We start from the raw sequence: 72,089 nt of genomic DNA on the forward strand, positions 1-72,089 counted from the left end.
GAAATGCTGTCATTCCATCTGGTGGAGACGGATAGTTTTAAAGGCCTTATGGCGGTGGCTGTCCCACAGTACGTCGTGCCCAACCGCCACTATTTTTCCAGGAGAGCCATCCCTTCCCTGCGCAACCAAGTGGGGGACAAAATCAGGTGTGCACTGCGCAACGACATCTGTGGCAAGGTGCACCTCACTACGGATACGTGGACCAGTAAAGCACGGTCAGGGACGTTATATCTCCATAACAGCACACTGGGTAAATGCAGTGGCGGCTGGGCCTGAGGCGGATAGCAGTTTGGCGCATGTCCTTCCACCACTGAGGATTGCAGGGCGCTTCAGTTTGCCTCCTGTTACTTCCTCCTCCTACTCTGCTTCCTCATCCTCTACCAGCTCCTCATCCGTTCAGCGTAATACCTTCACCACCAACTTCAGCACAGCCAGGGGTAAATGACAGCAGGCAGTTTTAAAACTTATCTGTTTGGGGGACAAACCTCACACCGTGCAGGAGCTGTGGACGGGCCTTGAATAACAGACCGATGAGTTATTTGTGAAAGTCAGCCTCAAGCCCGACCTGGTGGTGTGCGATAATGGGCAAAATCTCGTAGCAGCTCTGGGACTAGCCGGTTTGATGCACATCCCTTGCCTGGCGCATGTGCTAAATTTGGTGGTGCAGAGATTCCTTAAAAATTCCCCCGATATGTCAGAGCTGCTGCATAAAGTGTGGGCCGTCTGTGCGCGCTTTTGGTGTTCTCACCCTGCTGCTGCTCGCCTGTCAGCGCTGCAGCGTAACTTCGGCCTTCCCGCTCACCGTCTCATATGCGACGTGCCCACAAGGTGGAACTCCACCTTGCACATGCTGGCCAGACTGTGCGAGAAGCAGCAGGCGATAGTGGAGTTTCAGCTGCAGCACACACGGGTTAGTCGCCCTGCGGAACAGCACCACTTTACCACCAATGACTGGGCCTCCATGCGAGACCTGTGTTCCTTGTTGCGCTGTTTCGAGTACTCCACCAACATGGCCAGTGCCGATAACTCCGTTCTCATCGTTACTATCCCACTTCTATGCCTCCTTGAAAAAATGCTCTTGGCGATGATGGAAGAGGATGTGGCACAGGAGGAGGAGGAGGAAGAGGGATCATTTCGTAGGGTTTCCGGCCAGTCATTCCCAAGTGGCTCCGAGGGTGGGTTCCTGCACCCACAAACCCATGGTACAAAATTGTCCAGCCAGGGCACAGTTCTGGAGGATGAGGAGGAGGAAATGGAGGAGGAGGAACCATATTCACAGCAGGGTGGCACCCAAACCTGAACATGGCCATCACTGGTGCGTGGATGGGGGGATACAGAGGACCCAGACGATACACCTCCCACAGAGGACAGCTTTTCGTTGCCTCTGGGCAGCCTGGCACACATGAGCGATTACATGCAGTATCTCCGCAACGACCGTCGAGTTGCCCACATTCTAACTTGTGCTGATTACTAGGTGGCCACGCTGCTGGATCACCATTACAAGGACAACGTACTGTCCTTAATTCCGTCACTAAAGTGTGATCGTAAGATGCGCGAGTACAAGCGCACGCTGGTAGACGCGCTGCTGGTGGCATTCCCACCTGACAGCGGGGGCACAGTAAAAGCACAAGGCGAAGGCAGAGGATGAGGAAGAGGTCACCAACGCAGCTGGGGCACCGCCAGCACCTCAGAAAGCAGGGTTAGCATGGCCGAAATGTGGAAAAGCTTTGTCAGCACGCCACAACAACCAGCACCACCAGCTGATATGGAACGTCTTAGCAGGAGTCAGCATTTCACCAACATGGTGGAGCATTATGTGTGCACACGCCTACACGTACTGAATGATGGGTCTGCCCCCTTCAACTTCTGGGTCTCCAAATTGGGCACATTGCCTGAGCTTGCCCTTTATGCCTTGGAGGTGCTGGCCTGCCCTGCAGCCAGTGTATTATCTGACCGTGTGTTTAGCACGGCAGGGGGCGTCATCACAGACAAGCGCAGCCGTCTGTCCACAGCCAATGTGGACAAGCTCACATTCATTAACCAGCACTAACCAGCCATTGTTATATTGCAGCGCAAGGCCGGTTAAAAAAAATAATAATTGTCATATACATTTTCAGTTGAAATTCAACAATTTTTGGGTGTGATGTACCACTGCTATATCTAGTAGACTGGTAAAACTTGACTAGACAAGTGAGCGGGACGCCGCTCTGTTCAGTGTCAGCGCTTGATTGCGCTTAAGATTGGAGACTGCCTGGTATAGGGATTCGGATTTTAGAGGATAATTGGCCATTATCTATCGAATTTGATTTAATTTTTATTGTGAACATTTATATCACTGCAGGTTTGGTTGACCATCATCCCATCTTGTTTTCTTTGGATTCTTTTGATGGACTATGTATGAGATTTACAATCACCAATATATATTATTGTTGTTGTCATAATACTGTATAAGCTACCACTCAGGTTTGACCTATTTCTTTTATGCATTATTATTAAATTCTACTGGTTGCATTACTACAGAGAGTGCCCCACTATATTTTATTTCTATAAATTTTTATTTTACATTTTCGGGTGACAATAAACAATTGTTTTCTATCCTAGACCCCTGCTCTATCAAGTAGACAGGTTAATAAATTTCTGTCATTTTTCTGTTACATTCTTGGGTTGACATTATACAATTTTAGACTTGAATAAACCCCTGCTCTGCATAGGGGACAGGGAATAAAATTTCTGAAATGCTTCTTTAATTGAAAAGTGCCACCTCCTTTGATTCAATGCTTAAACTTAAACAAGTTGTACCACATTTGTATTTCAATAATTTGTCCCACATTTCCGCTATACTCTTTTGGCCAACATTTGCGCCTCATTAGCTTCTCCCACATCTCCGCTTGACTCTTTTGGCCCACATTTGGGCTTCTGGAATTTGTCCCACATTTGCGCCTCAATAGCTTTTCCCACATTTCTGCTCAATCCCAATTTTTAAAATAAATTTGGTCTCTTTCTCTCACACTCCCTCTCCGGCCTGGAACCCTGATTCCCCGCCACTCGTGATCACCATGGTAGGCGCATATAATAACATCGAAAGTTGATAGAGCAGATATCAAATTGGATCGTGAACATCACGGGGACGTGCGATATGGTGGGGCAGTAATTATGCACACGCCTACACTAACTAACTGACATGGGTCAGCCCCTGCAACTTCTGGGTCTCCAAATTGGGCACATGGCCTGAGCTTGCCCTTTATGCCTTGGAGGTGCTGGCCTGCCCTACAGCCAGTGTATTGTCTGAACGTGTGTTTAGCACGACTGGAGGCTTTTATTTCCCAATGTTTTGGGGTGTACCCTAATTTAAAAAAATATAAATAAATTTTAAACCAAAAAGCAGTGTAGGCTACCTCCTCCTCCTCCACCGCCACTTCCACCTACACCGCCTCCTCAACCTCCTACTCCATATGGACCTGGTCCTCCTAGATCAAGAATATTATTTTTTATTTTTACGTATTTTATGTTATTTTAAGTCATTTCCCTATCCACATTTGTTTGCAGAGCACTTGCCCTGCTCTTAACCACATTTTGACGACATTTGCAGCCCTCTAGCCCTTTGCATTACATTTTTACAGCCATCTTAGTGCTCAAAAGTTTGGGGCCCCATTAACTTCAATGGGGTTCGGGGTCAAGTTGGGGTCAAGTATGGGTCCCAAACTCGAACTTTTTTCCGAAGTTCGGCCGAACCCGAACATCCAAGTGTCCGCTCAACTCTATTCACATGTTCGGCGAATCGCGGATGCGCAAAGTGCGCCACAGAACGAACGCCGGGCGAACCGCAAGGCCATCTCTACTGGTCATAATACATAACATGACAATACACAGCATAACATTACATTACATAGCAAACCATTTGCAGATACCCCCTGCTCCGGGGTACTGCATTTCCCCAAGCAACAAGTGACCCATCTATATTAATTTCAAATATGTTTGACCACAGCACTCTTTCGTAACCTGGCAAAACTAGGTGCACGTCCGGGTTTTGTTCTTAGCTCCACCTCAAGAACTGTATACTGTATGTCATATAAATTTAGACAGCACTCCAACGATAATTATGATGCTCAGTGAATTTTAATTCATTTCATTACAGCCGGGCACAGTGGTACACAAGCAGCAACGTTTCGGGCTAACATAAGCCCTTCATCAGGCTGATAAAAAATAGAATGAAAAAACATATCTATAACAAGTGCACTATGCCAATCATGTCTGCAATATATGTTTAATAAAAAAAATATATTATACCCATGATGTACAGTACAGACCAAAAGTTTTGATACACCTTCTCATACAAAGAGTTTTCTTTATTTTCATGACTATGAAAATTGTAGATTCACTCTGAAGGCATCAAAACTATGAATTAACACATGTGGAATTATATACATAACAAACAAGTGTGAAACAACTGAAAATATGTCATATTCTAGGTTCTTCAAAGTAGCCACCTTTTGCTTTGATTACTGCTTTGCACACTCTTGGCATTCTCTTGATGAGCTTCAAGAGGTAGTCCCCTGAAATGGTTTTCACTTCACAGGTGTGCCCTGTCAGGTTTAATAAGTGGGATTTCTTGCCTTATAAATGGGGTTGGGACCATCAGGTGCGTTGAGGAGAAGTCAGGTGGATACACAGCTGATAGTCCTACTGAATAGACTGTTAGAATTTGTATTATGGCAAGAAAAAAGCAGCCAAGTAAAGAAAAACGAGTGGCCATCATTACTTTAAGAAATGAAGGTGAGTCAGTCAGCCAAAAAATTGGGAAAACTATGAAAGTAAGGGCTATTTGACCATGAAGGAGAGTCATGGGGTGCTGCGCCAGATGACCTGGCCTCCACAGTCACCGGACCTGAACCCAATCGAGATGGTTTGGGGTGAGCTGGACCGCAGAGTGAAGGCAAAAGGGCCAACAAGTGCTAAGCATCTCTGGGAACTCCTTCAAGACTGTTGGAAGACCATTTCAGGGGACTACCTCTTGAAGCTCATCAAGAGAATGCCAAGAGTGTGCAAAGCAGTAATCAAAGCAAAAGGTGGCTACTTTGAAGAACCTAGAATATGACATATTTTCAGTTGTTTCACACTTGTTTGTTATGTCTATAATTCCACATGTGTTAATTCATAGTTTTGATGCCTTCATAGTCATGAAAATAAAGAAAACTCTTTGAATGAGAAGGTGTGTCCAAACTTTTGGTCTGTACTGTATGTGTGATTAGCTTGATATTTAATTTTGAACCACATATACTTCTATTGGTGTTTTATTCCAATCTTGGCCTTTCATAGCCACAATGGAAATAACCACAGCAAGTACCCTATGGGGGTACATGTTTATGTAACTCCCAAAACAGTGAGTGGGAGCTATGTTGTTTCTGTAACTCCGGAGTTATGGAAATAGCATAGCTTGCTGTGCTACACTGTTTACAAAGCTCAAAATCACTACTATGTGAATGCCGCTCAGATGTTTCTATAAGTCCAACAACCCTGGCCGGCATTTAGGGCTCCTGCCCACAAGTGTACTGGATCAGCGTCCGTATTGTAGTCCATAAACGGCCGGTCCAGAATATTTGGGCACTGGCTGTGTGCATTGACTTGAATGGGTCTGCAATCCGCAACATATGATCAAAGATAGAACTTCACCTATATTTTGCAGAGTGGAGGCATGGATCGAAAGCCAATGGAGGCACTACGAATTGCTTCTGTGGGCTTCTCATTCGTGCTTTGGCAACGCAAAAAGATAGAACATGTTCTATCTTTGGCCATATCTTGCGGATCACGGACCCATTCAAGTCAATAGGTCTGCATCCACAAACGAAATGCACATGGTCAGTGCCCTTGCATTGCAAGCACTGGCCCTGAGCGCCTATATTTGTATGCATGAGCCCTTACTGTGGTTATTCCCATCTCACTCGTTCATACCCTTTTAAAGTCTCAGAACAGTGCCAAGGGGTTCTGAGACTTTTATCACGTCGACAAATGGCTTTAATTTCCCTTTTAAACACTTTGCTATTTATTGCTCATAAATGTACTCCTCACTCCTTTCAATGTAATTCCCATTATATTTATGCCAATATTATATGGCTGTGTCATTGGTTCTCTCACTTAGCAAAGGGGAAGATTTTCTTTTTCTTTTGGTTCTTCAGATCTTGAGGATTAGTTGTCAGGAGTAGTGTTGAGCACGAATATTTGAATAGCGAATTTTTATCACGAATATCGCCACTTTGAGAATTCGCGAATATTTAGAATATAGTGCTATATATTCGTTATATCGAATATTCGGCATTTATTCCATCTGAACACATGATTCCTCTCTTCTTCTTGCTTGTGGGCCAATGAGAAGGAAGCAATGTCAAGTTCACAACAATACTTAGTGCACCAATCAGTAATCTGTAGTCAGACCTGCTAAAATGTGAAGTTGCACGTAGTGTGAAAAAATATTTTAATCACTGCCAAATAGCGCAATCGCGAATATATTGGAGCACTTGACTCTATCTGCATATAAAGCTCTTGTAATGTTCTGCCGTGCCAACCATTTTCTCCAGTCTCAGGAGAAACTCATGAAACTTCTAGCAGCTTGAAAAATGTAGCCAAAGTGACCCACGCCTGTATTTTGCGTTACGAATTTGCAGTTTTACATTGCCGATTTTTCGCATTCAAAAAAATTATCTTGAATTCTCGAAATTCGCGAATATATGACAAATATTCTGCAAAATATTTGTGAAATATCGCAAATTCGAATATAGCCACTGCACTAGTCAGGAGCTGGATTACTGAGGAGAAAAGAAAACAAGCAAACAGGAAATTATTTATCCTTCACTAAAGTTTGAAAGTATAGGTATTTTCTTCGTTAATCCATAGTATTCTCAGAATGGCTGATAAATCTCCGAGCAGAGGGCAGTCAATGGCCAGATGTTATCTGGATGTGATTTAACATGATTCCTTTGAGGGTTAAAATTAGACCAGAACGCCTATGGATGAATGACTTAGATATGTTTGTTTGTTTAAGATACATAATGCATTATGGAAAGAAATAACGCTTGACTGAAACTTGGACAGAAGGCATAGCAATTGGCAGAAACTGATTTTTTTTCTCCTTGACTTTGCAGCCTTCATGAGAATGTGTTTCACTGAATCTTATATATCTACAGATGAATAGGCTTAAGCAACCAATAAGAAGAAGACTGCAAAAATAAAATTTGACCTATATTATTGGTTATAGCTTTACAAAGGATGGCTTTAAAAAGTGAACACCAGGAATTTACTACCAACATAATAAAAAAGCATATTTATAAGCAGAAAAATGTATGAATACGTAGCACCGGACAACATGTTATACAGCAGGAGGAGCTGAGCGGATTGATATCTGTGTGAGGGATTGTCTACTTGGGGTGGGGTTGGAAAAGACAGACTCTCAGAATCCGGAAGTTAAAAGTCCAAATATCTCATAATTTGCTCCTCAGCGCAGCACAATTCGTGGCAACCAAGTTAACAGTTACTTGGCTGAAGTCACAGCACATAACACAACAAAACATCAAAAATAAACACCTGCCCTAACACACAGGTGGTCTCTAACTTACCACTACAGTGCAATTCAGACAAGGGGAATCAGGGTCAGACAGCTAGCAGGCCTGCTAGCTTCCCAGGATTTCTGACCTCACTGACCATCTAAGGCAGGCATCCTCAAACTGCGGCCCTCCAGCTGTGGCAAAACTACAACTCCCAGCATGCCCAAACAGCCTACAGGTATCAGCCTACAGCAGGGCATTGTGGGAGTTGTAGTTTTACAACAGCTGGAGGGCCGCAGTTTGAGGATGCCTGATCTAAGGCCTGATTTTATTCCCCAGTAATGATTCCAGCAGTCACACCTGAGATCACCTTAGACTAGAGGAGATAGTAAGGGTGTGGACTGGTAGGTCCCACTTCCATCTACCCACCAGTCCAATAAAAACCAACCCTGAACAGAATCTAACCAACCCTGTCTCAGCAAACTACACTTTGCTGAAACTACAGCTCTCTGGATTTCATTTACTTCACCCATCATTGTTTTGTGGGAAAGGATTTAGTATAACGTTGCAATCACACAGTCAGTGTTTGGTCAGAGTTTGATCAGTGATTTTCATCAGTAATTGTGAGCTAAAACCAGGGCAAAAAACAAAGAACAGGTGCAAATCTTTCCATTATGCCTTATCTCTGTGTAGGCCTCACTCATGGTTATGGCTCACAATCACTGATGGAAATCATTAATCAAACACTGAGCGGCCTAATTTGTAATTCGTTCATTTAAATTCTTGCTCATTCTGGGCTTTGAAGTCCTATCAGTGATTTACATCCTTCCCTCTATGACTATTTATACAGAGAGCTGTCAGTCAGTATTATAGTACCACCTTCTTGACTTCAGAGCCCTTAATAGGCAGATATTTAGATTAATGAAATACAGGTTATACAGAATCTTTTCCTACAGATTTATGTACTTGTTATAGAGCTTCTGCTATTTTCATGGTGACAGGTTCCCTTTAAGCATATATGCATCAATTCTTGTATAAGTATTCAATCATTAGTCTTACTACTCTTCCCGATTAGACTGCAGACTAGAGTCTATGAGATATTAAAGGACAATGGGGGTATTTTATTAGAAGGATAATATTTGAAATCACTTTTGCCTCAGTCTGCCTTGGCATACTTTGTGCTAAATTTATCAAAAGTCGCATGTTTGTTACATTTGGAGTATCTATAAACCTAACACTTTTATCTAGAAATGCTACTAATTTGTTTTACGCCACCCCTACTGAAAAGAGTGTGTGAATTTTACAAAAAAAAAGTCACTGTGATAAATCTGCAGTGAAACTAATGAACTTAGCTAACCCACCTGTCAAAATTGGATCGAGTGAGGTAGAAATGCAAAGAGTCACAATTATTTTGCACAAGTAACCCCATAAAGTAACAAAGCCCTATTTTGCAACTTTTTGAATGCAGGATTCTGGAGTACAGGGTATGATAAATTGCCTCCAAAATTCCTTGGTTGGCCAAGACTCATAAGCCCTACCAAATTCATCAGTATCCTGAGGGTGCTACATGTCTAGTAAATGACTGCAACTGTCTTCTGAAATGAAAGACTTATAGATCTATTCACCATTGGAACCCATGACCCTTTTTGCTATCTACATCCATATTAGTTTCCAACTATTACTGTATGTTAAGGTCAAACATTAGATGAATTTGGAGGCTCTTCAACCTACACTGCCATAAGGTCAAGAAAACAGCGACAATATGCAGAAGACTGTAATACTGCACAATTTTTTTACCTCTCTGTTGAGGAATTCCAAACCACTCTGAACCTTTGTGGTAACATACCAGAACCTAGCTGTTCCAGCGTGCTCTTCAGTTCAGGAAACTGCGGGATTGGGCTTAAGGAACCATGGCCTTAAAGATAATGTTCCATCAGAAAATGACCTAATGTTTAAATTACGTTTTTTATGTTAAACATGTAAACCCTTGCAGAGAAAGCAGTGAGTCTAGTGGATGCTGCTGCAAGCTAGAAGCAGGGACTCACAGCAGAAGGCATTAGTGCTGTTTCTTCTGAGGGGAAGTGGACTGCAAATCCCATGAGCACTTGCTCCTCCCTGCATCCATGTGTCACCCCAACCCCAGCAGGAGATGAAGAATATGACACATGGATCGATGCTGCCCTGCGGTATCTAGAAGAGTGGAAGTGAACTGATGCTGCGAGGAAACAGAGAATAGTAGAGAGTTTGAAGGGTCTGACTATGGAAGTGGTCCAGGCTGTGTGGCGGAGTAAGCCCCAAGCTACTTCCAAAGACTATATGGCTGCGCTTGAGGATGATTTTAGGTCCCCAGAGGGCAGTGGCGGATCCAGAGCCTGGTCTCGGGAGGGGCACTTCCAGATTATTTTCTGTCCACCGTCACAAAACAATGGTGCTTATAGAACAGACTACACAGTGTAGAGGTATACTGTAAATTGTGTGGCACAGTGTAGAGGTATACTGTAAATTGTGTGGTACAGTGTATGCTATATGTGTATAACATAAACATATTTCACATGAAAACTTACAATTACTTGGCTTGGCCCTTGGGGATCTCGGACACCACTTCAACACTTGGCTGGGGGGCTCGGCGGAGCTGATGTGTTTTATCCAAATGAGAAAGATTTCATAATAAGGATTTGGAGAAGGGGCAGAGGAATAGCAGAGCAGGGATAGGATGGTGCTGCTACTAAGGGGTCATACCATGTGGGAGTAATAAAGCCCACCATAATGCCCCCCAGTAGAAATAATTCTCCTTATAATGTGACAGTGCAAAAAATACCCCCTTGTTGTAATGCCCCCAGTTGAGCTAATGTCCCCATAGTGCCCCCATAATGTGCCAGTATAAAATACCCCTATATAGTGCCCCCAGTAAATGCCTCCATAGTGCTGCTCTCCCCCCTTCCGCCTAGTGCCCCCCATAATGTACCAGTATAAAATGCCCCAGTAGATGCCCTCAGTGTCCCCCACAATTTGCAAGTATAAAATATCCCTTCTTAGTGCCCCCGTAGATGACCCCATAGTACTCCTCTCCCCCCTCCTCAAAGTACCCCCCATCATGTGCCAGTAATAACAGCCCCCCCATCATGTGCTAGTAATAACAGCCCCCCATCATGTGCCAGTAATGACAGCCCCCCCTTATGCCAGTAATGACAGCCCCCATTATGTGCCAGTAATGACAGCCCCCATTATGTGCCAGTAATGACAGCCCCCCCCATTATGTGCCAGTAATGACAGCCCCCCCATTATGTGCCAGTAATGACAGCCCCCCCATTATGTGCCAGTAGCCAGAGACCCCCATTATGTGCCAGTAGCCACCAGTATTGTACACAAAAAATAAATAAACACTTATACTTACCTCCTTGGCAGTGATGCGATGCAGGCCTCTTCCGGCCTGTGTCCCGCGCTGTACGGCTCAGGCGGCGCGATGATGCCACCTGCGTCGGCCTCTGATAGGCTGTCGGCCTAGTGCCTGCAGCCTATCAGAGGAAGGGAAAAGGACACGCCTCTCCCTCCCCTGCCTCAGCACAGTCATCTGTATTGCTGTCCTGAGGACGGCGATACAGATGACTATGGAGATGAACGCTTCCACAATGGAAGCGTTCATCTCCCTGTACCCCGCCGCTGCCCTCCCACTTCTGAGCAGCTCGGGGGGGGGGGCAATTGCCCTATTGCCCCTCCCCTGGATCCGCCAGTGCCAGAGGGTGCCGTGGACCTGCTCTATGAACTCCGTATTTCCTATTAAGATTCTGGCCACAAGATGTCTATCTTTACCGACTAGACAAACTGGGTCACAGTATAGTACCAAAGAAGGGATAAGACCTGGAGAAGTTGACCAGTACTGCCTTGATCAAGTTCTACGTGGAGCTCTGACCCATGATCCTATTGCTCAAAGACTGAGGTGCTGTGATAAAGAGAAGACCCCCCCCCCCTTCCTTCCCTAAACTACTTAAGGAAGTGTGACAAGAGGAATCTACTTTGGCAGCCAGGTAGCTGAAATCCATGAGAGTGGCTGTTGTTGCTCTACAGTATATCCCAATTAATTGTCAATGTAGGATTGGCACACTCAAAACATGCGGAGCCCCACGGAGTTGAAACAATTTATTATAACTACGTTTGATAAAATATAATAAAATACAATAAAATACATAAAATAAATTAAACAATGGTAGTAGTTTTGTAATATTCGAATCAACTTATTGCAGACAAAGTATCCTGGATGTTCTCAATAGTGGATGGGTCTGCAATGACACACAATAGATGCTTAACTGCAGATCCTAACAACAGGGTGTTGTCTTGCAAATAAAACGCACTCTAGGTCACTACAGTCCATATGTATACAAGTCACAAAATATTCAGAAGGACTGTTTGAATTCCAAGAGGTTGCATCAAACTCCGGTTATATTCATATGCAAGAAAAACGCACTGAGAGACTCTACATGCAGAAAAGCGCATACAGTGATTTCCTATGCAGGCACTATATTCCTATCTCTGTATATCTACAGTTTCTGCAATCCATGCATTCCAAGGTTGTTATAGGAGTTTTTCATAAGAATTTTCTGCATGCATTTATATTTGTATTTTTCTCAAGAATTCTATTTAAGAGGATCCTCAAAGAAGTTATTCCACACAAAGTCCCGATTGCAATATTCACATATGAACGCTATATTGTTGTTTCGTTATAAATGTAAGTTTGTAACGATAACCCACATTTGTGGGCTTACCTGGCCTTTTTATTCAGCTGTTTTTTTCTGAGTAATTGTCGCTTCCGACTTTAGGCCGGCGTCCCGGTCTTTGCTGTGTCAGCGGCTTAGTATTCCCCAGTGATGACTTTCAGCTGGTTGCAGGCAGGTTAATATAGAGCGTCTTGTTTGAATCCTCGATATCCTCTGGTTTTTAACAGTGCACTGCTATTTCGGGGTTCAAATCCTTCAGGGGTTAAACTCTCGCCAGACGCGTTTCGGGGACACTCTCCCCTTCCTCAGTGGCATCACCCCTATGAGTGAATGGTGGGTTTTTATATCCCTCACGGTCTTGTGTGGAAAAGGATCATGGGAAAAGAAAGGGATCATGGGAAAATGGTATTCTGGAAAAGAAGGAGTATGGATTCTCCCAATATAGGTCTTCCCCTACCATATTTCTTTTTTTATTTTTATTTTTTTATTTATTTTTTATTTATTTATTTATTTATTTTTTTCAATCTTTTTCAATCTTATTCATCCATGATCATTCAAGGATTGATAAATGATATGATTTTCTTAATTTTCTAAATATTTTTATGCATGCGTTTTTTGCATGCTTTTTTTTAAATACAATCTGAGGCACAGAACTCCACCATTGGAACAGAAAAAATCGACATACCAGAGGACACATGCAGAGAAACAGGACTCACGCTCACACAATGTTCAAGACAATTATTTAACAGACAGTCAGAGACACTATCACAGGGAATATCCCATAAAATTAAGAAAACACGACGAGGTAAGAGGAAAACCAGAGCACAAGAGACACTATTAAATACAGACCAGAGTAATATTGTTAATCTGAGTCAAATAATTCTCACACCTGCACAAATCACCTTATTAAATAAGGGATTAAAATTTGCCCCCACAAAAAAACTAAACAAATTTGATACCTACATAGGTATTCAAAAATTTATTCGGAAATTGTGTTTGAAAAAATATTTTTGGAAGAATCCAATTAGCACAGACATGGAGAAGGTAGATCCCTTCACACACACTGACTTAAAGATCAAATCAAAAAAGTTTCCGAGAGCAGAGATCAGTCCAGAGATATCTGCCTTTCAAAAAAACATTGAAATAGGTCTGAACAAGATCAAACCAAAAAGATCTGATAGGAACAATCTAACCAACGCCGAGATTAAGGCCATAAGAGAATTGCAGGAAGAACAGAATATTGTAATTCGCCCGGCCGATAAGGGGGGCGCTATTGTTGGGGTAAAGACAAATATAATGAAGAATGCCTGTCTAAGCTGTCTGACCAATCCACTTATAAAAAAATAAAGAAGGATCCAACAAGCAAATTCAAGTTGGTTTTGACCAATTATTGTGATAAAGGTTTGCAACAAAACATTCTGACTGCACAGGAATATAATTACATTACGGGAACATTAGGTAGACTTCCAATTTTCTACTGCCTGCCGAAGATCCATAAGGATATTGAAAACCCTCCGGGGCGCCCAATTATATCAGGGATAGGGTCCTTAACAGAGAATCTATCGCAATATATGGACATCCTGCTGCAGCCATTGGTAAAAATTACCAAGTCCTATATCAAGGACACAACCCAAATTATTGGGATATTGGAGGGACTGGATGTCCAACCGGAGTAGATTATTACCACACTGGACATACAGTCCCTCTACACGATAATAGACCATACACAGGGGGTTTTGGCCCTAAGGGAACAACTGAATTCCAATGGGACTATGCAGCGTGAACAGATAGATTTTATAATAGAGGGTGTGGATCATATCCTTCACCATAATTATTTTTTCTTCAACGATGAATATTATTTACAGTTGAGGGGCACCGCCATGGGTACCAGGTTCGCCCCCAGCTACGCTAATTTATTTTTGGCCCAGTGGGAACATGAGTTTATAGACCCCAAGCTTGGGGGCGACCTGGTCCTATGGCGGCGCTACATCGACGATGTCGTTTTCATTTGGAGAAATGGTGAGGATGGACTACAACAGTTTATGCAAGACTTAAATAAGAATATATACAACTTACGTTTTACGGCAGGCATGAACAAAGAAAAGGTAGACTTCCTAGATATACAAATAACAAAAAAAGACAATAAATACCTGTGTAACACTTATCACAAACCAACATCCAAAAATGGGTTTATTCTTTTCTCTAGCTGCCATTTGCCAAGATGGCTCACAAATGTCCCCCTCGGGCAGTTCCGCCGCATTAGACGTAACTGTACTGAAAATAAAATTTTTGAGGAAGAAGCCATAACAATGAATTTGCAGTTTAGAGAAAGGAATTACCTGGCTAAAATACTTGAAGAAGCTTTGGGAAAGGTAAGACAGCTGAACAGAGAGTCCTTCTTTGAGACCAAATCCCCACAGAACTTTGATAAAAGTTCTGAGTTCAGAATAATCCTGCCTTACAATGCTCAATCGAAACAAATTTCACAACTGATTAAACAACATTGGCACCATGTGCTATATGATAAAATAATTGGCCCTATTTTACCAGCTCAACCACTCATTACCTATACTAAAGCTCCTAACTTGGGTATACAAATAGCCCCCTCAATAAAGGACAAAAAGAAGAAAACAAACACATCAGGCTGGCTGAATGCTAAAGGTTTCTTTAGATGTGGAACATGCATAGGATGTAGGAAAACTAAATTTCCCAAAAAAATGACAGAAATTTCCTCAACCCAAAATGCCTTCTCGATGACAGTGAAACAACCTCTGACATGCAATTCCTCCAGTATGATCTACCTAATCCAGTGCCCTTGTCCTAAACAGTATATTGGCCGTACTAAAAGACAGCTGAAAGTGAGAGTATCGGAACATCTCAACAATATCACAAAAGGATGCGAAAATAATCCACTATCTAAACATTTCAAAGAGACACATAACAAAAGCTGTACAGGCCTGACATTTATGGCGCTGGAGAAGATAGACACACACTGGAGGGGGGGCAATCACATAGAGAAAATGTCGAGAGCGGAATCGAGACGTATATACGACTTTGGGAGCATGATGCCAAGGGGACTAAACTCAGAGCTTGAAATATTTGGCTTTTTATAAGACGGAGGGTCGCCCGCCCGTGAGTCCACAGAGAGTCGCATGTTTGGCTGTTTATCAGCACTGTGACTCTCTCTGGGCCACGGGTGTGCGCCCCCTAACTCTTCCCTGAACGTGTCGGATGTATCGCCATCCGACCCAATTTGAGGTCATTTTTAAGCTGCTAAAATTGCCCTACAATTTTAAATATCAATGTTATTTTAATGCAACATGGGGTATAGTACATTTCGAAGTAAAAACACAACAAATTTAAAAAAAAAACGCAACAAATGGTTCAAAAAATGCAACAAATGGTGAAAAAACGCAATCTTAAAAAAACGCACAATAACCGCAACCAAAAACTGCATGTATGAAAAACAACAATATCGTATGACTTATGAACTTTGAACTATCTATGAATGTTATTCTGAGAAAATATGGTTTACAGCAGATTCAGGAGTAAAGAATGTAAACAAATATAAAAAAAAAAAAAAAAAAACGCATGAAAAAAAACGCATGCAAAAACGCATGCAAAAAAACGCATGCAAAAAACGCATGCATAAAAATATTTTGAAAATTAAGAAAACCATATCATTTATCAATCCTTGAATGATCATGGATGAATAAGATTGAAAAAGATTGAAATAAATAAATAAATAAATAAATAAATAAAAAATAAAAAAATAAAAATAAAAAAAGAAATATGGTAGGGGAAGACCTATATTGGGAGAATCCATACTCCTTCTTTTCCAGAATACCATTTTCCCATGATCCCTTTCTTTTCCCATGATCCTTTTCCACACAAGACCGTGAGGGATATAAAAACCCACCATTCACTCATAGGGGTGATGCCACTGAGGAAGGGGAGAGTGTCCCCGAAACGCGTCTGGCGAGAGTTTCACCCCTGAAGGATTTGAACCCCGAAATAACAGTGCACTGTTAAAAACCAGAGGATATCGAGGATTCAAACAAGACGCTCTATATTAACCTGCCTGCAACCAGCTGAAAGTCATCACTGGGGAATACTAAGCCGCTGACACAGCAAAGACCGGGACGCCGGCCTAAAGTCGGAAGCGACAATTACTCAGAAAAAAACAGCTGAATAAAAAGGCCAGGTAAGCCCACAAATGTGGGTTATCGTTACAAACTTACATTTATAACGAAACAACAATATAGCGTTCATATGTGAATATTGCAATCGGGACTTTGTGTGGAATAACTTCTTTGAGGATCTTCTTAAATAGAATTCTTGAGAAAAATACAAATATAAATGCATGCAGAAAATTCTTATGAAAAACTCCTATAACAACCTTGGAATGCATGGATTGCAGAAACTGTAGATATACAGAGATAGGAATATAGTGCCTGCATAGGAAATCACTGTATGCGCTTTTCTGCATGTAGAGTCTCTCAGTGCGTTTTTCTTGCATATGAATATAACCGGAGTTTGATGCAACCTCCTGGAATTCAAACAGTCCTTCTGAATATTTTGTGACTTGTATACATATGGACTGTAGTGACCTAGAGTGCGTTTTATTTGCAAGACAACACCCTGTTGTTAGGATCTGCAGTTAAGCATCTATTGTGTGTCATTGCAGACCCATCCACTATTGAGAACATCCAGGATACTTTGTCTGCAATAAGTTGATTCGAATATTACAAAACTACTACCATTGTTTAATTTATTTTATGTATTTTATTGTATTTTATCATATTTTATCAAACGTAGTTATAATAAATTGTTTCAACTCCGTGGGGCTCCGCATGTTTTGAGTGTGCCAATCCTACATTGACAGTTATACAATTTGAAGGGTGAATTCATCAGATTGTGCACCTCTTATGGTTGTGGGACTAGTGAGCTATTTCCAATATATTTACTAAGTTTTATCCCAATTAATTCTCCCTGATCTTTTTGGCTCAATAAATACTGCACCTGTGAGGGAGGATACTATCGCCCCTGACGAAGCTGGACTGGCGAAACCCGGGTTGGGTGGACTCTTGATGAAAAGCAATTTGTTTTTATGACTGAGATTTTAAGATGCTTTGTAAGTAGAAAAAAACCTGCTGATTGCGATATTACCTGGTGGAACTTCACTATTTGTACTATAACTTCCCTCTAGGGTGCAGGTGTACGTGAGTGCACCAGCCTCTGGTAACCGATTGTTTGGCTACAAGGTGGAACAACCTGAGCATTGGTAAAAAAGGGTCTGAGATTGGAACTCTACACTCAGAAGGCAGCGCGATCAACATTTTGGAATGGCATCCGAATGAATGACGAGAAGCCTTTACAAGAGGAGTCCCAAAGGCTAGCTCCAACAGACATTGAAGATGTCAGGCAGCGCCTAAGAGATCTGTTGGACACTGGAGTTATCATTGAGTCAAACAGCCTGTATGCTTCTCCCATAGTAAGTGTTCTGTCTTCATACACGTTCACCCAGTGTGCAGTCTGACATTCAGTAGAAACCATTCCTGTCTTCCAAATAAGAGAACTGTTTTCTGTAGTCTAACTTGTTTATTGGTCAACAGGATTGTGAATTGGTAAAACTACAAGAATACAAATGGCTTGTGTAAGTAAAACATAGAATAGCATGTACAGTAATACATTGACAGAGAAAGTCCGAAGTCATTGTACGTAGAACAGATACTTCAGGTCAGATTTTGCAAGACGTTGAAGAGTACAGGAATGCAGGACCTATAAACCATGTTGTGTCCTTAAGATGGCTTGCTGCGACAGATCTAGTCGCGTGATCCGCAGGATTATGCTGTGTGAGCACGTAGTGCCACTGTTCAGGACAAGTGGATATCCTGATCCTTAGCACTCGATTGCAGACGTAGACGTAAAAGCATCTGGTTTCGTTGCAAATATATCCTAGGACTACCTTGCTGTCCATGTAAAACTAGACTTCCTCGATTTCCAGGTTCATTCCAGAAGTTACAAGTTCAGCAAACTCCACTGCAAGCACAGCAGCGCAGGGTTCCAGTATGGGTATCGTGTGTTCGCGGAGTGGCGCCAGTTTGGTCCGGTCATGACAAATCCTATATGGCATTGTTCTATGATGTCAATGGTCTGTAGGTATTCTACGGCAGCAATTGCCTTGACTGAAGCATTGCAGAAGATATATAGTCTTTGCATCTTGACTTCAGTAGATGGCATGGACGCATATGGTCCTGACACAAGAAGGCTGGTCAAAGCTTCAAGAGACTTCTTCCAACCTGTCCACCGGTCCTTTTTCTCTGTGGTAAGCGGATCATCCCAATCAGATGTCTATGTGGTGAAGTCCCTTAGCATAATTTTGCCCTGGATGGTAACAGGCGTTACAAATCTCAGAGGATCATACAAGCTGTTTATGCGTGTGAAGGGCTTATCTTCCTTGCTGATTTGGAAGGTAAATGTGTCTGCCTTTAAATCCCAGAGCAAACCAAGGTTCCGCTTCATGGGAAGGGAGTCGGTACTAAGATCCAGGTCCTTTAGATCACTTGAATGATCTTGGGGTGAGAAGGCTTCCATTAACTCACGGCGGTTTTGTGCAACCTCAAATTATATAGCGCAAGCATTTCTTGAGCCTTTTTCAGGAGACTGATTGCGGTCTCGTTCGTGGGTGTGGATTTCAAGCATTCGTCTACATGGAAATTTTTTTCCACAAAGGATCTGACATCTTGACCCATACTTTTCTTCACCCTCTCGGGCTGAATGTCTGAGACTGTATATATTATTTACATGAAGATAAAGAAATGTTCTTTCGTTTCTGGTGTCCTCTCAAGTTTGTGCTTGAGATAAATCGACTGTAGACAAGTTCTTTGTTGTTAAGTAAGTGCTGTCTCCAGAGTTTAAATGGTAAGGGTGCGACCCAGCTTTTCGACTGTTCTTTTACTATTTCTTGATCTCCAAGAACAGCCTGTCTTCTATGGACATTGTGAACCTGTTGTTTTCTCTTGTCCTGTGCAAAACTGTGCACCCTAAGTGATCTTCACAAGAGGGATCCACGAAAGGACAAGGCACAGGAGCTCTGTGTGGCAATTCCTTTATTAGGAAGCTGCTCTGACATGGCTGGAATAGGGAAGGACATCCATTTTCAAGTGTGTTGGTGAGCATACTATTGACTGAGGTCGGCTTGTGTGCTCCTCCTAGACAGATGTCTCCTATGATGAATCATCCTAGGTCAAGTCTCTGGGTGTATGAAGCATTTTGGGGAGCAGTAATCAGTCCTCTAACCTTGTGAACTCGTAGTATGTCTCTTCCAAGGAGTAAGACCATCGGGGCTTCTGGGTCCAGTTCCGGCATCAGGTGAGCTACACGCTTCAGATAGGGGTGGTATGCTGCTACCTCTGGTGTAGGTATCTCTGACCGGTTGTCAGGAATGTGATTACACTCCAGTATGGTTGGGAGGGACAAGCAGGTCTAACCATCTATAGACTCCACCTTTTACCCAGTTGATTTCCTCTTTGCTGTCTCAACGGTACCTGCACATGTCCTTAAGGAGTAGGGAGAACTGGGCCCTACGATGTTGAAGGTGTCGAAGAAGGTGGATTTAGCTAAAAATCTGTTGCTTTGATAAGCTACAATTGCATATATCTTGATCGCCTTATCTCGGTATTCCTGTCTTCCAAATAAGAGAACTGTTTTCTGTAGTCTAACTTGTTTATTGGTCAACAGGATTGTGAATTGGTAAAACTACAAGAATACAAATGGCTTGTGTAAGTAAAACATATAGAATAGCATGTACAATAATACATTGACAGAGAAAGCAGATGTCCAAAATGGCTTCCTATGCATAGATTGCATGGCTAGCTAACAGAAATAACTCGCTGAGTGACACTTATACCCTAGCTAAATAGTTCTGCATAACATAATGTCCCTGAAACAAGGTAGATCTCACTCACCAGATATACTTGCACAAAGATGGTGAAGTTTAAGAAGAACTGCATGGAACAGCTCTGCTGATGTCCTGTAGTCTTTATGTAGACTGAAGACTGGGGCTTCTCCTTACCAGAATGCCTTGCACTACCCACAATGCCTAGCACCTCCCACAAAGCAAGAATCTTTATTAACAAAAAAACATGGTGCAATACAATTTTACCACCGCTAGATGGTGCTGTTACCTAACTAATAACTACAGGAATACAGAAATTGTAGCAGAATGAATTAGAAATTAAATAGACGTGAACTGAAATGAATCTCTCTCTGCTGGAGTCATAACAGTAAGTGCTTGGAAGAATGAAGATATCTGATTTTGTGTGGATTACCAGACTCTGAACAAACGCAAGGTCCCTGACCAATATACGGTGTCCAGGATTGATAAAACTCTGGATAGCTTACAGGGCAGCCTGTTGTTTACTGTGTTGGATCTCTGGAGTGGCTACTACCAGATACTCATGAGTAGAAGGTCAAGAGAAAACTGCTTTCATTTGTCCCGTTGGGAGGATGCTCCTGCCACATTCCAAGGTGCATGGATAAGGTGATATGAGACATGAACTTTCAGGAAGAACTTGTCTACTTAGATGACCTGATCATGTTTGGGAAAACCCTAGAAGAGGACAACCAGAGACTGTTCAAAGTGTTGGACCTGCTACAAAAAAAAGCAAGTTACCCCTTGACAAATGTCAGTTCTGTGGATGCTTCCTTTGAGGCGCTCAGAACAGTCCTGTATCAGGAACCAAATGGTTTTCTGAGACCAGTCTACTACATCAGTTGAGGGCTGATTCCCAGTGAGTGCAATTACCCAGTGCACAAGCTGGAGTTCCTAGCATTGAAGTGGGCAGTTGTGAACAAGCTGCACTACTACCTCTATGGTGTGCATTTTGTCCATACTGACAACAATCCCCTGAGCTACATGACAACTCCAGCCAAGCTGGATGCTAAAGGACATCAGTGGCTTGCCTATGTGACAGTGTATATATTCTGCTTTAAGTATCATCCAGGATCCACCAACATAAATGCAGACACCCTATCCCGTCTGGCCATGGCCTCAACTACGCAATAAAGAGGAGGCCTGCATAGAGTGAAAGCCATGTGTCGTCTGCATCAAATCAAGACTTTCTCCAAACGTGGCTTTGTCAGATTCTTAGGGGCTTCAGCAGAAGCCCTTCCAGCACTGTTTTGCCAGCTGACTGACGTGAATGCTGAGTGCCTACCTTAATTGACTAGACCCCAAATCGAAAAGGTCCAACAGGAAGATCCATCTGTGGGGGGTGGTCCGCTGGTCAGTAAAGAGGGGCCTGAGACCTAAGAGGAATGCTCTGAAGACAGAATAGTGCATCTTGCTTTCCCGCCAAGTGGAGCTCCTAGAAGTGAGGAATGGGCTACTGTATCAGATGACTAAATAGCGGACTGGGTATCTGAAGACAGCTGGTGCTTTCCAAATGTTTCATGGATGGGGTCCTGAAGGCTCTGCATGATCACCATGGACACCTTGGGGTTGAGAATACAACTGGTCTCATGGCAGACAGTTTCTACTGGCCAAGAATGGAAGCTGACATTGAGGGTTACTGCAAGTCCTGTGCACAGTGTGTTCTGAGAAAGACTCTGCCCTTTGAGGGTCCACTAGATCTAGTGTGCATTGATTTCCTCTGTATTGATCCTGGCGAGGGTAATGTCAGTAATGTATTGGTGGTCATTGATCACTTCACCCGTTATGCCAAAGCCTACTCCACCAAAGATCAGAGGGCAGTCATTGTGGCCAAAACATTGTGGGAGAATTTATTTGTACATTATGAACTGCCAGCCCGCATCCACACTGACCAAGTAACAGACTTTGAGAGACAGCTGATCAAGGAGTTGTCTGAGATCTGTGCGATCAAGAAGTCTACAACCACACTTTTCCACCCTCAAGGAGATCCTCAACCAGACAGGTTCAACCATATCCTTCTCCACATTTTAGGCACTTAAGACCCCAAGTAGAAAGGACATTGGAGCTGGCACAGAAGTCAGCTACTTCATGCCTGCAATTGCACCAAAAACTGGACTCGACTGGGTATGCTCTTTACTTCCTCATGTTCTGGAGGAAAGCTCGACTACTAGTGAATCTCAGCTTTAGAGTATCAACTGACCAATCATCTGGGAAGACCTATCTGAAATATGTATCTCAGTTAGGAATTGCAGAAGGCTTACAGATTGGCTGACAAGGCTTCCAGTCGATCAAGAAGACAAAACAAGATCCAGTCAGAGAGTCAGAGAGCAGGTTCTGCAGCTAGGGATATAGTCCTCATTCAACAGCTGTGCCTTTACGGAAAGCACAAGCTTTCCGATCGGTGGCATCCAGAACCCTATAAGGGGTTGAAAATTTGCCTGGTGTTCCAGCATATAAAGTGAAGCCTGAGAGTGGAGGTAGGACCATAAAAACCTATCATCGTGAGCACCTGTTACCTGTGGGTCAGACTGTCCTATGGCGATGGTCACAACCAGATGGCTCTAGGTCAACCCCTCAGCCTCCGAGAATGAGTCGTCACCACCACCGAGGGATCAGTCTAAGTGTTCCCCCTGAAGGAAGTGACAGTGATTCAAATGATGAATGGGGTCTGGACTATGGATGGGGAAGCAACCCCAGGCCCTTTGTTCAGGACAGTCTGGATCAGTCACTTGATGTGGACTATCTGGAAGAATCCAGTCCAGAATTCAACTTGCTCTGTCCCCAGTCGGGGCAGAATTCAGAGGAAATGTATCCACCAGATGAAGAAATAACTATGGTGGAGCCCTAGTCTGAAAATCAAGAGCCAGGCGTTGCGGAGGATGCTTCCATAGTAGACACTCATCCGAGACAGGTCCCTAGGCCTACAATATTGCTAATCTATGATAGAATGGGGCATACTACTGAGGCCCCTAGAGTGATACACCCAAATTTCCTTAACATGTGGCCGTATTTCTCGCCTGTGCCTATGTGGCCAGGAAACGGTGTGTGTGAATGATTGCGGTGTTAGTCACAGTGCTTTCATGTATGGTTGCATTTCAGAAGCTGAGTCTTTCATGTTCGGATACCAGCTGTGACTTACCAGGCTGAGAGTGTAAACCCTGCAGGGAAAGCAGTGGGTCTAATGGATGATGCTTCTGCCAGCTACAAGCAAGGACTCACAACAGCAGGCATTAGTGCTGATTCTTCTGAGACAAAGTGGACTGCAAACCCATGAGCACTTGCTCCTTTCTGCAGCAGGGGGACCAGGGGGAAAGTCTAAGGAAGGAAGAGGAAGAGCAGTCATATTAGAGACAGCAGCATGGTCAGTATATGTAGAGACTAAGTGATCTCCACAGACAGAAGGGTGCCCTGCCACTGTGCAGACAGTACAGCACAGTCCTGGCAGCTCCAATATTAGAAGAGAGGGCTGCCCAAGGGGTTTTACAAGTTGGAAGGCTGAAAAGTCAGTCTGAATTTGTGGGAGGGGCATCTGACCCCTTTTAAGCGCCAGTTCCCGTCCCATCGGGGCTCTTCTGTTCACTTCCGCTGGATAAGGAGCCGCCTCGCAATCTTTCCCGCAGTCCGATTCAACACCTGCACGCGTCTCCAAGACGGGTAAGATCTTTCCTCTGTACCCGTCCCCACCACAGGCACCTCCGATCGGCGCTCATGTTTTTTCCCCTCATTAGCGCTGCTTCCGGTCACTAGGTCGGGGAATCTCTATCAGGCATGTGTGCTCTTAAGTTTACAGGTGGCGCCCTGGTTCTTTCATGTTTTTACCTGCCCTGTCCTCGCTCACCCCTGCTCCTCTCCATGCTTTATGGCTACTTGCTGGTTATATTTCATAGTTATACCGACGCTGCTCGGGGTAGGGGTATGCAGCATAAACTATGTGCCCCACATTCTATGTTATTTATAGGAGCTGGTCATGGCAGTGTTCAAAGTCCACATTATAGAGCGCATGCTGGGTGGTATCTTCCATGAATGCTACTCTCCCGGGAATACATGCACAGGGTTAAATCATGGTCAAAACTATGCACAGTCACAGCACTCTGACCATTTGCCTGCCATCATCTATACTGATATGTAGTGATAGCAGGGCCGTTTTGTATGTGAATGTTCATTTATTCGTATGTTATGTTTTTCCTGTTTCCCACTGGATCGACCAGGCTTGTACCTACCTCTGTCTCCTGGATCGCCCAGGCTCATACCTACCTCTGTCTCCTGGATCGCCCAGGCTTGTACCTACCTCTGTCTCCTGGATCGCCCAGGCTCGTACCTACCTCTGTCTCCTGGATCGCCCAGGCTCATACCTACCTGTCTCCTGGATCGCCCAGGCTCGTACCTACCTCTGTCTCCTGGATCGCCCAGGCTTGTACCTACCTCTGTCTCCTGGATCGCCCAGGCTCATACCTACCTCTGTCTCCTGGATCGCCCAGGCTCATACCTACCTCTGTCTCCTGGATCGCCCAGGCTCTTACCTACCTCTGTCTCTTGGATCGCCCAGGTTCGTACCTACCTCTGTCTCCTGGATCGCCCAGGCTCATATCTACCTCTGTCTCCTGGATCGCCCAGGCTCATACCTACCTCTGTCTCCTGGATCGCCCAGGTTCATACCTACCTCTGTCTCCTGGATCGCCCAGGCTCGTACCTACCTCTGTCTCCTGGATCGCCCAGGCTGTCATCTCCTCAGTTATTCCTCCTTCTGATTTTGTTCTCCTGTGAACGGGTACGTTTGGTTTATTTATTATGTATCATTATCCTGGGTCCGTCCAGGCCCTGTCTTTCACACTGTCAGTTTAATCCTGGTATGCCCAGGCTCTGTTCTTCCTTCTCTGCCTGGTACGTTCAGGTCTGGTCTCCCTGCATGTCTACTATCCCGGGTTTTTCCAGGGTCTCCCGCTGTCGGCCGGATCCGTCCAGGCTTTGGCCTCCCATCCATCACAATATTTCTCTTGATCTGCACAGGCCCTATCTACACCTTCACGCTTGTTTCACCCAAGCCTGTTCCTTTCTGGTTCACTTTTCAGGTCTGTCCATCACCGGGCCACGTGGTGCGGTATTTCTGGGTTACTCCTTGTGTCTCCGCTTAGGTCCGGTTACTCTTGTCACCTGGTTTGAGGTTGCCCATTCACGGGCCGGTTTCTTTCCTCCACCTCACGCTCGTCCATGCTCTGCAATCACTCACTTCCCGGCTTGCTCAGTTTCGCTCCGTTTTCTTCCTATTGCCCGGGTAGTGGTAGGGCTCTGGTTGGTCTGCATGTCCTACTTTTTCTTACAGGTTCTAGCCAGTTCCATTCATCCGACGCGTTGCTTAGGTCAGGTTAAGTAAGACATCTTCACAGGTCTTATCCAGCAACCTCAGGTACGTTACTCAGACTTTCACAAGGCTCTCTCTTCTTGCACTGGTCGTTCTACCTTCCAGTCATGTATAGTCATCCAGAACTGTCTCTTTCTCTGCAGGTTGAGCAGATCGCGAGCCTCAGACGTGGATGACACCATGTCAGTCCCTGAAACTTCTGTTTCAGGTCAGTCCGGCACCATGTCCCTGAGAAGTTGGACGATTCCCAAGCTCATTGCAGAACTTAACAGAAGAAGGATCCCTCACCCGGCCTCTGCTTGTAAGGCAGAATTGTATAAACTGCTGATGAGCAGCCCGAGCCTGTCAGGTATCCAGTCAGGGATCACGTCCATTCAGCAGTCGCTGTCACAATTACAATCCACTATTGACTCCCTGGTCTGCTCGGTGGCGGACGTTCAGTCCAGGGTGACGGTGCTGGAGTCTCGGGCCCCTGCGCCCACCCAAGCGTCAGACCCTCCGGCAGTGCCCGTTGCTTCTCAGGTGTCTCTCCGCCAGGTGTTACCAGTCTCACCCCCCAGGTGGCTCCTTCCCATTTCATTCCGGATGGTATCAAAAAAGATATTTTGGCTGGGAGGGATGTGAACTTGGCATCCATCCTTATCGCCTCACAAAACCTTCCTGAAAACAGGGTCATTAACTGTGGCGATGTCTCTCTCGTTCTGAAGGCCAAGGACGCAAGGCTCAACAGCCATGCCAGGGCGGACTTGGCCATGTGGTCACTGTTCTTATCCTCATGGAACGGCAGTTCCCTTTTTGTGGCTTCATGGGGGCTGTCATACCCCACCATTTTTTCGGATGCAGCTGCGTCCCACGGGTTCACAGGTATTTTTGGGTCACATTGGATGGCTGGTCAGTGGCCCGTAGAAGTCCGGTCAGACCCCAAAAGTCTGAGCTCCTCTTCCCTCCTAGAACTTTGCCCTATTGTGGCGGCTGCTCAAGTGTGGGGACATCAGTGGGCCAATGCGCCGATAATCAAACATTGGTTGACATTGTCTTGAAAGCCTGGGCGAAATCATTCAGGATCATGTCCCTCCTCCGCAGACTAGTTTGGCTCTCCCTTACCCATACCTTTCATGTGTTTTGTAGTCACATCCCAGGAGTCGAGAAAATAGCTGCGGATGCTCTGTCCCGCTTTAATTACCCCCTTTTTTTCCAGGTGATGCCAGAATCAGATCGCGAGCCTCAGACGTGGATGACACCATGTCAGTCCCTGAAACTTCTGTTTCAGGTCAGTCCGGCACCATGTCCCTGAGAAGTTGGACGATTCCTAAGCTCATCGCAGAACTTAACAGAAGAAGGATCCCTCACCCAGCCTCTGCTCGTAAGGCAGAATTGTATAAACTGCTGATGAGCAGCCCGAGCCCGTCAGGTGTCCAGTCAGGGATCACGTCCATTCAGCAGTCGCTGTCACAATTACAATCCACTATTGACTCCCTGGTCTGCTCGGTGCGGACGTTCAGTCCAGGGTGACGGTGCTGGAGTCTCGGGCCCCTGCGCCCACCCAAGCGTCAGACCCTCCGGCAGTGCCCGTTGCTTCTCAGGTGTCTCTCCGCCAGGTGTTACCAGTCTCACCCCCCAGGTGGCCCCTTCCCATTTCATTCCGGATGGTATCAAAAAAGATATTTTGGCTGGGAAGGATGTGAACTTGGCATCCATCCTTATCGCCTCACAAGACCTTCCTGAAAACAGGGTCATTAACTGTGGCGATGTCTCTCTCGTTTTGAAGGCCAAGGACGCAAGGCTCAACAGCCATGCCAGGGCGGACTTGGCCATGTGGTCACTGTTCTTATCCTCATGGAACGGCATTTCCCTTTTTGTGCCTTCATGGGGGCTGTCATACCCCACCATTTTTTCAGATGCAGCTGCGTCCCGCGGGTTCTTAGGTATTTTTGGGTCACATTGGATGGCTGGTCAGTGGCCCGTAGAAGTCCGGTCAGACCCCAAAAGTCTGAGCTCCTCTTAGCTCCTAGAACTTTGCCCTATTGTGGCGTCTGCTCAAGTGTGGGGACATCAGTGGGCCAATGCGCCGATAATCAAGCATTGGTTGACATTGTCTTGAAAGGCCGGGCGAAATCATTCAGGATCATGTCCCTCCTCCGCAGACTAGTTTGGCTCTCCCTTACCCATAACTTTCATGTGTTTTGTAGTCACATCCCAGGAGTCGAGAAAATAGCTGCGGATGCTCTGTCCCGCTTTAATTACCCCCTTTTTTTCCAGGTGATGCCAGAAGCAGATTGCGAGCCTCAGACGTGGATGACACCATGTCAGTCCCTGAAACTTCTGTTTTAGGTCAGTCCGGCACCATGTCCCTGAGAAGTTGGACGTTTCCCAAGCTCATCGCAGAACTTAACAGAAAAAGGATCCCTCACCCGGCCTCTGCTCGTAAGGCAGAATTGTATAAACTGCTGATGAGCAGCCCGAGCCCGTCAGGTGTCTGATAGGAATCTCTTAGTCCCACTTGGTACCCCTGGCACCAAACTTCTAGTATCGGCTTGGTTTGAGTCCTTTTCTGACGTCAGGAGAGCGCTTCACTCAGTAGGTAACGAAAGACACAACAGTGATGTACTGAATGAACACTCTAAGGTTTATTTTTAATGCACACAGGTTATATAGAGGGGGCTTTACCCTCCTTATTAGCATCATCGTATGTTATGTATTTAACCTATCATATTAACACGTTTCATTCTACGTTTACAGAAAGAGAAACAAAAACGGAACTTCCATATTAGGAATATTGTCCGGGAGTAGTGCCAAAGAGACAAGATTCAGGGTTACAGAGAATAGAAACCTTACAGTATATTAGTTTCACAGCAATCAGAGTTAGTACCTAACATAGAAATGAAACTTCAGTAAAGAACAGAATTGATTTTGACATAATAAAGAACATGGATTCCTTTCAGTGTCCAGTCAGGGATCACGTCCATTCAGCAGTCGCTGTCACAATTACAATCCACTATTGACTCCCTGGTCTGCTCGGTGGCGGACGTTCAGTCCAGGGTGACGGTGCTGGAGTCTCGGGCCCCTGCGCCTACCCAAGCGTCAGACCCTCCGGCAGTGCCCGTTGCTTCTCAGGTGTCTCTCCGCCAGGTGTTACCAGTCTCACCCCCCAGGTGGCTCCTTCCCATTTCATTCCGGATGGTATCAAAAAAGATATTTTGGCTGGGAAGGATGTGAACTTGGCATCCATCCTTATCGCCTCACAAGACCTTCCTGAAAACAGGGTCATTAACTGTGGCGATGTCTCTCTCGTTCTGAAGGCCAAGGACACAAGGCTCAACAGGAAGCTCTCCATCCCAGAATTTGTGTTGGCATTCAGTCTTTTTAGGGACATCATTTGTTCAGCTCAGCCTGGAAAGAGAGAGGAATTAGACTCTTACCTCTACCTTGTCACTGATCTGGGGCACAAGTATGGTGGCTCGTCGTTTTACGACTAGCACCGCCTCTTCCGGCTAAGGCTGCTGCTGCCCTGGTTCAGTTCCAGTTTACCACCAACTGGGCCAACATTGACACGGAGCTTTTTTGCCACCACTTTGCGGGTCTTAGGGCCCCTTCATGTACAGTGTGCCAGTCCATATTTCACTCCTCAGACTGGTGTCCTAACTCTGTCAACCCCATTCAGGATAGGCGCCCCGGGGGTTGACAAGCTTGGTCGCCCCATAGTGTACCTGGGTAGGAGCCAGGTCTGTAACAACTTTAATGCGAGCGGTTGTGTCTTCAATGTTTGCAGGGCTCTCTACATTTGCTCATTGTGCTTTAGGGCTCACCCTCGTCCCGCCTGTCCCAAGAGGTCCGCCAAGCAGTCCTGACTAGCCGACATAAATCTTGATCTGCTTGGTGTCTTTCTGCGGGATCATCATGACAAAGGGTTTGTGCAATTCCTGCTGTCTGGTTTCGCGGAAGGCTTCCATACGGGCCTTATTGCTCTTCCTCAGATGTCTTGGGAAGGTGGTAACTTGGGAAGGTGGGGACCCGGCGGCAGTTGAAGAGTTGCTCCAGTCTGAGGTTGATAAGGGTTTCCTCATTGGCCCGCTTGAGGTTATTCCTTTTTCTTCCTGGCACATTAATCCTATTGGCCTGGTATCTAAAAAATCATCTAATAAAAAACGATTAATTTATGATCTGTCCGCTCCTCATGCCTCTGCCACACCCAGCCTCAACTCACTCATCCCATCAGAGGAATTCTCCATGCAATATTCCTCTATTGATGAGGCGATTAAGTCCGTTGTGATCTCCGGCAGGGGTTCCTGGTTGGCGAAGGCGGATATTGCAGACGCCGTCAAGCTCCTTCCTATTCAACCGCATTTATGGGGATACTACGGTCTTAGGTGGGCTGGTCGCTACTATTTTCCAGGTGATGCCAGAAGCAGATCCCGCGGGGTCCCCTCTCCCAGCCTTCAATTCCCTGGTGATGGATTAGAATCCCTCCTTTCTCACGCCAGGAACCTGGTACAACATTCCCTCTCCTCCAACACTGCCAGGAATTATCAAGCCGGCTATAAAATGTATAAATAATTCTCCAGGTCTCATCCACAAGGTTTTTTGGACGACATCTCCTACATTCTGGCGTTTATCGCCCATTGTCATCGCAACCTCAGGCTGTCTTATAATACTATTAAGCTGTACTTAGCTGGAATCCAGCACTGCTCCATTCTTCACAGTCCGAGCGGAGGTTCTATTTTTTCGGTACAAGCAGTCAAGGCTGCTCTTAGGGGAATCCAGAAGAGCAGGGATGCCCCTCCTGGCCGAAGACAGCCTGTCTCCGGCGAGATGTTTAGGAGGCTTTCTTCCGCGTTGGATGGTCATCCTTTTGGGCACTCTTCCAGCTTGGTCATTAAGGCAGCTATGTACCTTTGGATTTTACGGTTTCCTTAGGCCAGGCGAGTTCACTAGTACCACCTCCAAGCATCAGGGTTTGCAGATGCGGCAATTGTCCTGGGTCCATGACCATTTTGTCCTCCGGTTACCTTTCACCAAGTCCAACCAACATGGGCCTCCCATCGAGGTCATGTTTTTCAGAACTTCCAATGTTTGGTGTCCGGTCATGGTCCTTCAACAATTGCTAGCAATGCTGCAAGATGCTCCCCCTGATGGCCCGCTGTTGCCTTTCCATGGGAATTTCCTGTCTTCTGTCCAGTTCATATCTCACATCAGGATGCTGGCATCAGGTCTCGGTTATAACCCGCTTGCCATCATTGGGCATTCATTCCGTATTGGGGCTGCGTCTGCAGCTTCAAAAAATGGAGTCCCGGCTCACGTGATTAAAAACATGGGTCGTTGGCGTTCCTCTTGTTTTACGAGGTACATTCCAAACCCAAATGTCGAGATTTCCCAGGCTTTTTGTAACCTCGTGCTCTGAGAGGAATTAAATGTTTTTTCACTGCTCCGGTCTCCTCGATTCTTTTTGCCCACTGCTAGGCTTACCTTCGCTCTTGGCTCCCGGCACAACTCAGCCAGCTTAGGGCAGGGGTAGGTGCTTCTCCTCATCATTTGCCTTTAGCCTCTCCCATAAACATATTTTTAAAGAATTTTGAGTGATGTTATTTGAAATTTTTCATGTATTTATCTTTATTAAGAAGAAATCCTAACATCCTGCAGTTTTATAAACTGTCCACTAAGCCTAATAATAGGCACCACTTCTTGGTCTGTACAGATCACATTTTTAAGCTATCTCCTTATAATTACAGTCAGGATTAGAATAACAGATATCACCTATGTATGGATAACACAGAATCCAACATTCACAATCGGTGATGTCGCAGCTTATCTACTCCCTCCTGACTTTTGCACTAGTCACATTGCTTTTTTTAGAAAACCCTCCAATAGAAGTCAATAAGTCAGGTCCTGAACATTGTGTCTCTGGCATGTGGTGACTGCTGTAAAGCATATGTCTAAATGCTGTTAACAAGAGCTCAAACAGGATAGCAGCCCCCATAATCATGTTCAGAAAATAAAATTTAAAAATAAATAAAAAAAATCTGAAAATAAATACAGATTAGCAAAAAGATATGTGTTATATGTGTCATTATCTGTTTTAACTGGCAGAAAAAGTATAGGTGACATATTTCACTTTAACACAATAATGATGTTTTAGTGCAGGCATCCTCAAACTGTGGCCCTCCAGCTGTTGTAAAACTACAACTCCCACAATGCCCTGCTGTAGGCTGATACCTGTAGGCTATTCGGGCATGATGGGAGTTGCAGTTTTGCAACAGCTGGAGGGCCGCAGTTTGAGGATGCCTGTTTTAGTGTCTCCATGTTCTGAGAGCTATAGTTAATTTTTATTTTTTGGGCGAATATCTTAGGTAGGGTCAAATTTTTACGGGATGAGGTGACAGTTTGATTGTTACAATTTTGGGGGGCATAAGCCTTTTTGATCGCTTGGTGTAAGGTGACAAAAATGGCTTTTTTAAAATAGTTTTTATTTTTTATTTTTTACAGTGTTTATCGGACATAGTGGATCATGTTATATATTTATAGAGCAGGTCGTTACGAACGCGGCGATACCTAATATGTGTGTGTTTTCTTTTTTATATATATATAAAATCAGGGCGTTTTTTTCATTTTTTACTTGAAACATTATTTTTACTTTTGGGGGTCTGATCCCCTCTGCAATGAATTACAATACATCTGTATTGTAATGCATTGCCTGTTAGTGTATTACACTGAGTAATACACTAACAGGTTGCCTAGGAGACCAAGCCTGAGGCTGGATCTCCTGGGCACCCGTAGAAGGCATATGCATTGGGCTGCCTTCTTACCCATTGGGTCCCCGCCACAGCAGCGCAGGGACTCGATGGACTCCCTCACCCGCCTCAAATCCCTTCTATGTCGCGGTCAGCTCTGATAGTGGCATAGAAGTGGTTAACCCGCCGTCATCAGCTTATACAGCGATGCTGGCGGGTACAGAAGGGGCCCGGCTATCAGGGACTGCCTGACCCATGCAATGATCGGATGCGCACCGCTCTGGTACCCGCCTGATCACCATGACGTAGTAGTATGTCAAAATGCGGGAATGCACCTACCGCCATGGCGTACTATTACGCCATATCTCGGGAAGGGCTTAAATAGGAAAATGTGTACATCATGGACACAATACCCTTGCAGAATCAACTCAACTGGAAAGCGAAGGCACCAAAATGCTTGTCTCATGTCCCAGACAATACCTCTACACATAGCTAAGCTTAGCCATTGGCCAAACAAAACTTGTCCTAATCACACAGCTGGATGGGATAGTTCATAACACTGAGCTACAATACACAAGTGCTTCAGCTCTACTGTCCACTCTGTCTTTCATTAATTGCTATCCAATAAGATTAGAGATGAACGAATCAAATCCCTCAAAGCCGAATTTCCTCGTGTTTAGTGTTAGCGAATCGATTGAACCTGAAATAGTGTAAAAAACAAAAAAAAATCATACTTACCTCGTCCATTTGCTCGTGACGGGCTGCCAGCCACCATCTTGACATCTTGATTGAAGATCTTGGCTGAAATCCCGTGAGTAGTGACGTATGACGTCAACATGCCAGGTGGCGTGATGATGTAATTTCGCGCTGCGCGAGATTTCACGTCAGATCTTCAAAGAAGATGGCGGTGGCTGGCCCGCTGCAAGTAAATGAAGGTGATAAGTTTGATTGAAAAAAATAAAAATTTAATGTTAATTTTACACTGTTTTTACACTCAGATGCCGCGATCATGTATGAACCTGGAATCTGAGGGGCCCAATGACGGGGGGTGGCGCTATCACTGCTCCCTGTTATTGCATCCGCTACTTATAAAAAAATGCGCCTCGTGATTAAGTAATTCGTCACAAAGCAAATTTTTGGGTAAAATTTGGTGAATCAGCCAAATCAAACTTTTCAAAAATGTGTTCATCTCTAAATAAGATCGTCAGCTGAGTCTTTGTACAGTTGTCAATCCTCTCTGCACTTTATAGAGGAGAGCTGAAGCAGATCTCTAGCTCAGGGTTCTGAAGTAACCTATCCTGCTGTATGGATACCTCACAACAAATGGAAGGAAAAAAGATAAAGAAAATAGGAAATACCACCGAGAGAAGTATTTCACTGGACTTGAGTTTGATTAAGTAATGTTAGCAGTTTTGATCAAGGTTCAATAAGTATCCCATGGTTCCCAGATCAAATACATTTTTTCCTACTGGTTGTTCAACAAACCAGTAAGGTATTCCACTGATTAGACATCTTTGATACATCTATGTAAACAAAAAGGGACGGGCTGTACAAAACCAGTAGAGGGCAATTAGCCAATTAGCCATAAGGGGAGGAGTAGCCTTACACAGGGTTTTGGAAGGTCCAAGACGGAACCACTAAGAGAAATAAAATCTTTACTTAAAAGTTGTCAGAAAGTCTTTAATATTGCTGCAAAAAGATGAAATAATGGAGTAGTCCAAAATATATGAAATAGGCGCGTGCAAAATGAACCCAAATCCCAACACAGGTTGGAAATGGTAGGGAACATTTTTTGAGCAGCTGTGGGGTATGATACCACATCATTAGGAGCTTATATTGATTCTCCTTGTACAACAAACATTCTGTGGAAGAATGATAAGCAGCTTAATAATACCAGATGTCAAGCCATAAGGGACACAGTTCAAAAAATCACTTGATAGGAGTTAGGGAGGAGAATGTGAACTTGGGAGATATTTGTTGAGGTGGGGAATGAGAAGGTGCAAAAATTAGAAAAAACTCTTCAGATGGCTATGTAAAACCAGGAGTTACATATACAGCAATTATGCAGGGCCCCAAATCTTGCAATAATGTACTAACAACACAGTCACATTCTGTTGATTCCAGCCCTCCCTCACAGATTTACACCCCATAAAGCTCCTCGCACAGACCTGTACCCTCATGGCCCCAGAATATGCCACATGCGTCCTCCCCTCACAGGAATGACTTCCCCTCCCTCACAAAAAGCTACAGCAATGGAGTGGGTCGTCATACAGCATGTACCACAGGACTGCACTGCATACCTGTTCAGTGGGGAGTGGAGGAAACTCCATACCGTACAATGTAGGTTGGCAGGATATTCCACTAGGCCTGGAAACAGGAATAAAGGGTAAAGGGAGAAGGTCACTTTCTAATACATCCCTAAATCCTAGCTCTGACCTCCTAACTGTATGAGCGAACTCTAATGGTGGGTGGGCTCATACCCGGAACCTCGGGCCCTACTAACCCTAGACATCCCTGGTAATAATGTCAGGGCTGGGAGACGACCTGTTTATCCATGACACGGATAAACTGGAGTCTCCAGCAGGCCTAGCAACAAGGAAAGGGACAAACAGTAGCATTAACCAGATTGGCAGGTAAGCACCCAGCGCAAACAACACACACTGGAACAACAGTACTTACCTGCCACAACAACTGGATAAAATAACAACTGCTACTGACTAAGGGTTCCCCCTCCAGGAAACCCTGGAGCCCACATCCGCAGGCAGATGGTCAATGCGGTTCCCCCTCCGAGGAACCCAGGAGCCCCCTCACTGGAGGCACAACACACAGGGAAACGCCTTGCATACATGCTGGACGAATAACACCAAAAGACCAGACATGAACATACAACAAGACATACACCACACCCTGAACATAAACCCACACCAAACATCGACACAGGTAAGGTAGGGAACATGGAGGATACATAAGGGAGGACAATCTATGTCCAACAAGGTGGCCCTCAAACTTGACAGATGGTAAGGTCCAGGATGGCAGCATAACTCCAGCTCCACAAGAATCTGAAGTCCCACTAGCCTCAGGCTCCAAGCCCAAGTACTATAAGAACCCACACCCAGCTCCGCTTTGCTCACACTTTAACCCCATACCCACCAGAATGGGAAGAGACAACAACCTTACAAGGGAAGTGTGTAAGCATGCTGAAAACTGTACGTTCCACTGGCAACAAGCATGCACGGCTAAAGTGTCATGGTCCACTAACACCACACCATGACACAACCGTGACAACACCACTAGAACCTCCCTCACCCGGCCGCTTGCAGGCATACGCAACCCCTCTCTACCAAAGTACCTCCACAAGCTCCAGCAGTCCATGCAGAAAGAGCTCTGTCATATACACATTTGGTCATGTGACCATTAACCCCTTTACAACATCCACCTTAAATGCTTTCCCCCAGCTGAGATCAAGGAAAGCATCCTGTACTAAAATTGAACTGTAGCCTATACTAGGCTTCTAGGCTCATTATTAGTATATACCAGTTCAATCCACTAGGTGGCAGTACTGAACTTTGATATAGTGATTTACATACAGAATAATGGAGCAATTTCCATTATTCTATATAAGTTGCAATCTGATGATTGCAAGTTGTGGTCCAACTGGGGACCTAACAAATAGTTTAAAAAAAGTTTTGAAAATATGAAAACAATACAAATCATCTCCCCTTTCCCAAAATAAAAATAACCAAAAAATAACATCATGGGAATCACTGTATGCAAAAATGCCCGTACTATGGAAAAAAAATAAAAAATGGTAGCCCATATTGTGAATGATGTAACAGAAAAAAATAAAAAGACCAACTCAACGTTTTTTCATCACTTTATCTCCCCAAAAAATTGAATAAAAAGTGATCAAGTCATACACCCAAAATGGTATTGTCAAAAACAACAGATCGTCACGCACAAAATTTGTCTCCACACATCTTCGTAGACATAACTATAAAAAAGTTATGGGGGTGAGAATGTAGCGATAAAAAGAAAAAAATATGTTTTTTCAAAGTGACGTTTATAGCAGTGACTGAGGCTGGGCTTGCTGCAGTGAACGGGTCTGTAAAGCTCCTGAGCCATGTTTCTGTTAGGGTTGCCACCTTTCCCAACCAAAAATACTGGCCAAGTTTACACATGTTAAAAAGGTTGTTGTGGATTAACACAGGTGTTTTCTCATATTTTGTTTTTTGCTCCATTTTTTTTCAATAAAATCTATCTTTTCACTGTTGGGGTTACCCTGTGTATTTAAGTTTTATTTGGCCTCTATTTTTGAAATGTTTCGGTTGGGATTCAAACTCACAACCATCTATATTAAAGGCAAAAATATATTATGGCTAAAAAACTCAGTAGTAGTTTCCCATGTATTATGCGTTCATATATATCAGAAGTATAATTTTAGATATTTTTTTTAGCAATTACATATTTATTTTGTGCAATGCATTTTTTTTGCAACTACCACAAAAAATATGAAATAATACTTCTGCTGTATATGAATACCTAATACATGAGAAACTAATTTGAGAATTTTCTGCAACAGTTTAACATTAAGCTCTATAGCTCACCATTTAACGGTCTTGCCTTTAATGTAGATAGTTGTGAATTTGAATCCTGGCAGACACATTTCAAAAATAGAGGCTAAATAGGACTTTACTACACTTCAATACTGACAATGCTTTGGGATACCTCCTTCCTGTTCACAGCACTGGCTCCATATATGGATATAGAGGAGGGACTTCTAAGCAGGGAACACTGCCTGGAGTCCTGACCTGACTCTTCAGCCATTTTCTGCCGCCCTGACATTCAACAGCCTCTTAGAGGATCAGGGCCCTGGGCAATTGCACAGTCCCCCCTTTCCCCAACACCAGCCCTAAAAATATGTTTACAATGGAGCATGAGGCCCAAGGAAGGACGTTAGGGTTGCATGTCATAATAAAGCATTTGGGGGCACTGGAGCCAACCATAGTTTTATTTATTAGAGCTTTATTTCTACTTTATCACCTGTTGTGTTTCAAAACATTGATTGCAATTGAAAATATGAAAAGGGTTAAATGTTTAAGATTTCCACTTTGCATTAATATCTGTGAAATACTTAAAGAGTAAGCACATTTCCTAAATGTAATTTTTAATAATTGGAGGTTTGTTTAAAAAAAAAAGACCACACAATCACCGGCACAGCTGAGCCCCATAGAAGTGAATGGGGCTGAGCACGATACCAAGCATTACCGTTATATAATGTACAGTGCTGTGCTTGGTAAGGTGCGAGAAGGCAGCAGTGCTCACAGGAGCTGATTGGAAGGACCCCACTGATCAGATACTGATGACCTATCCTGAGCATTAGAGATGAACGACATTTTGAAAATGCTATTCTTGCTTGCAATCTCCTGCAGGTTATTTGACAGTAAACACAGAATATTAATCAGCTCTGGCATACTCACTTCTCCAACCCCAGCGCTCTCCTGACCTACAGGTGGGAGCCCTACTTCTGTCATCTGCTTTTCCTCCATTTCCACATTATCTAATATACACTCACCTAAAGAATTATTAGGAACACCATACTAATACGGTGTTGGACCCTCTTTTGCCTTCAGAACTGCCTTAATTCTACGTGGCATTGATTCAACAAGGTGCTGATAGCATTCTTTAGAAATGTTGGCCCATATTGATAGGATAGCATCTTGCAGTTGATAAAGATTTGAGGGATGCACATCCAGGGCACGAAGCTCCCGTTCCACCACATCCCAAAGATGCTCTATTGGGTTGAGATCTGGTGACTGTGGGGGCCATTTTAGTACAGTGAACTCATTGTCATGTTCAAGAAACCAATTTGAAATGATTTGAGCTTTGTGACATGGTGCATTATCCTGCTGGAAGTAGCCATCAGAGGATGGGAACATGGTGGTCATGAAGGGATGGACATGGTCAGAAACAATGCTCAGGTAGCCTGTGGCATTTAAACGATGCCCAATTGGCACTAAGGGGCCTAAAGTGTGCCCAGAAAACATCCCCCACACCATTACACCACCACCACCAGCCTGCACAGTGGTAACAAGGCATGATGGATACATGTTCTCATTCTGTTTCCGCCAAATTCGGACTCTACCATTTGAATGTCTCAACAGAAATCGAGACTCATCAGACCAGGCAACATTTTTCCAGTCTTCAACAGTCCAATTTTGGTGAGCTTGTGGAAATTATAGCCTCTTTTTCCTATTTGTAGTGGAGATGAGTGGTACCCGGTGGGGTCTTCTGCTGTTGTAGCCCATCCGCTTCAAGGTTGTGCGTGTTGTGGCTTCACAAATGCTTTGCTGCATACCTCGGTTGTAACAAGTGGTTATTTCAGTCAACGTTGCTCTTCTATCAGCTTGAATCAGTCGGCCCATTCTCCTCTGACCTCTAGCATCGACAAGGCATTTTTGCCTACAGGACTGGCGCATACTGGATGTTTTTCCCTTTTCCACCATTCTTTGCAAACCCTAGAAATGGTTGTGCGTGAAAATCACAGTAACTGAGCAGATTGTGAAATACTCAGACCGGCCCGTCTGGCACCAACAACCATGCCACGCTCAAAATTGCTTAAATCACCTTTCTTTCCCATTCTGACATTCAGTTTGGAGTTCAGGAGATTGTCTTGACCAGGACCACACCCCTAAATGCATTGACGCAACCGCCATGTGATTGGTTGACTAGATAATTGTATTAATGAGAAATAGAACAGGTGTTCCTAATAATTCTTTAGGTGAGTGTAGATTATTATTATTATTATTATTATTATTATTATTTATTATTAAAGCGCCATTCATTCCATAGCACTGTACATATGATAAGCGGTGCACGTACATAATACAGACAATTGCACTAATCATAAACAAGACAAGTTACAAACTGGTACAGAAGGAGAGAGGGCCCTGCCCGTGAGGGCTTACAATCTACATGGTATGGGAGAAGGACACAGTAGGTGCGAGTTAAGTTGGTCATGGCGGTATAGAGGCAGCAGGGTCACTGGTTGTAGGCTTGTCTGAAGAGCTGGGTTTTCAGGTTTCTTTTGAAGGATTCCAATGTAGGTGAGAGTCTGATATGTTGGGGTAGCGAGTTCCAGAGTATGGGGGATGCACGGGAGAAATCTTGGAGTCGATTGTGGGAAGAGGCGATAAGAGGAGAGGAGAGAAGGAGGTCTTGTGAGGATCGGAGAGTGCGTGTGGGGATTTATCGGGAAAGTAGCTCAGAGATGTAGGGAGGGGACAGGTTATGGATGGCCTTGTATGTATTTGTTAGTACTTTGAAGTGAATTCGCTGGGCAATGGGGAGCCAGTGAAGGGATTGGCAGAGGGGAGAGGCAGAGGAGTAATAGGGTGAGAGGTGGATTAGTCGGGCAGCAGAGTTGAGGATAGATTGGAGGGGTGCGAGAGTGCTAGATGGAAGGCCACAGAGGAGAATGTTGCAGTAGTCTAGGCGGGAGATAATGAGGGCATGTACAAGAATTTTCGCAGATTCAAAGTTAAGGAAAGCACGGATGCGGGAGATGTTTTTGAGTTGGAGGTGGCAGGTGGTGGAAAGAGCTTGGATTTGCGGTCGGAAGGAAAGTGCAGAATCCAAGGTCACTCCAAGGCAGCGGACTTTGTTGACTGGGGAGAGTGTGCAGCCATTGATCATGATAGATAGGTCTGTTGAGGGGGAAAGATGGGGGAAAGATTATAAATTCTGTCTTATCCATGTTAAGTTTTAGAAAGCGAGAAGCGAAGAAGGATGATATAGAAGATAGACATTGTGGGATTCGTGATAGTAAGGTGGTGATGTCTGGACCAGAGAGGTAGATTTGTGTGTCGTCAGCGTAGGAGTGATACTGAAAGCCATGGGACTCTATGAGCTGTCCCAGGCCAAAAGTTTAGATAGAGAAGAGTAGGGGTCCTAGGACAGCTCCTTGCGGGACACCAACCGAGAGGGAATGAGACGAGGAGGTGGTGCGAGAGTGGGAGACGCTAAACGTCTGGTCTGTGAGGTATGATGTGATCCAGAAGAGGGCCAGGTCGGTGATGCCAAGAGATGAGAGAGTTTGCAACAGAAGGGAGTAGTCAACAGTGTCAAAGGCAGAGGACAGGTCAAGGAGAAGGAGGACAGAGTATTGTTTCTTGGTTTTGGCTGTCAGTAGGTCATTGGTGACTTTGGTAAGGGCAGTCTCGGTTGAGTGGTGGGGTCGGAAGCCAGATTTTAGGCGGTCAAAGAGAGAGCAGGAGGAGAGGTGGGAGGACAGTTCTGAATGGACATGTTGTTCAAGTAGCTTTGAGGCATACGGAAGAAGTGATATGGGGCGATAACTGGACAAGGAAGATGGGTCAAGTGAAGGCTTTTTGAGGATGGGTGTAATGGTAGCATGTTTAAAAGCAGAGGGGAAGACACCAGAGTTTAGTGATAGGTTGAAGAGATGAGTTAGGGTTGGGATAAACACTGTGGTGAGGTTAGGGATGAGGTGGGATGGGATTGGGTCAAGTGCACAGGTGGTCAGATGAGATTTGGAGAGTAGAGTGGAGAGTTTTTCTTCTGTAATGGTGGAGAAGCAGGTTTTGGGAGAAGAGGACCGAGCAGTTGTGTAGAGGGTCTGTGGGGACTGTGTAGTGAAGCTTTCCCTGATGTTGACTATCTTTTGTTTGAAATATTTGGCAAAGTCCTCAGCTGAGAAGAGAGGAGAGGGTGGGGGCGCTGGGGGACGGAGAAAGGAGTTAAAAGTGCTAAAAAGTTGTTTAGGGCTGTGTGACAAGGAAGATATGAGAGATGAGAAGTAGGCCTGTTTTGCATCAGCGAGTGAGGATTTAAATATGAGGAGGGATTGCTTGTATGCGGTGAAATGATCTTTAGAATGGGATTTCTTCCATTGCCGCTCAGCAGCCCTGGAAGCTTGTCTGAGTTTTTTGGTCAGGTTGGTGTGCCAGGGTTGTCTGTTGATTTTTCGGGTTTTGTTGTGTGTGAGGGGGGCAACAGTGTCCAGAGCTGAACTTATTGTGTTTTTATATAGGGTGGTAGCAGCTTCTGGGTCTTGGAGGGAGCATATGGTAGAGAGTGAGAGAAGAGAGTCAGAAAGCAAGCAAAAGTCGAGATGTTTAAGGTCCCTGCGGGGGTGTGTTAGTGTGTGGACCGGGGGAGCAGCAGAAGAGACCAGTGAAGAGAAGGTGAGTAGGTTGTGGTCGGATAGGGGGAGAGGCGAATTAGAAAGGTTAGATAGGGAGCAGAGGCGGGTAAAGATCAGATCCAGAGTGTGACCATCTCTGTGGGTGGGAACTGAAGACCACTGTGATAGGCCGAAGGAGGAAGAGAGTGACAGGAGTTTAGAGGCGGCCGAGTGGCATGTGTCAATAGGGATGTTGAAATCACCCATGAGGATAGTGGGGATGTCGGCAGAAAGAAAGTGTAGTAGCCAGGTGTTAAAGTGGTCAAGAAAGATGGTGGCATGGCCTGGAGGGCGGTAAATGACGGCTACTTGAAGGTTGGAGGGAGAGTAGATGCGGACAGAGTGTACTTCAAATGAGGTGAGCGTAATGGAGGGTGGCAGTGGAATTGGGCTGTAGGAGCAGGTGTCTGATAGGAGAAGACCAACTCTTCCACCATGTTTGCAGCCGGGGCGGGGGGTGTGAGTGAATTGAAATCCACTATAAGAGAGTGCAGCAGGGGAGGAGGTGTCTGAGGGTGTCAGCCATGTTTCTGTGAGACCCAGAAAGGAAAGGTTTTGAGAGATGAAAAGTTTGTGAATGTACGACAGTTTGTTACAGACAGAGCGCGCGTGCCATAATGCTCCTGCAAGAAGAACCAAAGGAGCAGGGGTCAGAGGAATAGTTATTAGGTTTAAGGGGTTGCAGAAATTTGTAGAAGGAGATTTGTAGAGGGACATGGAGGTGATAGTGGGGATTTGCTGAGGGGGTCCTGGATTTGGAGAGATATCACCAGCAGTAAGGAGAAGCAGAGAAAGTGTTAATAGATGAGAATAAGAGAGGGCATGAGGTGTGTGTGTGTGTTTGGGAAGGAAGTGTTTTATGTTGGCAAACAGGTTTGTGAAAGCTGTCAGATGAGAAGGTAAAATGTAGGATGAGATGAATAGTTCCTTGGTGGGTGAATGGATGTGGGGGTATTTCAGGAGGTGTTGGAAAAGTGGGAAGAGTAAGAGGAAAAATATAAACATTGTTTGCATTAACTAATGTCTGTATTTACCTGTGGTCCCCTTGTGGTCCAATTCTGGTATAATTCAGTCTGTACACTTAAAGGGCTTCTGTCACCCCACTAAAGTCGTTTTTATTTTTTGGGCTAGTTAAATTACTTATACTGCGATATATGAAAATATAATGGTCTTACTTACTTTGATTCAGCATCGAAATAGAAGACGTCATCGGCGCAGGCGCACTGAGGGAGTTCTGAGGAGGCGAGCCTCCTCATCTCAGAGCGCCTGCGCCGAATGAACACAGGCGCGCGATTTTTGAAATGCCGACAGGGCTGGCCGGAGGAGGAGATCCCGGCTGGCCCTGTCAATCAACACGACGAGGGGGCGGTTTTCTGCGGCTGCTACCAGCAAGTAGCCGCCCTACTTGCTGGTAGAGACCTAATTTACATATTATAAAACTTCGTTTTTAGAAGAAACTGCTGAATCAAAGTAAGTAAGACCATTATATTTTCATATATCGCAATATAAGTAATTTAACTAGCCCAAAAAAAAAAAAAGACTTTAGTGGGGTGACAGAAGCCCTTTAACCCCTTAAGGACCCAGGACGTACCGGTACGCCCTATTTCCCGAGTCCTTAAGGATCCAGGACGTACCGGTACGTCCTGACTTAAAATCTGTATTCCGGCGCCCCAGGGGTTAATTGGAACGGGATTTCGGCTGAAATCATTCAGCCGGCATCCCGTAACAATGCAGGGGGGGGGTCATTTGACCCCCCCGTATCGGCGATCGCAGCAAACCGCAGGTCAATTCAGACCTGTGGTTTGCTGCACTTTTTGCAGTTTCTGATCGCCGCGGTCCCTGACCGCGGGGATCAGAAACTTTAGAGTGGCTAAAATAAATATTTTTCACCCCCCCCCCTGCACCCCTGCACCCCTGCACGATTTTATGCCGGAGGGTGGTGCGGGGGGGGTGTCGCATGCGGTGGGGGCGTTGCGGGAGGCGGGCGGTGCGGCAGGCGGGATCGCGATCCTCCGCCCGCCTCCTCATGAATGATCATTGGCTTCTAGTGGTTATACCAGGGTGCCAGCACATTGCTGGCACCCTGGTATAAACGGCTGACATCTGTGTAGATGTCAGCCGTTTAACCCTTTCCATACCGCGGTCCGTACGGACCGCTGTATGGAAAAAGTTAACTGTCATCGGTAAGGGAGCTCCCTCCCTCTCCATCGGGGGGCTGCTGTGCCTTTGCAGCCCCCCGATGGAGAGGGAGAGAGCCCCCCGGCAGCCCTCCGCAGCCCCGTGCTCACCCTTCCCCGTCTGCGAAGTTGTGGCAGACGGGGAAGGTTCCCATGGCAACAGGACGCCTGCTCAGGCGTCCTGCTGTCCATGGTGCTGAACAGATCTGTGCTAAAAGCATAGATCTGTTCAGTGTAAGTAAAATACAGTACAGTACAATATATATTGTACTGTACTGTATTATACAGACATCAGACCTACTGGATCTTCAAGAACCAAGTGGGTCTGGGTCACAAAAATGTAAAAAAAAAGTTAAGATAAAAAAAAAACATTTATCACTGAATAAAAATTAAAAAAAAAATAATACACTACACATATTAGGTATCGCCGCGTCCGTAACGACCTGATCTATAAAACGGTCATGTTACTTTCCCCACAAGGTGAACGCCATAAAAATAAAAAAATAAAAACTATGAGAAAATTGAAATTTTGCCCACCTTACTTCCCAAAAAAGGTAATAAAAGTGATCAAAAAAGTTGCATGTACGCCAAAATAGTACCAATCAAACTGTCATCTCATCCCGCAAAAAATCATACCCTACTCAAGATAATCACCCAAAAACTGAAAAAACTATGGCTCTTAGACTATGGAAACACTAAAACATGATTTTTTTTGTTTCAAAAATGAAATCATTGTGTAAAACTTACATAAATAAAATAAAAAGTATACATATTAGGTATCGCCGCGTCCGTATCGACCGGCTCTATAAAAATATCACATGACCTAACCCCTCAGGTGACCACCGTAAAAAAATAAAAACAAAAACGGTGTAAAAAAAGCCATTTTTTGCCATCTTACGTCACAAAAAGTGTAATAGCGAGCGATCAAAAAGTTATATGCACCCCAAAATAGTGCCAATCAAACCGTCATCTCCTCCCACAAAAAATGATACCCTACTCAAGATAATCGCCCAAAAACTGAAAAAACTATGGCTCTTAGACTATGGAGACACTAAAACATTTTTTTGGTTTTAAAAATGAAGTTATTGTATAAAACTTACATAAATAAAAAAAATTGTATACATATTAGGTATCGCCGCGTCCGTGACAACCTGCTCTATAAAATTACCACATGATAAAACCTGCCAGATGAATGTTGTAAATAACAAAAAAAAAAAAACGTGGCAAAAAAGCTATTTCTTGTTACCTTGCTGCACAAAAAGTGTAATATAGAGCAACCAAAAATCATATGTACCCTAAACTAGTACCAACAAAACTGCCACCCTATCCTGTAGTTTCTAAAATGGAGTCACTTTTTTGGAGTTTCTACTCTAGGGGTGCATCAGGGGGGCTTCAAATGGGACAAGGTGTCAAAAAAAACAGTCCAGCAAAACCTGCCTTCCAAAAACCGTATGGAATTCCTTTCCTTCTGCGCTCTGCCGTGTGCCCGTACAGACACTGTGCCGCAGTTAGGTAATACAGAGAGATAATAGAAAGGTGCTGTACACCTTAGGTATAGGAGCCCACCAGCGCCAGAATAGAGATCACCATCTCTGTATTACCTAACTGCGGCACAGTGTCTGATGAAGGCCTGCGAGCCGAAAACTTTTTTGAAATAAAAAAGCAACACATTCTGAGCAAAGAAAACTTTTGCTGTGATTTATTCTTACTATAGATGAGAGTATGTCATCAAGAACATACATTTCCTCCTCTCTCTGCATCTTGCTGACTTTTCTATGACATGGAGACTTTGTAGGATGATTTGGAAGAAGTAAAGCCAGTTAAACATGACGATGATCATCATTAAGACCTGACCTCCCCTAAGGGGTGCAGACTGGATTGTATTGGTTGGCAGCACTGGCACCGGAATAATAAAGGCTTCTATCTTATTAGTGTTAAATTACATATCTTAGTTTACGGCTGATGTAGAAATAAGTAAAGGTAAGAATAAATAAATAAAACTGATGCAGAATAAGTCTTCCTGCACTGTCCCTGCACTCTACCTGAACTTTTCTATTAATCATTTTCAGCAACCCTGTCCCTAACGCATGAGCGCTTGCCACATCTCTCTCTATTTTCAGCTCACAGGACAATGGCGGAGACTGCACAGGATGAGGGTTTTATTGGGCTGTGACATCACAGGGATGGCTAATTGCGGATTGGCTGCACGGCATTATGGGTTATCTTGTGTTACTGGCTTGTCTCCTCTATACGTAGTTTCACTTTGTAACATGTGCAGAAACCATTTTAGGAAAATCTGATTCATTACCACGAAGCATGAGAAAATTCTAATTTGCTTCCAATCACAGTTTTCTGAAAAGACTAGCGTGGTATTAGCAGGAGGTGCTCAAACCCACATGCAGTCGAGCATATATATAGGGGAGCAAATCCTGCACTTGTGGCCCGTTGCTAATGGCGATCCCCAGCAAAAATGCATACGGTGGAGGATGCCCGCAGCGAACCACAAGTACCACAATAGACATCCTACACAAGGTAGCCATTGTGTGGATGTCATAATCAATATAACAATATAACAAAATAATAACAAAGACAGGTGCACTCTGCGGTCTTACTAAACCCTCAAACTGATTTTAAAATTGAGAGATTAGTCAACATGTCATACGGTGTAGGACATGTCTAAGCCCGGGCACCACGCCAAGGTTTCTCAAGTAGCCCGGGACCTAACACTCTCCTAACTGAGCCGTATGGGCAATACCAGGAGCCAGTGGGCAAATTACAGGAGCATGAGGCCGACTCACAAACAACTCACCAGTTACCTCCAGCATGTAACCATGCTTGCAGTGGGAGTTGATTATGACATACACACAATTGCTACCTTGTGTAGGATGTCTATTGTGGTACTTGTGGTTCGCTGCGGGCATCCTCCACCGTATGCATTTTTGCTGGGGATCGCCATTAGCAACGGGCCACAAGTGCAGGATTTGCTCCCCTATATATATGCACAACTGCATGTGGGTTTGAGCACCTCCTGCTAATACCACGCTAGTCTTTTCAGCTTGTATATATAGAGATTCCTGGAGGTGTATAAACTCCAATTTAAATGTGCCTGTTTTCCATCTACAGGTCACATTTAGGTGCACCTGTGAGGCCTGGGCTATATCAGCCAGTCTTGAGTGGGACTCGCAGACTCCTCCCTCCTCCCACTGCAAGCAAGGTTACATGCTGGAGGTAACTGGTGAGTTGTTTGTGAGTCGGCCTCATGCTCCTGTAATTTGCCCACTGGCTCCTGGTATTGCCCATACGGCTCAGTTAGGAGAGTGTTAGGTCCCGGGCTACTTGAGAAACCTTGGCGTGGTGCCCGGGCTTAGACATGTCCTACACCATAGGACATGTTGACTAATCTCTCAATTTTAAAATCAGTTTGAGGGTTTAGTGAGACCGCAGAGTGCACCTGTCTTTGTTATTATTCAATCACAGTTTTCCTAAACTTCAGACCAAATTCTGCTTCGAATGCTTCGCTCAACACTACTGAGGATAGGTTATCTGTTATAAAGTCTTGGAAATCCCTTTTAAGAGGTTAAATAGAAGCTATTTTCCCTATGAGAGATATAAGTAAGTGCATCTAGTTTCCAGAAACATTGAGAATTCTATTGCACGAATTGCAGACAGGATAGTTGAAGATAAATTGGAAGAGCTTCTGCCTTTGTTTATTTTATAATGCGAGTGAACACTATATGATGAGATGAGAGTATAGAGGATAGGAAGGGTTGTCAGTGTAGAAGCAAAAGACAGCAGGACGTTATCTGCAAGGAAAGAAATTTAAAAGTACTGTATTTTTTATTCAATAAGACACACTGAACCATGAGACTCACCTAAGATATAAAAAAGGAAAATAAGAAAAAACATTTTTTTCATCAGATCTCAGATCAGACCCCCAAGCTCCATCAGACCTCAGATCAGTCTTCCGTCAGTCCCCAAGCTCCATCAGACCTCATATCAGACCCCTAAACTCCATCAGACCTCTGTATCAAACCCCCATAAGACCCCCGTTCCTCCTCAGACCTCAGATCAGATACCCATCAGACCCCCAAGCTCCATCACACCACAGATAAGCCCCCCATCAAACATTCATGCTCTATAAGAACTCTGTATAAGACCCACATTCCTCCCCAGATCAGACATACATCAGACCCCCATTCCTCCTGAGATCTCAGATCAGAACTCAAGCTCCATGAGACTTCTGTATCCCCAAATTGGTTCCTAAACTGAAAAATTTAGGAGCCAAATTACATTTTTAGGAGCCAAATTTAAAATACTTATAATTATAAATATAAAATAAGAAGACTTGGAGAATACAGCACCACATACCTCTTACATCCAGTGACATCTCCTGTCATGTAGACCTCTTTCCTCTTCTCCTTCGTTTGACCCAGACCGCCATGACAAATTCTTTCAGCCGCCTCTCATCTCTTTAGTTTGTTACACAGACATGTTACATTTCTGAATTTTTCCATCAATCTCCCCATCCTGGTGTCCCAACAATATCATCCTTCTGCAACTCCTAATACTGTGCCTGTGGTGCTCCCCAATGCCCCAGGTATTATACTGCTGAAAAATTAGTGACCCCAGTAGACATAATTGGGGATATTTACCAAACTGGTATAAAGTAGAACTGGATTTCCAAAGGAGCTGTAAAAATGATAGGTGGAATCTGATTGGTTGCTATGGGCAACTAAGCCAGTTCTACTTTACACCAGTTAGATAAATTACCCCAAATGTTCCTATAGTGTCCACAGCAGTTATAATGTCCCATAGAGTTCCCCCTAGTAATAATAATAACAACCAATATTGTGCTCCAGGTAATAATCCCTGTAAAGTGTCCCCAAAAATAACATCCCCTAATATGTCCCTGTAATAGAATTGCCCCTAAAGTGCCTCCCCAATAGCAATGCCCCAACACTGTCCCCATATAGTAATTTGCCCGCACACAGTAATTTCCCCCACACTGCTCCCACATATTAATCCCTCCTATAATAATTTGCTCCCACATAGTAATCCCCCCATAATAATTTGCCCCACATAGTAATTTCCCCTCACACTGCCCTCACATAGTAATTTCTCCACACACAGTATTTTGCCCCCACACACCCCTCATATAGTAATTTTCCCCCACACAGCCAGCCCCAATATAGCAATATGTCCTCCTGTGCCCCCCCCCCCCCGGCATGTCCCCCAGTAATGTCCCCCAAATTTGTGACATAAAAAAAAAACCTAAAAGCTAAATACTCACCTACAGTATGTCCAGGCACGCGATGGCAGGCGTGCACATGTCACTGTATTGCGTCCCGGTGTTCTGTGATATTTCCCCTACCCGTGAAATTTCCCTACCTTCGTCACTTCCTGTTGTGACGCGGCCGCACTGGACATGACGTTCTCAGGTTTGGAAGGAGGTGTGGTATGCCGCGCAGGCGCACAACGACGGGGTAGGGAAATTTCACACCAGAGTTGGGGAGAAGGGGCCGCCTAATGCGCTTGCGCCTTATCTCTCAGCTGGCTCCAGATGATCAGACACCACGCATGCTCAGTGAGTGGTAGGGAGATTTAACAGAACAAATGGCCATTAGATCTCCCTACCCCCACACTGCGCAGGCGCGGTGATCGGATGGATGTTCGATATAAGAGATCTCCCTGTCCCCTGGTGCGCACGCACAGTGTATCCCGACGGGAGTAGTTAGCCGCGCTTGCGCACTGGCCCATAATTTTTCCCTACCCTCTCTAACCGCTGGTGAGGATCCCGGTGCATGTGCAGTGTCAGCCGGTCTCCAGCTGAGAGGTAAGGCGCAAGCGCATTAGGTGTTCCCTTCTCCCCAACTCTGGTGTGAAATTTCCCTACCCCGTCATTGTGCACCTGCACGGCGCGGCACACCTCCTTCCAAAGCTGGGAACGTCATATCCGGTGCGGCTGTGTCACAACAGGAAGTGGCGAGGGTAGGGAAATTTCACGGGTAGGGAAATATCACGGAACACTGGCACAGGCACGCAATGACGTCAACACTCCCGCCTGCGCCGGGATTTCTCTACCCCATAGGCCTCAGGCCTACTAGGCCTGAAGCCTTTGGTGGTGATCAGTGGTGGGGCAGGGAACTATGCGCTCCCGTGCCCCGCCACAGTATGTGGGTATTTGGGTCAGCGTTGGGCCCCCAGCGATGCCGGGCCTGGGGCTGCTGACCCAAACACCCCAATTATAATCCGCTATTGCTCAGATCAGACCATCAAGCTCTATCAGACAAAAAAATATATATCTCTCCTGCTCCGGACACTGTTGACACTCACCTCTCCTTGGTCTTCTGCCGACCTTGTGCTGCACTGCGATATGACATAGCACAGCGTCAGGTCATAGTGTGCACCTACCTGCACTACACCCTAATGCTGTACGATTGCTTTGTAGACCAGGGAGCGGTGAGTACATCCAGTGCAGAGCTATATTGACCACTAATCCCTCTGTCCACCAAGAGGTGTATAGAAAAAACATACTTACCTGCTCCATGACACTGGGTCCACTGCTGTCTTCACTAGAAATGAGCAAATCAAAGTTGACAAAGTGGAATTTGATCTGAATTTCAGTAAAACTTCGATTTGCACCGAATCCGAATTTCCTCACGCTTCGTGGTAAAGAATAGAATTTTTTCCTAAAATGGCTGCTGCACATGTTAGGACATGGAGAAAAGAACTCTGGGAGTGAGAGATCACCCACAATGCCATGCATGCAGCCAATCAGCAGCCAGCCAGCCACTGTGATATCACATCCCTATAAATACCCTAAGCCATTTTGGATTCTGCCATTTTCCAGTGTGCTTAGTGCAAGAAGAGACATCAGCAGGCGCTAGGGACAGTGTTAGGCTACTTTCACACTAGCGTTTTTGTTTTCCGGTATTGAGATCCATCATAGAGGCTCAATACTGGGAAAAAAACGCTTCAGTTTTGTCCCTATTCATTGGGGACAAAACTGAACTGAACAAAACGGAATGCTCCAAAATGCATTCCGTTCCGTTTAGCTGCATTTCCATACTGGAGAGCAAACCGCAACATGTTGTAGTTTTCTTTCTGTCCTGGGATGCGGATCAAGACGTATCCGCCATGACAACCAATGCAAGTCAATAGGGAGGGATCCGTTTTCTCTGACATGATCTGCCACAATAGAAAACGGATCCGTCCTCCATTGACGTTCAATGGAGTTCATGATGGATCCGTCTTGGCAATGTTAAAAATAATACAACCGGATCCGTTCATAACGGATGTACGGTAGATGGATGTATTATAAGTAACGGAAGTGTTTTTGCTGAAACCTGCCGGATCCAGCTAAAACGCTAGTGTGAAAGTAGCCTTAGAAAATAATTTATTGTGCTGAAAAAAACGATTTACAAATTCAGGGAAAGATTATTCAAGGTGTAGGGAAAGCATAGGGAGGCATCATCCACGCTATAAAAGGAGAACAGGGTGAAATAGGAGAGTGTACAGCCTGGGTAATAGGAACAATTCTATCACACCTTGCTGCACTTATTGGGGATCCAAATTGCTATTATACTGCTGCTTGTAGGTTTGCGATAGATAATACCGCTGTAATTCCAGCAAACCTTGTTTGTTATTGGGGTGCAAGTGCTGTGTTGAAGGGTGTATTTATAGGAAATATACACTCACCTAAAGAATTATTAGGAACACCTGTTCTATTTCTCATTAATGCAATTATCTAGTCAACCAATTACATGGCAGTTGCTTCAATGCATTTAGGGGGGTGCTCCTGGTCAAGACAATCTCCTGAACTCCAAACTGAATGTCAGAATGGTAAAGAAAGGTGATTTAAGCAATTTTGAGCGTGGCATGGTTGTTGGTGCCAGACGGGCCGGTCTGAGTATTTCACAATCTGCTCAGTTACTGGGATTTTTACGCACAACCATTTCTAGGGTTTACAAAGAATGGTGTGAAAAGGGAAAAACATCCAGTATGCGGCAGTCCTGTGGGCAAAAATGCCTTGTGGATGCTAGAGGTCAGAGGAGAATGGGCCGACTGATTCAAGCTGATAGAAGAGCAACGTTGACTGAAATAACCACTCGTTACAACCAAGGTATGCAGCAAAGCATTTGTGAAGCCACAACACGCACAACCTTGAGGCGGATGGGCTACAATAGCAGAAGACCCCACCGGGTACCACTCATCTCCACTACAAATAGGAAAAAGAGGCTACAATTTGCACAAGCTCACCAAAATTGGACTGTTGAAGACTGGAAAAATGTTGCCTGGTCTGATGAGTCTCGATTTCTGTTGAGACATTCAAATGGTAGAGTCCGAATTTGGCGTATACAGAATGAGAACATGTATCCATCCTCTGATGGCTACTTCCAGCAGGATAATGCGCCATGTCACAAAGCTCGAATCATTTCAAATTGGTTTCTTAAACATGACAATGAGTTCACTGTACTAAAATGGCCCCCACAGTCACCAGATCTCAACCCAATAGAGCATCTTTGGGATGTGGTGGAACGGGAGCTTCGTGCCCTGGATGTGCATCCCTCAAATCTCCATCAACTGCAAGATGCTATCCTATCAATATGGGCCAACATTTCTAAAGAATGCTATCAGCACCTTGTTGAATCAATGCCACGTAGAATTAACGCAGTTCTGAAGGCAAAAAGGGGTCCAACACCGTATTAGTATGGTGTTCCTAATAATTCTTTAGGTGAGTGTACATACATCATAGTAACCGTTCTGTGGTGCATTTAAATTGTTTTACAGTTTCTTTTGGGGTGTATTAGTGTAAAAAAAAAAAGGCGTCTTATTTGCCATTCTGCAGTGCAGTTATATTGTACTACACACTTTTTTAGGGTGTTTTAAAAGTCTAAAAAGTATGTACTATTTGCACTTCTGCGGTGCAGTTACTTTGTACTACAGCTTTTTTTGTGGTGCATAAGTGTAAAAAAAAGCATGTCTTATTTGCCGTTCTGCGGTGCAGTTACTTTGTACTACAGCCTTTTTTGGGGTGTATAAGTGTAAAAAAAAGTACAATCAGGTCCATAAATATTGGGACATTGACACAATTCTAACATTTTTGGCTCTGTACACCACCACAATGGATTTGAAATGAAATTAACAAGATGTGCTTTAACTGCAGACTGTCAGCTTTAATTTGAGGGTATTTACATCCAAATCAGGTGAACGGTGTAGGAATTACAACAGTTTTCATATGTGCCTCTCACTTGTTAAGGGACCAAAAGTAATGGGACAATTGGCTTCCCAGCTGTTCCATGGCCAGGTGTGTGTTATTCCCTCATTTTTCCAATTACAATGAGCAGATAAAAGGTCCAGAGTTCATTTCAAGTGTGCTATTTGCATTTGGAATCTGTTGCTGTCAACTCTCAAGATGAGATCCAAAGAGCTGGCACTATCAGTGAAGCAAGCCATCATTAGGCTGAAAAAACACAACAAACCTATCATAGAGATAGCAAAAACATTAGGCGTGGCCAAAACAACTGTTTGGAACATTCTTAAAAAGAAGGAACGCACCGGTGAGCTCAGCAACACCAAAAGGCCCGGAAGACCACGGAAAACAACTGTGGTGGATGACCGAAGAATTCTTTCCCTGGTGAAGAAAACACCATTCACAGCAGTTGGCCAGATCAAGAATCTTCCAGGAGGTAGGTGTATGTGTGTCAAAGTCAACAATCAAGAGAAGACTTCACCAGAGTGAATACAGAGGGTTCACCACAAGATGTAAACCATTGGTGAGCCTCAAAAACAGGAAGGCCAGATTAGAGTTTGCCAAATGACATCTAAAAAAGCCTTCACAGTTCTGGAACAACATCCTATGGACAAGTGAGACCAAGATCAACTTGTACCAGAGTGATGGGAAGAGAAGAGTATGGAGAAGGAAAGGAACTGCTCATGATCCTAAGTATACCACCTCATCAGTGAAGCATGGTGGTGGTGGTGTCATGGCGTGGGCATGTATGGCTGCCAATGGAACTGGTTCTCTTGTATTTATTGATGATGTGACTGCTGATAAAAGCAGCAGGATGAATTCTGAAGTGTTTCGGGCAATATTATCTGCTCATGTTCAGCCAAATGCTTCAGAACTCATTGGACGGCGCTTCACAGTGCAGATGGAAAATGACCCAAAGAATACTGCAAAAGCAACCAAAGAGTTTTTTAAGGGAAAGAAGTGGAATGTTATGCAATGGCCAAGTCAATCACCTGACCTGAATTCTATTGAGCATGCATTTCACTTGCTGAAGACAAAACTGAAGGGAAAATGCCCCAAGAACAAGCAGGAACTGAAGACAGTTGCAGTAGAGGCCTGGCAGAGCATCACCAGGGATGAAACCCAGCGTCTGGTGATGTCTATGCGTTCCAGACTTCAGGCTGTAATTGACTACAAAGGATTTGCAACCAAGTATTAAAAATTGAAAGTTTGATCTATGATTATTATTATTATTATGTCCCATTACTTTTGATTCCTTAACAAGTGGGAGGCACATATGCAAACTGTTGTAATTCCTACACCAGTCACCTGATTTGGATGCAAATACCCTCAAACTAAAGCTGACAGTCTGCAGTTAAAGAACATCTTGTTCATTTCATTTCAAATCCATTGTGGTGGTGTATAGAGCCCAAAATTTTAGAATTGTGTCGATGTCCCAATATTTATGGACCTGACTGTACATATTATTTGCCGTTCTGCAGTGCAGTTACATTGTACTACAGCCTTTTTTGGGGTGTATTAGTTGAAAAAACATGTGCGATTTATTTGCCGCTCTTCGGTCAACTTATATTGTTCTACAGCTTTTTTAGAGTGTATTAATTTCCTTTTAATTTAATTATTTTATCTAACAGTATGTCAGACAGACAAGTGACAGGCCCTTCAAATAGAACGGGCAGTGGCCAAAATGTTTCTGTCGCAGGCAGCAGAAGAAGGGACGGGGGGTGGCAGCAGGAGTCGCAGCGAGAGCCCTATGCTCCCAGTGTCATCTAACGGTTGTGTCTTGACCAGCAACCCAGCTGTGCTTTAATGTTTGACTCAGTCTTCTACTTCGTCGCAAGTGACAGTCAGCAGCTACTGCCCAGCCAAGATCTGGAGGAGAGATCTGTCGCTTCCTCCGGTAGGCGGGCAAGTAGTGATGATGAAAGTCACGTGGGAGCTGATGTTACAAGCTATCAGGCTCCTGGCCCTGAGACCATTTAGGGGGACATAAGTGACATGCAGACAGTAGTGGATGATGATAAAGCCGATCGCACTTGGGAGTCGGGTGAAGAAGGGACTTCATCATCATCAGGAGAAGAGGGTGGCAGCTGGAGAGTGAGGCAGCGGCTGAGCCAGTGTCATGGTGGGGAGGGGGGAAAACTCCCCACCGTATAGCATCGGAAAATGGGGAAGCAGCTAGGCCTGGACACCAGGAAAATGGAGCAGGTCACCTCCTAATGCTGAAAACACAGAAATATAGTGGCAATACTGGAGGAGCTGCTCAACCCCTAACACTGTAGCGTGTTTTTCATTGGGGGAGCAGCCCCACCGCATGTGGACTGCAGCAAACGACTATCCCCAGCAAAAAATGCATACGGTGGATGATGTCGGCGCGGTCCACATGCACCACAAGGGCATCCTACACAAACGGAGCATTGTGCGGATGTAAATACAATCATATAAATCACAGAAAAAATGCACCAAATGGATATGCCACTGACTATACTGGCTAGTCATAAATGCAGATATTAACCACCTGCCATCTGGGCCATTTGCCCCCTTCCTGACCAGGCCAAATTTTGCAAAACTGACATATCTCACTTTATGTGGTAATAACTTTGGAACGCCTTTATTTATCCAAGTCATTCAGAGATTGTTTTCTCGTGACACATTGTACTTCATGATAGTCATAAATTTGAGTTAAAATATTTCACCTTTATTTATGAAAAAATCCCAAATTTACCCAAAAATTTGAAAAATTCGCAATTTTCTAAATTTCAATTTCTCTGCTTTTAAAACAGAAAGTGATACCTCATAAAATATTTATTATTTAACATTCCCCATATGTCTACTTTATGTTGGCATCATTTTGGAAATGTCATTTTATTTTTTTAGGACGTTAGAAGGCTTAGAAGTTTAGAAGCAATTCTTCAAATTTTTAAGAAAATTGCCAAAACCCACTTTTTAAGGACCAATTTAGGTCTGAAGTCACTTTGTGGGGCCTACATAGTGGATACCCCCATAAATGACCCCATTGTAGAAACTACACCCCTCAAGGTATTCAAAACCGATTTTACAAACTTTGTTAACCCTTTAGGCGTTCCACAAGAATTAAAGGAAAATGGAGATCAAATTTTTAAATTTCACTTTTTTGGCAGATTTTCTATTTTAATCAATTTTTTTCTTTAACACATCGATGGTTAACAGCCAAACAAAACTCAATATTTATTACCCAGATTCTGCGGTTTACAGAAACACCCCACATGTGGTCATAAACTGCTGTATGGGCACACGGCAGGGCGCAGAAGAAAAGGAACTCCACATGGTTTTTAGATGCCATGTCCCATTTGAAGCCCCTTGATGCACCCTTACAGTAGAAACTCCCAAGAAGTGACCCCATTTTGGAAACTAGGGGATAAGGTGCCAGTTTTATTAGTACTATTTTTGGGTACATATGATTTTTTGATCATTCATTATAACACTTTATGGGGCAAGGTGACCAAAAAATTGGTTGTTTTAGCACAGTTTCTATTTATTTATTTTTACAGCGTTCACCTGAGGGGTTCAGTCAAGTGACATTTTTATAGAGCAGATTGTTACGGACGTGGCGATACCTAATATGTATACTTTTTCTCATTTATTAAAGTTTTACACAATAATAGCATTTTTGAAACAAAAAAATTATGTTTTAATGTGTCCATGTTCTGAGAGCTATAATTTTTTATTTTTTGAGAGATTTTCTTATGTAGGGGCTCATTTTTTGCGGGATGAGGTGATGGTTTTATTGGTACTATTTTGTGGGACATACGCGTTTTTGATCACTTGGTGTTGCACCTTTTGTGATGCAAGGTGACAAAAATTGCTTGTTTTGACACAGTTTTTCTTTATTTATTTTTTACGGTGTTCACCCGAGGGGTTAGGTCATGTGATATTTTTATAGAGCTGGTTTTTATGGACGCGGCAATAGCTAATATGTATACTTTTTTTTATTTGTTTCACTTTAACACAATAATAGCATTTTTGAAACCCAAAAAATGATGTTTTAGTGTCTCCATGTTCTAAGAGCTATAGTTTTTTTATTTTTTGAGAGATTTTCTTATGTAGGGGCTCATTTTTGCGGAATGAGGTGACGGTTTTATTGGTATTATTTTGTGGGACATACGCGTTTTTGATCACTTGATGTTGCACCTTTTGTGATGCAAGGTGACAAAAATTGCTTGTTTTGACACAGTTTTTTTTTTTTACGGTCTTCACCTGAGGGGTTAGGTCATGTGATATTTTTATAGAGCTGTTTTTTACGGACGCGGCAATACCTAATATGTATACTTTTTTTATTTTTTCTATTTTTAACTTTTTTTTTTCATTCCTTACTTGGGGACTTTTTTTTTTTACATGTGAAACTTTTTTATTTTTTTATTTTCAACCTTTTATTTTATTTTTTTTTATTTTACACTTTTCGTCCCCCATAAGGTCATTGAAGACCTCTGGGGGACATTTGCTTCACTTTTTTTTTTTTTTTTCACTGTTGATTTCTCCTGTAACTGGGGCTGACATAGTAGCCCCAGTTACAGGACAAATGCACCCCTAGAGAGGCTGTACAGCAGCAATCCAGCGCTGTACAGCCTCAGAGCAGGGCTGATCGAGGTCTCTGAGAGACCTCACACAGCTCCTGCACTCTCCGGTCCCGGCGGTCACATGACCGCCGGGCCGGAACAGGAAGCGCACAGCGCTTCCTTCTCTGCAGACACAGCGCTCGGTGAGCGCTGTGTCTGCAGCGAACTAGAAGGCAGGGACACCTGGGCACTGTCCCTGCCTTGTCTTAGGGTTGCCCTGCTGTCACTGACAGCGGGCAACCCGATCAGCAGCTGCACGATTAGCGTGCAGCTGCACTTTCTGAAAAGACGTTCTGGAACGTCCGTTCAGAAATAGACGTCCACCCATAGGACGTTTATATCCTATGGGCGGACGTAAAGCGGTTAAAAGCTGAGACTTTCGCCAATACAAGGTCTGAAGGTGATGTAATCCAGCTCACAGCCAGTGATGTAATCCAGCTCACAGGTGTTTTTGTCTTGTTTTATATGTAGTGTATGTGCCTTTACCTGGCATTCAAACACTCTTTTGCACCTGGTGACCTCCATCACAGGGTCTGATATGGGTGTGGCTTGCCGTCTGGCTTTGTTCACATTGCACTAGTTGTCCTGCTAGGCGTTTGTGTGGAAGCCTGGCTGTGAGCTGGATTACATCACCTTCAGACTTTGTTCACACCATAGTTAGCGTAGTGGTAGGACCCTTTGCCATGCTGAGTGACCGTGACGTGGTGCATGAAGGGCTCCGATATTTTCCTGACAGGAATATATTGGCGAAAGTCTGAGCTTTTAATATCTGCATTTATGACTAGCCAGTATAGTCAGTGGCATATCCGTTTGGTGCATTTTTTCTGTGATTTACACCTCCTAATGCTGCCCTAATCCTGGCCCTGACTCTTAACCGTATGAGCAGACCCAGATGGTAGTTGGGCTCATTCACAGGAAGCTCAGATCCTGTGTCACCCTGAAGATCCCTGCAATGAGGTTAGGAGCAGGAGACGGCCTGTTCATCCCAGACGCGGATGAACAGGAGTCTCCACTGACCTAGCTACAAGGAAAGGGACAGCCAGTGAACAGCCACTGGATTGGCAGGTAAGAGCCCAGAAACAATATGCACTTACCTGCCACGGCAACAACAACTACCGGGCCCCCATGCAGAGAGGAAGCATGGCAGCCCAAGGCAGAGCTGCTCACTGACTTGTGATCCCCCCTACAGGGAACCCAGAAACCCCCTTCCAGAGGGACGACAGATAGACAGTGGAAATGTCTAGCAACCATGCTGGAATTCAACACCAAACAACCAGACATGGAACACCAAACTAGACATAAACACACACCCAAAATACCAACCACACCAAACAATACAACAAGTGAGGATGGGAAAAGGACAGAGGGAACAAGGGGGAGACATCATGGTGACATCAATGTCTAGCTAGGAGGCCCTCCCACTGGACAGATGGTATATCCAGGAAAGGAGCAACACTTCAGCTCACACAAAGGCTTGAGTGCAACTGACCTCCTACTCACAACACCAGGATATAAAGAGCCAAGAGGCCACACCCAGGACACAACTAGATTCCCACCAGACAGATAGTTAACCCCTCCAGCACCAAACAGGGAAGGGAAGCAGGATAAAAGGGGCAGGCACCTACCTGCTGCAACAAACACGCGTTGCCACTGGCAACAGCATGCACAGAAACCTTGTCAAGGCAAACACAACAGAGGCCGTGACAGCCAGCAAGGTGATAGTGTTGAACGTGAAGATTCGAAAAGCAAATTTTTATCTCGAATATCGCCACTTCGAGAATATTTAGAATATAGCGCTATATATTCGTTATATCAAATATTCGTCATTTTTTCCATCTGAACACATGATTCCTCCCTAGTTCTTGCTTGTGGGCCAATGAGTCATTGGCCCACAAGCAACTTAAGCAGGGAGAAATCATGACTCCAGATGGAAAAAAATGACGAATATTCTAAAAACCAAATATATGGCACTATATTTAATATAGTGCTATATATTCGTATTTTAGAATATTCGGCATTTTTTTTCCATCTGAAGTGAACACTGAACACTGTTTACTTCAGATGGAAAAAAAAGATGAATATTCTAAAATACGAATATATAGCACTATATTGAATATAGTGCTATATATTTGGTTTTTAGAATATTCGTAGTTTTTTTTCCATCTGAAGTCATGATTCCTCCCTGCTTAAGTTGCTTGTGGTCCAATAACTCATTGGCCCACAAGCAAGAAGCAGGGAGGAATCATGTGTTCAGATGAAAAAAAAAAAGCGAATATTCTAAAAACAAATATATACGGTAGCCCTATATTCTATAGTGCTATATATTCGTTTTTGACCTAGGTCTGTATTTATCATTACCTTGCCGCTTTTCGAGTAAAAAAAAAACTATGTAGAATATAACGAATATTCGAATTTGCGAATATTCGAAGAATATTCTACAAAATATTCGCAAAATATCACAAATTCGAATGTGACCCCTGCCGCTCATCACTAGTGATAGTGTGGCCAGGAGTTAGCAGGATGGAAGCAGTGGAAGGTCGGGAGCCAAACATGCCCGGAGTAGACCGCCCGCTCCTCCCTTTCCATGTAGTGAGCTCTGCACGTTTCAGAGAACTGATGGCTTGTGCCGAGCCAAGGTGGAGAGTCTCAAGCTGTCATTTCTTTGCCAAAAAGGCAGTACCAGCCCTGCACACATACAGTACAGACCAAAAGTTTGGACACACCTTCTCATTCAAAGAGTTTTCTTTATTTTCATGACTATGAAAATTGTAGATTCACACTGAAGGCATCAAAACTTTGAATTAACACTTGTGGAATTATATACATAACAAACAAGTGTGAAACAACTGAAAATATGTCATATTCTAGGTTCTTCAAAGTAGCCACCTTTTGCTTTGATTACTGCTTTGCACACTCTTGGCATTCTCTTGATGAGCTTCAAGAGGTAGTCCCCTGAAATGGTTTTCACTTCACAGGTGTGCCCTGTCAGGTTTAATAAGTGGGATTTCTTGCCTTATAAATGGGGTTGGGACCATCAGTTGAGTTGAGGAGAAGTCAGGTGGATACACAGCTGATAGTCCTAATGAATAGACTTTTAGAATTTGTATTATGGCAAGAAAAAAGCAGCTAAGTAAAGAAAAACGAGTGGCCATCATTACTTTAAGAAATGAAGGTCAGTCAGTCAGCCGAAAAATTGGGAAAACTTTGAAAGTAAGTCTTTTTGACCATGAAGGAGAGTGATGGGGTGCTGCGCCAGATGACCTGGCCTCCACAGTCACCGGACATGAACCCAATCGAGATGGTTTGGGGTGAGCTGGACCGCAGAGTGAAGGCAAAAGGGCCAACAAGTGCGAAGCATCTCTGGGAACTCCTTCAAGACTGTTGGAAGACCATTTCAGGTGACTACCTCTTGAAGCTCATCAAGAGAATGCCAAGAGTGTGCAAAGCAGTAATCCAAGCAAAAGGTGGCTACTTTGAAGAACCTAGAATATGACATATTTTCAGTTATTTCACACTTGTTTGTTATGTATATAATTCCACATGTGTTAATTCATAGGTTTGATGCCTTCATAGTCATGAAAATAAAGAAAACTCTTTGAATGAGAAGGTGTGTCCAAACTTTTGGTCTGTACTGTATGTAGAACAGAAGGTGTGACAGTCCTTGAGCCTGTCGGTGTCTGCCAAAGTTCACGGCAGTGCCGATGTGTGGAGCTGTAACTACGGTCAAGGAAAATAAATATCCTTCACGGCCGACTGGGTAAATGGTTCCTGCCCAGCCACACCAGCAACTTTGCCAGGTGTTGTCGCTTCCGCCTCAACGTTCTCATGCCGGTGGTCCTGGGACAATGTCTGCCTCTGCCTCCTCATCCTCCACCGTGTCCTCAGCCTCCACTGCAGGGATAATTCACAGTGCCCCACCAGCATACCACATGTGCAGGGTACGGCAGTGTCACACTGTTCTGCACCTAGTTTGCCTGAACGAACTGAATCACACAGGGGAGGAACTGCTCGGCTTCCATCATTAAGAAATAAAATCCTAGCTTTCTCCTCGACAACTCGGAACCATGGTCACCGACAGCGGGAAGAACATGGTGTTGGAGCTGCGTCAAGGAGGGCTGAGCCATGCTCCCTGCATGGTGCATGTGTTCAATCTGGTTGTAAAGCGGTTCCTGAAGTCTTCTGCCCATCTGCAAGACATCCTGAAAATGGCCAGGAAACTTTGCAATAACTTCAGCCACTTGTACACCGCAAAGCACACCCTCCCTGAGCTGCAGCAGCAAAACGGCATCCCCCAACATAGGCTGATATGTGATGTTTCCAACCGTTGGAATTCCACCCTCAATATGTTGGACCAACTTTATGAACAAAGATAGGCCATAAACGATTTCTTGATGATACAGGCAGACAGAGGTACTCCCCTGTGTAACTTCGATGTTAGTCAGTGGCAGCTCAGGCGTGACACCTGACGTTTGCTCAGGCCCTTTGAGGAGGCTAGGACTACATCTCACGGCCACATGACCCCTATGGGGGCTGCACTAGAGGAGGAGGAGGACATTCGAGCACAAGCAATGTGTAGAGAAATAGGTAGTTTTTCTACACAGGTGACAGGAGAGCAGGAGCAGCCAGAGCAGCTACAGGGTGATGAGGAAGAGGAGGCAGAGGACTTAGACACACCATGGCAGAATGCAGTGGAGATGGGGGCAGGGAGTCCCTCTGAGTAACTTGCGCAAATGACCCGTTGCATGCTCACTTGCTTGTCACCATTCACCAGAGGTATGATTACTTGCTCTCCACCTTGTTACACCCTCGCTACCGGTCCAAAATGGGGGCCTTCTTTACACCCACTGAGAAGGAGGACAAACTGAACTACTATCGAGACATCCTATGTATTCAGTTGGCATTAGAGCGGGGTGTTTAGTGTAGCGGGGGCCATAGTTACTCCAAGGAGAACTCGCTTGTCCAACTAAAATGTAAAGAAGCTGATCTTTGTGAAGATGTCTCAGGCATGCATCAGCCAGGATTTTCAAACACCAGTGCCTGATGCATCAGACTAGATCATTCATAGTGCCACATCTCCACTTATTGAAACTCTGTGGTCTCTCATGCTGCAGCTACATCAACACTATGCCTCTGGGCCACTCTGTGGTCTCCTCATGCTTGCTACCACCTCACAACTCTGTGGTCTGCTCATGCTGCTGCTACCTCTACTCTATGTCAGTAGGCTACTCTGTAGTCTCCTCATGCTGCTGCCACCTCAACACTATGTCACTGGGTCACTCTGTGGTCTCTTCATGCTGCTGCCACTTCCTTTACTCTGTCACTGAGCCACTCTGTGGTCTCCTCATGCTGCTTCCACATCACTACTCTGTGGTCTCTTTATGCTGCTGCCACCTCAACACTATGTCACTGGGCCACTCTGTGGCCTCCTTATGCTGCTGCCAATTCACCACTCTGTGATCTCCTCATGCTGCTGCCACTTCACTACTCTGTGGTCTTCTCATGCTGCTGCTACCTCAAAAGTATGTCACTGGGCTACTCTGTGGTCTACTCATGCTCCTACAACTTCACTACTCTGTGGTCTCCTCATGCTGCTACCACTTAACTACTCTGTGATCTCCTCATGTTGCTGCCACATCACTACTCTGTGATCTCCTCATGCTGCTAACACCTCAACACTATGTAATTGGGCCACTCTGTGGCCTCCATAAGCTGCTGCCAATTCACCACTCTGTGATCTCCTCATGCTGCTGCCACTTCACTACTCTGTGGTCTTCTCATGCTGCTGCTACCTCAAAAGTATGTCACTGGGCTACTCTGTGGTCTACTCATGCTCCTACAACTTCACTACTCTGTGATCTCCTCATGCGGCTGCCACATCACCACTCTTTGGTCTCCTCATGCTGCTGCCACCTCAACACTATGTCAATGGGCCACTCTGTGGTCTCCTCATGCTGCTGCCACATCACCACTCTGTGGTCTACTCATGTTGCTGCCACCTCAACACTATGTCACTGGACCACTCTGTGGTCTTCTCATGCTGCTGCCACGTCCCCACTCTCTCACTGGGCCACTCTGTGGTCTCCTCATGCTGCTGCCACATCACGACTCTGTGGTCTCCTCACGCTGCTTCCACATCACTACTCTGTGGTCTCCTTATGCTGCTGCCACCTCAACACTATCTCAGTGGGACACTCTGTGGCTTCCTCATACTGCTGCCACATCACCACTCTGTGATCTCCTCATGCTGCTGCCAACTTCTCTCTCTGTCTCTGGGCCACTCTGTGGTCTCCTCATGCTGCTGTCACATCACGACTCTGTGGTCTCCTCATGCTGCTGCCACCTCAACACTATGTCACTGAGACACTCTGTGGTCTCCTCATGCTGCTGCCACATCACCACTCTGTGGTCTACTCATGTTGAAAAAGACAAAGGAAGGTCGAAACGTTGCATTTACCTGATGTTTTTTGAATAAAACCACTATTGGATTTTTTCATACTGGCGAGTGCTGCAGATTTCTTTACATTGATTTGACGTCGGGACCATTTGCCAAGATCCCCATCTGCCTGCACCACCATTACCTATAAGTAGGGATGAGCGAACCCGAACTGTATAGTTCGGGTTCGTACCGAATTTTGGGGTGTCCGTGACACGGACCCGAACCCGAACATTTTCGTAAAAGTCCGGGTTCGGTGTTCGGCGCTTTCTTGGCGCTTTTTGAAAGGCTGCAAAGCAGCCAATCAACAAGCGTCATACTACTTGCCCCAAGAGGCCATCACAGCCTTGCCTACTATTGGCATGGCTGTGATTGGCCAGTGCAGCATGTGACCCAGCCTCTATATAAGCTTGGGTCACGTAGCACTGCACGTCACTCTGCTGATTCAAGCATAGGGAGAGGTTGCAGCTGCGACGTTACGGCGAGATTAGGCAGATTAACTCCTCCAAAAGACTTCATTCTGTGATCGATCTGCAGCTGTGGATCATTGAAGTGCTAATATCGACTTGCTCACTTTTTTGAGGCTGCCCAGAGCGTTTTTAGATCACTTTTTCTGGGTTGATCGGCGGCCATTTTGTGACTTGTGGTGCGCCAGCACAAGCTATCACCAAGTGTATTTAACCATCAATAGTGTGGTTATTTTGTGCTATTTCCTACATCAGCTGCAGGCTAAGCCTGTGTCACCGAAGTGCATTTAACCATCAACAGTCTGGTTATTTTTTGGCCATATACTACATCAGCTGCAGGCTGAGCCGGTGTCACCGAAGTGCATTTAACCATCAACAGTCTGGTTATTTTTTGGCCATATACTACATCTGGTGCAGGCTGAGCCTGTGTCACCCAAGTGCATTTAACCATCAATAGTGTGGTTATTTTTTGGCCATATACTACATCAGGGGCAAGTTGAGCCTGTCATCCAGCTCCTAAAAAATAGACCTGACATTTCTATTCAACCAAATCTGTACTGTTTTAGCTGGTCAAGTTATTTGTAGTGACCGTAAAAGCACACTTTTTGTTCTGGGTTGAAAAACTATTCCCAAATTTGCCATTCTCAAAATAACTAGTTTCTGCTATATGAGGCCTACTTAAAATCTATCCCAAAAAGGATATCATACATTGAAGGTGCTGATAGTGTCATTCAGAAAAACCTAAGACACACGCTACCGTGCAGATAGAAGTCTGATTCTATGATTAAACCTATACCTGTCACACAGCGCAAAAAAAAACAGGCCTCACATTTCTATTCAACCAAATCTGTACTGTTTTAGCTGGTCAAGTTATTTGTAGTGACCGTAAAAGCACACTTTTTGTTCTGGGTTGAAAAACTATTCCCAAATTTGCCATTCTCAAAATAACTAGTTTCTGCTATATGAGGCCTACTTGAAATCTATCCCAAAAAGGATATCTTACATTGAAGGTGCTGATAGTGTCATTCAGAAAAACCTAAGACACACGCTACCGTGCAGATAGAAGTCTGATTCTGTGATTAAACCTATACCTGTCATACAGCGCAAAAAAAAACAGGCCTCACATTTCTATTCAACCAAATCTGTACTGTTTTAGCTGGTCAAGTTATTTGTAGTGACCGTAAAAGCAGACTTTTTGTTCTGGGTTAAAAAACTATTCCCAAATTTGCCATTCTCAAAATTGTGGTGAACGGGAACAATGAGGAAAACATCTAATAAGGGACGCGGACGTGGACATGGTCGTGGTGGTGTTAGTGGACCCTCTGGTGCTGGGAGAGGACGTGGCTGTTCTGCCACAGCCACAAGTCCTAGTGAACCAACTACCTCAGGTCCCAGTAGCCAGCAGAATTTACAGCGATATTTTGTGGGGCCCAATGCCGTTCTAAGGATGGTAAGGCCTTTTAATACCCCTGAAGAAGGAGGGTTATAATACCTCCGAAACGCGTTGGGCTATTTTATTGTAATAAACTGCATTGATCAGAAGCCTTGTCGTTGGCTGCCATCAATTGATATCATCCTACATGAGATTCCGGCTAGGGGGGCAGTTGGCCACAGGTGTCTTGAGCTTTATCCTGTGACCACCCCCCCTGTGAAGTGAGTACTCCAGCTCTCATCAATAGGAATCTCTCCTTAGGAGAGTATTCTACATCTTTTATGTATTCACTATACAGGGAGTGCAGAATTATTAGGCAAGTTGTATTTTTGAGGATTCATTTTATTATTGAACAACAACCATGTTCTCAATGAACCCAAAAAACTCATTAATATCAAAGCTGAATATTTTTGGAAGTAGTTTTTAGTTTGTTTTTAGTTTTAGCTATTTTAGGGGGATATCTGTGTGTGCAGGTGACTATTACTGTGCATAATTATTAGGCAACTTAACAAAAAACTAATATATACCCATTTCAATTATTTATTTTTACCAGTGAAACCAATATAACATCTCAACATTCACAAATATACATTTCTGACATTCAAAAACAAAACAAAAACAAATCAGTGACCAATATAGCCACCTTTCTTTGCAAGGACACTCAAAAGCCTGCCATCCATGGATTCTGTCAGTGTTTTGATCTGTTCACCATCAACATTGCGTGCAGCAGCAACCACAGCCTCCCAGACACTGTTCAGAGAGGTGTACTGTTTTCCCTCCTTGTAAATCTCACATTTGATGATGGACCACAGGTTCTCAATGGGGTTCAGATCAGGTGAACAAGGAGGCCATGTCTTTAGATTTTCTTCTTTTATACCCTTTCTTGGCAGCCACGCTGTGGAGTACTTGGACGCGTGTGATGGAGCATTGTCCTGCATGAAAATCATGTTTTTCTTGAAGGATGCAGACTTCTTCTTGTACCACTGCTTGAAGAAGGTGTCTTCCAGAAACTGGCAGTAGGACTGGGAGTTGAGCTTGACTCCATCCTCAACCCGAAAAGGCCCCACAAGCTCATCTTTGATGATACCAGCCCAAACCAGTACTCCACCTCCACCTTGCTGGCATCTGAGTCGGACTGGAGCTCTCTGCCCTTTACCAATCCAGCCACGGGCCCATCCATCTGGCCCATCAAGACTCACTCTCATTTCATCAGTCCATAAAACCTTAGAAAAATCAGTCTTGAGATATTTCTTGGCCCAGACTTGACGTTTCAGCTTGTGTGTCTTGTTCAGTGGTGGTCATCTTTCAGCCTTTCTTACCTTGGCCATGTCTCTGAGTATTGCACACCTTGTGCTTTTGGGCACTCCAGTGATGTTGCAGCTCTGAAATATGGCCAAACTGGTGGCAAGTGGCATCTTGGCAGCTGCACGCTTGACTTTTCTCAGTTCATGGGCAGTTATTTTGCGCCTTGGTTTTTCCACACGCTTCTTGCCACCCTGTTGACTATTTTGAATGAAACGCTTGATTGTTCGATGATCACGCTTCAGAAGCTTTGCAATTTTAAGAGTGCTGCATCCCTCTGCAAGATATCTCACTATTTTTGACTTTTCTGAGCCTGTCAAGTCCTTCCTTTGGCCGATTTTGCCAAAGGAAAGGAAGTTGCCTAATAATTATGCACACCTAATATAGGGTGTTGATGTCATTAGACCACACCCCTTCTCTTTACAGAGATGCACATCACCTAATATGCTTAATTGGTAGTAGGCTTTCGAGCCTATACAGCTTGGAGTAAGACAACATGCATAAAGAGGATGATGTGGTCAAAATACTCATTTGCCTAATAATTCTGCACGCAGTGTATATCATCATATATTATCCTCCGGCTTAAGGGGGTACTAACCACCACATTCATTTTCTCCACATCTTTGGGAGTGGCGCCTTTTTCAGTGTTTTCTCTCTTTTTTGAATCATGTCCGGTTGGATCCATCTTGCTATTTGGAACCTCCAGACTAGGTTCACCTGTTATTGGTATAAGGCCTGAGCAGGTACAGGCATTAGTCAATTGGGTGGCCGACAGTGCATCCAGCACGTTCACATTATCTCCCACCCAGTCTTCTGCAGAAAGCACACAGATGGCACATGAAAACCAAGCCCATCAGTCTGTCACATCACCCCCATGCATATCAGGGAAACTGTCTGAGCCTCAAGTTATGCAGCAGTCTCTTATGCTGTTTGAAGACTCTGCTGCCAGGGTTTCCCAAGGGCATCCACCTAGCCCTTCCCCAGGGGTGGAAGAGATAGAATGCACTAACGCACAACCACTTATGTTTCCTGATGATGAGGACATGGGAATACCCCCTCAGCACGTCTCTGATGATGACAAAACACAGGTGCCAACTGCTGCGTCTTTCTGCAGTGTGCAGACTGAACAGGAGGTCAGGGATCAAGACTGGGTGGAAGACGATGCAGGGGACGATGAGGTCCTAGACCCCACATGGAATGAAGGTCGTGCCACTGACTTTCAGAGTTCGGAGGAAGAGGCAGTGGTGAGACCGAGCCAACAGCGTAGCAAAAGAGGGAGCAGTGGGCAAAATCAGAACACCCGCCGCCAAGAGACTCCGCCTGCTACTGACCGCCGCCATCTGGGACCGAGCACCCCAAAGGCAGCTTCAAGGAGTTCCCTGGCATGGCACTTTTTCAAACAATGTGCTGACGACAAGACCCGAGTGGTTTGCACGCTGTGCCATCAGAGCCTGAAGCGAGGCATTAACGTTCTGAACCTTAGCACAACCTGCATGACCAGGCACCTGCATGCAAAGCATGAACTGCAGTGGAGTAAACACCTTAAAAACAAGGAAGTCACTCAGGCTCCCCCTACTTCCTCTTCTGCTGCTGCCGCCTCGGCCTCTTCTGCTGCTGCCGCCGCCTCGGCCTCTTCTGCTGCTGCTGCCGCCGCCTCGGCCTCTTCCTCCGCCTCTGGAGGAACGTTGGCCCCTGCCGCCCAGCAAACATGGGATGTACCACCAACACCACCACCTGCGTCACCAAGCATCTCAACCATGTCACACGGCAGCGTTCAGCTCTCCATCTCACAAACATTTGAGAGAAAGCGTAAATTCCCACCTAGCCACCCTCGATCCCTGGCCCTGAATGCCAGCATTTCTAAACTACTGGCCTATGAAATGCTGTCATTTAGGCTGGTGGACACACACAGCTTCAAACAGCTCATGTCACTTGCTGTCCCACAGTATGTTGTTCCCAGCCGCCACTACTTCTCCAAGAGAGCCGTGCCTTCCCTGCACAAACAAGTGTCCGATAAAATCAAGTGTGCACTGCGCAACGCCATCTGTGGCAAGGTCCACCTAACCACAGATACGTGGACCAGTAAGCACGGCCAGGGACGCTATATCTCCCTAACTGCACACTCGGTAAATGTAGTGGCGGCTGGGCCCCAGGCGGAGAGCTGTTTGGCGCACGTCCTTCCGCCGCCAAGGATCGCAGGGCAACATTCTTTGCCTCCTGTCTCCTCCTCCTCCTACTCAGCTTCCTCCTCCTCTTCTTCCACCTGCTCATCCAGTCAGCCACACACCTTCACCACCAACTTCAGCACAGCCCGGGGTAAACGTCAGCAGGCCATTCTGAAACTCATATGTTTGGGGGACAGGCCCCACACCGCACAGGAGTTGTGGCAAGGTATAGAAGAACAGACCGACGAGTGGTTGCTGCCGGTGAGCCTCAAGCCCGGCCTGGTGGTGTGCGATAATGGGCGAAATCTCATTGCAGCTCTGGGACTAGCCGGTTTGACGCACATCCCTTGCCTGGCGCATGTGCTGATTTTGGTGGTGCAGAAGTTCATTCGCAACTACCCCGACATGTCAGAGCTGCTGCATAAAGTGCGGGCCGACTGTTCGCGCTTCCGGCGTTCACACCCTGCCGCTGCTCGCCTGTCTGCGCTACAGCGTAACTTCGGCCTTCCCGACTCACCGCCTCATATGCGACGTACCCACCAGGTGGAACTCCACCTTGCATATGCTGGACAGACACTGCGAGCAGCAGCAGGCCATAGTGGAGTTTCAGCTGCAGCACGCACGGGTCAGTCGCACTGCGGATCAGACCCACTTCACCACCAATGACTGGGCCTCCATGCGAGACCTGTGTGCCCTGTTGCGTTGTTTCGAGTACTCCACCAACATGGCCAGTGGCGATGACGCCGTTATCAGCGTTACAATACCACTTCTATGTCTCCTTGAGAAAACACTTAGGGCGATGATGGAAGAGGAGGTGGCCCAGGAGGAAGAGGAGGAAGAGGGGTCATTTTTAGCACTTTCAGGCCAGTCTCTTCGAAGTGACTCAGAGGGAGTTTTTTTGCAACACCAGAGACCAGGTACAAATGTGGCCAGACAGGGCCCACTACTGGAGGACGAGGAGGACGAGGATGAGGAGGAGGTGGAGGAGGATGAGGATGAAGCATGTTCACAGCGGGGTGGCACCCAAAGCAGCTCGGGCCCATCACTGGTGCGTGGCTGGGGGGAAACACAGGACGATGACGATACGCCTCCCACAGAGGACAGCTTGTCCTTACCTCTGGGCAGCCTGGCACACATGAGCGACTACATGCTGCAGTGCCTGCGCAACGACAGCAGAGTTGCCCACATTTTAACGTGTGAGGACTACTGGGTTGCCACCCTGCTGGATCCCCGGTACAAAGACAATGTGCCCACCTTACTTCCTACACTATTTGTAGTGACCGTCAAAGCAGACTTTTTGTTCTGGGTTGAAAAAGCATTCCCAAATTTGCCATTCTGAAAATAACTAGTTTGTGGTATTTGAGGCCTACTTGAAATCTATCCCAAAAAGAAAATCTTACATTGAAGTTATTGATAGTGTCATTCAGAAAAACCTAAGACACACGCTAGCGTGCTGATAGAAGTGTCATTCTGTGATTAAACCTATAACTGTCACACAGCGCAAAAAAAAACAGGTCTCACATCTCTATTCAACAAAATCTGCACAGTTTTAGCTGGTCTAGTTATTTGTAGTGACCGTCAAAGCAGACTTTTTGTTCTGGGTTGAAAAAGCATTCCCAAATTTGCCATTCTGAAAATAACTAGTTTGTGGTATTTGAGGCCTACTTGAAATCTATCCCAAAAAGAAAATCTTACATTGAAGTTATTGATAGTGTCATTCAGAAAAAACTAAGACACACGCTAGCGTGCTGATAGAAGTTTGATTCTGTGATTAAACCTATACCTGTCACACAGTGCAAAAAAAAACAGGTCTCACATCTAGATTCAACCAAATCAGCAGTGTTTTAGCTGGTCAAGTTATTTGTAGTGACCGTAAAAGCAGACTTTTTGTTCTGGGTTGAAAAAGCATTCCCAAATTTGCCATTCTCAAAATTGTGGTGAACGGGAACAATGAGGAAAACATCTAATAAGGGACGCGGACGTGGACATGGTCGTGGTGGTGTTAGTGGACCCTCTGGTGCTGGGAGAGGACGTGGCCGTTCTGCCACAGCCACACGTCCTAGTGAACCAACTACCTCAGGTCCCAGTAGCCAGCAGAATTTACAGCGATATTTGGTGGGGCCCAATGCCGTTCTAAGGATGGTAAGGCCTGAGCAGGTACAGGCATTAGTCAATTGAGTGGCCGACAGTGTATCCAGCACGTTCACATTATCTCCCACCCAGTCTTCTGCAGAAAGCGCACAGATGGCGCATGCAAACCAAGCCCATCGGTCTGTCACATCACCCCCATGCATATCAGGGAAACTGTCTGAGCCTCAAGTTATGCAGCAGTCTCTTATGCTGTTTGAAGACTCTGCTGCCAGGGTTTCCCAAGGGCATCCACCTAGCCCTTCCCCAGCGGTGGAAGAGATAGAATGCACTAACGCACAACCACTTATTTTTCCTGATGATGAGGACATGGGAATATCACCTCAGCACGTCTCTGATGATGACGAAACACAGGTGCCAACTGCTGCGTCTTTCTGCAGTGTGCAGACTGAACAAGAGGTCAGGGATCAAGACTGGGTGGAAGACGATGCAGGGGACGATGAGGTCCTAGACCCCACATGGAATGAAGGTCGTGCCACTGACTTTCACAGTTCGGAGGAAGAGGCAGTGGTGAGACCGAGCCAACAGCGTAGCAAAAGAGGGAGCAGTGGGCAAAATCAGAACACCCGCCGCCAAGAGACTCCGCCTGCTACTGACCGCCGCCATCTGGGACCGAGCACCCCAAAGGCAGCTTCAAGGAGTTCCCTGGCA

Source organism: Bufo bufo, chromosome 3, assembly GCF_905171765.1.
Source record: "Bufo bufo chromosome 3, aBufBuf1.1, whole genome shotgun sequence".
NCBI lineage: Eukaryota > Metazoa > Chordata > Amphibia > Anura > Bufonidae > Bufo > Bufo bufo.